The 51,363-nt window shown below is 43.7% G+C and overlaps 1 protein-coding gene across 1 annotated transcript; it reads right to left on the bottom strand.

Annotated features, from left to right (window-relative positions):
- Window positions 1-3,868: 3,868 nt before the first annotated feature.
- Window positions 3,869-38,569, bottom strand: Prp6 (pre-mRNA processing factor 6). Its single transcript, XM_080274556.1, has 3 exons — window positions 38,464-38,569; window positions 13,817-13,961; window positions 3,869-7,027 (listed from the first exon to the last, which is right to left on the bottom strand). The coding sequence occupies exons 1-3, from the start codon at window positions 38,556-38,558 to the stop codon at window positions 4,466-4,468; spliced, it is 2,802 nt and encodes a 933-aa protein (XP_080130682.1). The 5' UTR covers window positions 38,559-38,569; the 3' UTR covers window positions 3,869-4,465.
- Window positions 38,570-51,363: the final 12,794 nt, after the last annotated feature.

Consider the following 51,363-nt stretch of genomic DNA (forward strand, 5'->3'; position numbering starts at 1 on the left):
TAAACATCTTAGAACAAATATCTGATCTATACACCCTTTTCCCTTCCTAAATCCCCCTTGTTCTTCTCCATCTAGCTCCTCTGTCATATGCCTAACCCTATCAGTGAGTATTCTACCATATATTTTACCAGTCACACTAAGAAGGCAAATACCCCTATGGTTACCACATACTTCTCTCCATATGAATACTTCTTAATTTCACTTTATCGCTTGTTATCACCACCCACCTCATACAAACACCCCTTAACTCCTTCCCTATCCCTCAAAAGGAGGATGGTGAACTTCAGGAGGATAATTACACCCTGCAGTCTTCTGGGTTCATATTCAGATAAGCCTGGGGTTGCAAGTGCTGCTACTACCCAACTCATTATATCTTACTACTTTTCACTTCATTTCTTTTCCTTATCTTGTTACTTCGGCTAATATCTACTGAAAGTCCTCCCCAAATATTAGTTACTATCAACAATATAAACAGGTAGGCTATGTGTATCCCTACAGGCAGTGTATATTTCCAGCATCAGTCTTCCCACAAACAGGGATAATAGTAATGGTGGGCACTTACATCCTTGCCTCACTCGCTTTCACTCAACTCAGTAACTAGATTCCCCATTTGTAAAATCACTTTTGTGCCTAAAAAACAAATTTTCAAATGAAGAGATGAAATAGGGTACACGGTTTAAGATTAAATGGGCATAAAACATGATGATATCCAGGTCAGTAAGTGATAATGTCATAGCAGAAGGAGTATGGCAATGCAGTTTGCCAAAAGGGTGTGGGATATTACTCCATTTTGTGCAGAATTTGTAAGAATTCGGTGCATAAGCGATGCAGAGGTATTAAAGGTTGGTTCCAAAAATAATGCTGAGCTTGAGTGTGTGATATGTAAAGAACACAGAGGAGAGAGGCAGGAAAGGATTACCCAGAAATCTTGTCGGAGAGTCTTGAGTGCATAGAGGAGTTTGCTTACTTGGGGGACAAGATATGCACCTCAGGTGGGGCAGGAGCAAGCATGGTACCAGGGATAAGGAGTGGTCTGAGGAAGTTTAGAGAGTTGTAGCTTCTCTTGAAACCACAAGGGCTTTCCCTCTGTGCTATGGGGCCACTGTATGCAGCATGTGTTAGGAGTGTATCCAGTATAATGGTGACATGGGCAGTAAAGGGTAATGATACTTGTATCTATAGGCTCAAATATACAAAAGTGGTAGGTGAGGGCACTCACCATTCACTCACTCAATGTAGTGTTGCTCTCAGGTGTTTGCCCTTTCCTTTCCTCCTTCCTTCTTTCTTTCCTTGGGGGGCGCGGTAGCACAGTGGTAGCACGCTGGACCCGTAATCGGGGGATTGTGAGTTCGAGCCTCGTCCGGGCTGCCGTGCCGGGAGCGGTAGCTCGCTCCTGTAACCCTAGCGGGGCTATATAGTCCAATACAGGGCTTAGCTCGGGGAACTCCATTTCTTCCATTTCTTTCTTTCCTTCCTCTTTTGTCTTTCTTTCCTTCATTCTTTCACCGTCCTTCTGCCTATGGGTGACTTTACTCTCCCTCTTCTATCTATCTTTCCTTCATTCCTTCCTCTTCCTTCTGCCTATGAGTGACTCTACACTGAGTGACAAGCTAAATGGTTTCTTGTACACCAGGAAACCATTTACTAAGCTGGGTGGTAACCATATAACCAAATTATGATGCCTGGTGGTTTAGTGGGTAATTAAGGCACTCCAGTTGGATTGAGCCAGTGAAGGTTTATATCCAAGGGGTGGTTGGGGTGTACTGCTCACGTAATGCCACTCAGGGATGAGTGAGGCTGGTCACTCTCATCTTAAATGTCAGGAACAACTTGCCTAGCCCCAGGATCCTATGCTCCTCATGGGGCAATGTAGGATTGGATGATGGATGGATAGATGGATGGAGAATGTTCACACAGTTTCATCCTTGAATGGCACCCCTGGGGGGTTATGACTGTGAATGACGGGTTGAGAGGAAGGATGGGATTTGAATGATTAATGATATGATGAGAAGGGGTAGAGTGAGATGGTCTGGGCACGTGGAGCGTATGGAGTATGGCAGCTTGGTGCTAAGGGCAAGAGGTATGAATGTTTAGGGCAGTTGTGAGAGGCAGACCAAAAAATACTTATCCCTCAGAGATAAGGGACTGAACAGGCTACAAATGATCGAACAGCATAGAGTACTCCCGCAAGATGACCAAGACCAATGCATGCAAGCATGGTGGAGTTGTTATAAACAAAAAATGAATAATTTTACATACCGTAACCCTCTTTTCTTATTATCAATTATTCATTCCTCTTTGTCTTCCATGTTCGTCAACCAACTCTCTCAACTCTGAGCACAGATACTCATATCTTGTCAAATTCAAGTCACATCTTTCCATTCATCCACTAATTCCCTCTTATATTTGTCTCACACAGACTTCATACCTTCCTTACTTAAAAATTTAGTGATAGGTGGTGGCGATCATCATCTGCCTACCTGATGTAGTGTTGTTTGCTTCTTCCCAAGATTATACTGATTGACAAGCCTAATGGTTTCCTGAAACCTAGGATACCATTCACAATGTTGGTTGGTAACCATATAACCAAATAATGGGGTGACACTGAGCCTACTACAGCGCCTCTATTAACTGGGTGGTGACACAAATGCAGCACCCATCCAGGAACAAAACCTCCACACTCTTCCCCGCACTTCACTGTGGCTTGGCACTGTTCACCTCAAGAGAATTATGGTTCATTGTTTGGGATGACCCTGAAGGGGCATTTGCTTGCCTGTGGTTAGTGGGTCTGTTTGACCAGACATACCATGGTTCCTCTACTGGAACTTTAAGATCTTCACTACTAATTATCTTCTTTTACATTCTTCCTTCACACCCCTCGCATTTTACAATCGTATACGCCTGCCTAGTGTTATTGGGTCCTAGGGAGGCACAAGACCCAGGTCTAAGACCTCTGTACAATTTTTAGTATGCTTTAGAGGGTAAAGAGACTCCTGATTCATACACACACATATTCCTTTTAGGCTACTTGGCATGCATGATATATAGGGAATCTATTTTCTCCCTCCCAAACCCCAAAATAGTACAATGGTTAATCACCACTAAAATCCATCCAATCCAGTACTGTCCCATCAGGAGCAAAAGGTCTCTTAACTTTTCCAGTACATTAACAGGAAACCATTTGTCTTTCACTCAGCATTAATACCTACGGGTAAAACTACATCGTATGTACTGTAATTGTGGGCACCCTTACCTACCAAACTGTTCTTGAACAATGGATCTAAATTTTCAATATTTTGTGGCTTATTATGTATATCTATGCCAGTTTTTACAATATATCTTGGGCAAAAATAATGATTTTAAGGAGCAATTATTTATACTGTGCCTACTCATTCCGTTTCTGTCTAGCTCTTTAATGAAAACGTTAACTAGTAATATCAGTTGATGCACAGGTTGATCAGCTCTAGAAGTGTTTTCCTAATTTTGTTTTTCTTTCAGCCTTTAACCTCCAGTCTTGTAAATGTAAATTGCCCAGGGATCTCAAAATGAATGGATATTAATTTTTGGCCCTATTCTGGTCCATTTCCTTTACAAATGACAATCTTTTGCAGGATCCCAGCCTCTGTTTCTTCCTTTTTCCATTTAAAAAAAAAAATGAAGAAGGTAAAATTATGTTGTGAATAATAACAGAGTATACTCCCTACATGTCAGCAAGTGGGTTGGTGGAGGGTTAGTGCCCCTCCCCGTAAAACAAATAACTCAAAGTCAAATGGCCACCCCTTACGGGATTGTGGCGTCTGGCAATAGATAGATAGAGACATTCTTGTGCAGGTACCAGTACAATACAAACTACCATAATTTCCGTGTGTCTACATTATTTATTATAGAAATGTCGGAGTGTCTTCTCATAAAATGTCTTGTGATGAGAAGATATTAATTTACCATATACTCTGTAAAGAATCTAAAAATCTGGAACAGGACATGACAATTCTGAATGTATTTCATTTTTGGAAACTTCTACCTTTTTATCAAAGCCATGTGAAACTATAAATCCAGTAAGAACATACAGTAATTACATATGATATAATGGAGTTATAGCTCTGTGTATTAACCCTTTCAATCCAATGATGTACTATTTTCTTTCTCCTACCTCTAGACAATTTTACATAGCTATGAGAATATTTTTTGAACTGGAGGGGTCAGAGCTCTGTGTATTAACCTTTTCAATCCAATGATGTACTTTTTCTTTCTACTACCTCTAGACAATTTTACATAGCTATGAGAATATTTTTTGAACTGGAGGGGTTAGATGCAGCTTTTATTAACCCATTCAGTATGTGAGATGTTTCCCAAATTGAACAAATCATTGGAAGGTAGCAATCATAAAAAAAAAAAATGTATCTCAACTGACAGACAGGGTTAAGTGCTCATGTCACTCTACACAACTGAAGGGCCTGCAATCACCTTAGTAGACCTCTCTGTTCATGACTGGGATGGGGAGCTTCTCTGCAACCAAGTGGAGAATCTCTGGTGTTTTCTTCCTCCAGTGTTTAATGTCCTTGGCCACTGAGCACCAGTGCTCCCCATGGTGAGGGTCAGCTGCCAAGCATCTCTTTTCCACTTCCTTCTGTTGCTCCTCTGATCCAAATAATATCTCCATCTTGTAGTACCAGGCCCATGCATCCCCAAGGTCAGGGTCAATCTTGACGGTTTTATTGAACCACTCCCGCGCCTTGTTCTTTTTGCCTTCCATCCAAAACATTTTAGCTACAGCCAGCACTACATGAGCATCATCTTGACACCGCTTCAGGGCATCCACACTGCGGCTTTTGCGCTGGGCAGGATCCTCCAGGAAAACAGCTTGGGCCCACAAGATACCTGACGAGGGACACTCCTGAAGTGCCCGTGCCATAAGTGCCCGACTCATCTCTCTGTTGCCTGATCTCAGCTCCAGGCGAATTGCAAGTAGCCACAACTCATCATTCATTGGGTTGCGGACACGGGCTTTCTCTAGTGTGGCTCGAGCTGTTACCAGCCGCCCCTGCCTCTCTTCAAGTGATGACAACAGCCTCCACAGAGGGATGGAAGACTGACATCTCTTTACTGCATCTCTATATATCTCCCATGCATCCTCCATCTTCCCCTGTTGCTCCAGAATCTGACCTTTCATCATCCATAATTTGGGAAAATCACCCACTTCTTTCAATCCCTCATCTAGTAGGTTATTTGCCACCTCTAAGTTGCCCAAGGCCCATTCCAGATGAGCTGACTTCATCATCACCTTTGGTGTTGCTGCCTGAGATCGAGCTTTAGCAAGCAAACGCCGAGCTCGCTCATATTCGTTATTCTCTGATTCCAATTTCACTGCAGCCAACCAGATCTCTTCCGAGTTAGGATTGGCTTTAAATGCAAGAGCAAGAATGGATCGAGCAGCTGGAACATCACCTGCTAACCATTTTGACTTCGCACCCATGAGCCAGAGTGTCTCTTCTTGTGGGCAGTGAGTGACAGCCTGTTGCAGGAGAGACTCTAAAGACTCTCTACTTCCATGACTCCGCTCAAAGTGAGCTGCTGCAAGCCATACAGATTTTTTCTTTGGGTATATAGAGAGGGCATGACTATAAATGGCCCGAGCACATTCATAAGCTCCTTGGGTTGCACAACTGTCAGCATCCTCCATCCAAGCGTGCTTTCGATCCTCATCTTCCACACTGTAGCCAATAATGTTTCTGATTATGGACTGGCAGGTGAGAACAGCTCCTGCATGCTCTGCTTCCATAGCATCCTTGATCCAGAAGTCTCTGTTAATATCAACCATGTTTGCCTGGAGAGTTGAGATGGCACGTTCAATGATCTTACCTACCAGAGCATCATTCCCATTTGCTTCTTCTAGTTTGGCTGCAGTTATCCAGATCTGACGGTCCTTTGGGTTATTTTCACGGGCCTTGTTGAGCACTTTTCTAGCATTCTCATACACCTCAAGGCGGGCCAGGGCAAGCCACAGATCAACAGACGTGGGGCAACATTCCACTGCACGACTCAACAGAATTTTAGCATCTTCCTCTTCCTCCAGTTCCACTGCTAACTTCCACAGCAACTCAGAGTTAGGAATTTGCTCCAAGGCTTTACGGTACACACGCTTCTTGGCTTTTAACTCAAGTTCCAAGTCAGCAGCCTTGATCCACAGCCGAGGTGAGTGAGGCAGTGTCTGGACAGCCTGAGCAATCACTGCTCGAGCCATATCTGGGGGCTGAAGCCTAGCTGCCTCCAGCCAAACATCTTCAGATTTGGGGCACATTTCACAACCTTTCATTATCAGGTTACGAGCTGACTGGATCTTTCCAGTTACTTCCTCTAAACGAGCTGAAGCAATCCAGGCAGGTGGATGATTTGGATTGGTCTCACGAACTGACTTGAGCAGCAACCGAGCCTTCTTGACATCATTGATATCCCCACCATACTGGGGTATCATACTCTGTAGGTCTGTCAGGTAGCCCTTGGGATCCACCACTGTCTGACCTCCAACAGCATCTGATACCTGATTAAGACGCATGCCCATGAGTGTGTTACGTGCCTGACCAATCTTACGCAAATCCAAGTCTCCACTTGGAGTTAGCATGCCTGGGGTTGAAGTTCCTGGCATCATGGAAGCCAAACCAGATCCAGGGTCAATTGTTGTCACATTTTCCCCGCCCAAATTATGACTAAGTACACTATCCGGCAGTGGCGTGAATCTCTCTGCACGGGGATTGCGCTGCTTGCGGTTCCTGGCGTCACCCACCTCTGGGATGGAACTCCACTCATCTTCTGACACACCAGCCAATTCACGCTTGAGATCTGTGAACATCTGCTGGATCTTTGGTCGTTCTTGTCGGTAGTTTTCCAGCTCGGCTTTCAATCGCATTTCTCGGTATTCTCTTCGCTTCTCATCCATTCGTTTATCTATCTCATCATAAATGGCATCAGCTTCTTCATCATCTTTGTCATACGGGTCTTTGCTGCACAGTGATCCTCCATATCCATTGAACTGTAAAGTACAAATATACTTTATTAAGAACTACTACCATTATGCAGCTAGTTAGGTAATAAAAAAAAGCACAGGTATAAGAATATAAGATAAGAAAGGGTGGCACAGGAATATAAGACGAGAAAGAGCGGCAAAGTAGGAAAGCGTATGACAAAGAAGAAATGACACATATCAAGTATACTGTCTATTTTAAAAAAATTTTACTGAAGATGGATTAGATATTCCAGTTTTTCATTTTTCTTACAACAGACAATTTCATTCAGCTGAGGGATGCACTTCATGCCAAATGAACTAAAACTTAGCCAAACCTCAATTACCAATTTAAAGATATGGTACATTCCACCAATGACATTTACATACATTATTTTACTAATGCCAAACCGTACTTTTTATTAGCTGAATAAGGCACTCCATAATCAAATGAGTACACCTTTGTATGTTTCCTGAACACAGCAAATAATGACCTGAGTCCTGTTTTTGCAGGCAGAAGTAGTACACGTAGCTGCAACCACCAGCCTATCTGAATGTGAACCCAGTGGATTGCAGGCTGAAGCTACCCTTCTCCTACAGTCCACCATCCTCCTTTGGAGGAATAGGGAGGAAATTGAAGGATATTTGTATAACCAGGAAGCTGAGCCACGTGGTCATACTGGTGCTGCTTCGTGAAGGGGTCCCTCTCCAACACCCATATATTCTCAAACCATTAGTAGCCTACTGTATCCAAACAAACCATGGCAACAGATATAATCATAAGCAAAATTATTATTTATTACAAGCAAACCATGGCAACAGATATAATCAAAACCAAAATTATTATTTACTACAAAAAGGTATAGTGTACTGGATCAAAAATTGGACAAAGGAAAGCATGAAAGCAAGGTAATCTTGCAACAAAGAGCCTTGTGATATAGATCATACATCCATTCACTTATTCAAGTTTTACATGTCTTTACTTCATCTCAGGCTATACCATCTCCATGTACAGTCATCAGCATAAATTCGCTGCAAGTCTACTAGTGTGATGCGAGTCCTTTTCTCTGGCAACAGTGTAAAGGGATGAGTTGCCACATACGATGTGTTTTTCAAAAGTGGTACTAGAGACTGCCTAGCGTACAATTCTCTGTATACCGTAATTGATTAGCGTAAAAAAACTGCAAGAGTTGACAATGTTATGGAACGACGTATGAGCGTAATACTCTGGTATTCTTCATTATAACAGTGTAAGCTCCCTTCCCGTCTCTCCCCCTTACTCCTGATGTCCCCCCCAACCCCTCCCTCTCCCTCCTACCCCCCACTCACTGTCATGCCTCTCCACTGTCTCCTCTCCCCACTCTTTCTACCTTCATTCATTTATCCACGGCGCATCGCAATTCTCTCTTGACTGTTTTCTAAACCCAGTTTGCCTTATTCCCAGTTGCTTGCAGTACTACCAACTATATCCAAGGTTTATCATGAATATTCCTTCCTGTTCTAGTCCCATTCTTACCCTCCTCGTCTTCTTCCCACTCCTCTCCAGTTGTCTTTCTGTTCTCCACCCTTTGTCACTACCAACAGCTGGGAGATACAGGAACATTGAGGTCTCGTTCTTGTGATGTATTCCTTGCTAGTATTTGTTTGAGTGAGCCAGGAAGTCTGCCTATTATATCAGTAGGCGAAATTAAACAAACATTTGTGCCCACTCCTCCTGCTTCTCTCCTTCTCTCTTCCCTAGGAAAATGTTCCCATTCTCCTCATACTGTTCACTGAATCACGAAGCAGTATCAGAAACACTAAAGTTTCGAACTGCTGCATCATGTGTGGAGTAACGTGTGGGAGAAAGAGACCGTTGCATGGCATGAAACTCTCGAATGTTGAGGAGCAAAAAGGTTACAGGAATAGACAAGAAATAGAGAAGAGTGCGGTTATTACGCAGATTAGCGTTGTGGGTGAGATAAGGTAGACAGGGCGAAGAGAGAGGGGAATGAAGATGAAGGATAGCGGGAGAGGGAAGGAGTAGGGGAGGGACAAGGGATGGATACGAGGGAGAGAACAGGAGTTTCACCACGCGGCAACATTCATCTGTCGATTTTTGCACATTTTTACGCTAATCACAAATTATAAAGAATATTGTATTCTGGGTGATTTATAGAATTAATTCTTACAAACACGTCTTTAAAGCGTATAAAAGCCTGTGTGGCAACTAGTTCCCATACACCGTTGCCAGACAAAACGACCCACATCACACGAGCAGGCTTGCAGCGAATTTGTGCTGACGACTGTACTATTGAGGCCAAAAGTTTCTTTCCACTCTGGGTGGTGAGTCCATACAGCGCTGCACCCTTACTGGACAGCGGACTGCTGCTGACTGCATTACCATCCCACCACATAAAATAGCACTGGGACAGTTAAGTATCTAGCTGTATACATGTATAATTTGAGTCATATTGTAAATATACCAGTATAGCATTACAGTCTCCAAAACATCAAGACCGTTTGGGCGTTGTCCCTCATGGGAATTCCCCGACCCCCAACGTTACCACACTTTCTACTGGGCAAATTATCAGATTAGAGACATTGCTCAAGGGACAACCCTCACTCCCAGCTCAATATCTCTCTCTCTCTCTCTCTCTAAAATCTACATTTTATGCAGATTTATTTCTATAAAAAGTCTATACAGTTTTATAAATTATTAGAATTTGAGGAAAAGCCTCCTGACTGTCTGTCTGCCTCTCTCTCTCTCTCTCTCTCTCTGCATACGAAATCAATATTTTACGGAGATTTACTTCTATAAAAAGTCTATATGGTTCTATGAAAAGTCTATACGAGTAGCAGGGGTAGGAGCTTCCATCTTTGATGACAGTCAGAGAGGAAATGACCTGTGGATTAACACCTGACCCATCCTCACAGACTCACCTACAAACGTGACAGCGTGGGAAAGCAACGTTGCGAAGTGTTATTCATTCATTCATTGCCAGACGCCATGTATCCCAAACGGGGTGGCCAAGGGCTTAGAGTTAATTGTTTCACAGGGAGGGGCACTAATCCTCCACCAACCCCACTTGACACGTCATTGTTATTAATAAAAACAACAGACATTTCTTACACTATATAGCCTTACTAGAGAATTATATACATATATACTGTCAATAAATTTCATTTAGAAGTAGTAAATAGCTGACATGAGACAGAGAGGTGTGCTTTGGTATAGATTCGGCAGCACCATGGGTTGGGGAATTCCCGTAAGGGACAACACCCAAACGATCTTGATATTTTGGAAAGACTATAGTGTCACTGATACCATGCTATTAATATATGATTACAGTATTATTATTATCATTATTATCTTTATTTTAATATAAAACTGTCACTGTCATTGCTTCTGCCATCACTAGATCCCTCACAGCTCCCCCTTGCTCTCTCTGTATCTCTCTCTCTCTCTCCTCAGTTGCGCTACCCCCTACTCCTCCCACCACACTGACTCCTTCTCTCTCTCTCCATATACCCTCCATCCCGGCCTCTTCCATACCTCCCAGCCCCCGTCCTGTAACCCCCTGTCCTCACCCCTCCCCCTGTTTCCCATTCTGTGACTAATACTTAAGTGAACTGGTGTTGTTACAGGTGCCTTTGACCAGAAGAAGCAATAGCAAAACATGTCATTAAAGGCTCCCCTTCACGTGGTGTTTTCTTCCACATTCTCTCTGGGGATTTATACTTTACAACGTTGATTTTATTAGCAGATGGGACTTGTAGTGCTGGCCAACATTATATACGGCAGCAAAGTACAATACAACATACAGTATAACCATCCATCCAACTATCCATCATCCAATCCTATGTTGCCCCAAAGAGGAGTGGAGCTAGGCAAGTTGGTCCTCACATTTAAGATGAGAGTGGCCAGCCTCACTCATCCCTGAGTGGCATTACGTGGGCAACAAACCCTAAACCACCCCACGGATATAAACCTACACAGGCGCAATCTGATTGGAGCACCTTAATTACCCACTAAATAGGTGCCATAATTTGGTTATAATTTGGTTATATGGTTACCACCCAGCATAGTAAATGGTTTCCTAGTGTAGAGGAAACCATTTGGCTTGTCACTCAGTGTAGTCACCCACAGGCAGAAGGAGGAGGAAAGAATGAAGGAAAGATCACCCAGTGTAGTCACCCACAGGCAGAAGGAGGAGGAAAGAATGAAGGAAAGAAAGACAGAAGAGGGAGTGTAAAGCCACCTGCAGGCAGATGAAAGAGAAAAGAATGAAAGAAAGAGAGAAAGACAGAAGAGAAAGGATGGAAGAGAGGAAAGTGCAGGCACCCAAAGCACCACTACATTGACTGAGTGGATGGTGAGTGTCCCCACCTACCACTATATAACACACATATATAAATATATTCATTCATTCATTCATTGCCAGATGCCATGTATCCCAAACAGGATGGCCAAGGGCTTAGAGTTGTTTTACAGGGAGGATTAGTGCCCCTCCCTGTAAAACAATTAACTCTAAGCCATATATATATATATATATATATATATATATATATATATATATATATATTACAATTAACTGTTAAATACCAGCAAACCTCTATCCTACATTGTGAAGTAATCACATTAAAATTTCCATAATAAAAATAAGAACTGGAAATGTCATTTTTACTGTTATATTGTTAATCTACTCCACAGGAAGCATAAAAAGCAAACCGCAAGCAAAGATATAATGAGGAGATGACCACTTGGAAATATTTTCAGCACATAAAAGGTTGGCTTCGATCTGGTTGGTTGTGCTAACTGTGCAGCACTAGTTTGAATCATGCTAACTGTGCAGCACTAGACTGAATCATGCTAACGATATGGTTCCAAAGGTCATACACTGGACTGTAGCATACGAATGTTGCATCATTTACGTAATCGAGACACTTTCCATAATTAAACAGAATGGACAATGTGGTATCACCTGACTATGACCAGTAACCAATATCCGGCTCAGAAAAGGGAAGCTATTGGCGGTACTATGCAGTTTATGGCGGCAATGTGTATCATCTGGCTCAGACACAGGACCCAATCAGTACATGGACAGATCCTGCAACACATGCCTGACAATCACAATGCATTGCAGGAGCGGCCCACCCTATGCACTGAGCCAACTGCTGCCCTCTCATTCTCTCCGCTGTACACTTTATAATGAAGACGTATTTGTGCCTTGTGCATTGTGACCCACACGGTGGCTACCCCCCGTGCCGTAACTAAACCTGTGGCCCCCCATGCCTTGCTCATTGCTGTAGTGCTATGACTTCCCTTGTAGCCCCTCAATGCTCCATGCCCTAGTGCTCTGACTACTGTACCTTAGTTCTGCATGATGGCTGAGTTTGTAGCTTTTGTGGTGGTGCCAACATTAGGTGAGTATCATTATGATTACAATAAGCACTGCATTACTCTGACGTGATTGAGAACATTAGGAGATATACACTGAGGTGGTTTGGACATGTGGAGAGAATGGAGAATGAAAGACTGACTAAGAGGATGTATGTAGGTGAAGTGGAGGAGGGAGAGGGAGGAGGAGACTGAGGATGAGGTGGATGGATGGAGCTGAGAGGTATATGAGGAAGGGGAGAATGAGCTGGGGGGAGGGCAGTCAAATGGTGGGTGACAGAGTGACTTGAAGGCATTTTGTCTGCGGCCACCCTTTGAGGGATTAGTGCGTAGGGCTATAGATAGATGGATAGACTGTATTACTGAACTATATGTACTGTATCAATACTATATTGTATTTTATGCTTGATTTTAATCTTTTACTCATGGGTAATATTGTAGGAAAGATTATAAGACAGAGGGTCGAGACATAGCTTAGGCTGGTCACAAATTATCTGGCTCAGTGCTGCGTGCATGGCTGATTGGGGGCACCGACGTAATATCTGTTTTTTTTGCAATATCCAGTGGAGGGTTTGGCTAAATTACAACAGATATTTAAGAGACTACTGTAACTCCATCTTGGGGAATATCTGTGATAAGTTGGTGCATCAAAGATGTAGTGGCATTAAAGGTGGGCTGTGATATAATGCTGATTTCATTAGTATGGTGTGTTGGGGAGAGCATCCAAAGATTGAATGAAGTGAAAGGACTGATCATGCTGGAGAGTCTCATGAGTGTGTGGAGGAATTTTGTTATTTAGGGGACATATTATGAGCTGAAGATGGGGTTGGAGCTAGCTCTGTGGCTAGTGTAATGTGTGGGTGGAGGAAGTTCAGGGAGTTGTTGCCTCCCCTGACACTGAGAAGTTTTTCCCTTTATGCTAAGGAGACCTTGTATGCAGCATGTGTTAGGTGTGTAATCCCGTATGGTACTGAGTCCTGGGCAATAAAAGAAAGATATTCACAGGCTCAAATGTACAGAAATGATAATGATTAGCCTAGACGGATGTGTTGTGTGTCCGTGAATGAAAGGCCAATGTGGGTTTGGACTGTGACTGAAGAGTTGAGACAAAACAGACTTGAATGTATTAGTGTAGTGAGACTGAGATGGTATGAGAATGTTGAATGGATGGATGATGATGAATGGCACAGAGGGTGAAGGGTGTAAATGTCAAGGGTAGGGCTGCATGGGACAGACTAAAAAAAGACCTTAGATGAGGTCATAGAGTGTGACCCTGGGGATAAGAGACTGAATAGAGAGGCTGCCAAAGATTGTGCAGAGTGGAGAGCCACTATTGGGCAATAAAGGCCTTTATAAAATAAACTTAACAATATGATATAAGACTGAATGGGTTATAATACAGTACAGTACAATCTGATTTCACATTATGGTTAAAATACCTCATCATAGTTTGCATCATTAAGGTCCTCGTCATCCTCCTCCTCTTTTTTCTTGCGCTTGTTAGGTGGAGCATGGCGGTCATCTGAGACATCATTAGCATCTCGAGCTGGACCAATGTCAGAACGTGTGGTGAAGCCTGTTGCTCTGTAGGAATTGAAGGTAGAGTGTTATATTCTATCCAATTTAACTTCGCCTGAAACTGCCATCTTCCTATCTTGAAAGCTGAGCTGTAACAAGATATTAACACCTGAATATGACTATGTATCTATCTACTGCCAGATGCCTTAATCCCGTATGGGGTGGCCACAAACAAATCGTCTCCATGTTGCCCTCTCCCCCGCCATTTCACTGCCCTGATCCAGCTCACACCCCTATCTCTCACATACCTCTCCACTCCTTCCCTCCATCACATCCTTGGCCTCCCCCTCCCTCTCCCCCCGTCCACCTCACTCACATACACTCTCCTCATCAGTCTCTCACTCTCCATCCTCTCCACATGGCCAAACCACCTCAATATGTTTCTCCTAATGCTTCCTATCACAGCCACACCCACACCACAACGAACCTTCACTTCCTCATTAGTCTGTCTCTCCATGTGACTCCACATGTTCCTCTCAAATAACTCATTTTCACTGGTCTCACTCTTGACTTCTGTCCCTCCAATAAGGTCCAAGCTTCACTGCCATACATTAGAGTTGGTATCACAATACTGTCATGTAGTAACTTTTCACTTCCATGCTCACTTCCCTGTTTCTTATCACTGCTTTCAAGGAACTAGCAACCTTTCTTCCTTGCTGTACCCTTTCAAGCAATTCACCCTCCAAACCTCCATCCTTACTTATCACACTACCCAAGTACTTAAGCGCACTCACATTTTCCATTTCCTCCTCATCCAACCTCACTGCACATTCACTGACTTCACTTCTCTCGAAGACCATAACTTTACTCTTCCCTACATTCACCTTTAGATTCGGTTTCTTACATACTCTCCCAAACCCATCCACCAAGCCTTGCAGCTCCCCTTCGTCTTCACTTAACAACACAGTATCATCTGCAAACAACAGTACAGGGAGTTTCCAAACACTGCCCTCTCTCATTAGGGCTGCTCCAACATTCACTGCCCTACCTTGTATCTCTTTTATAACTCCATCCATATACAGATTGAACAACCATGGAGACATGACACATCCCTGTTTCAATCCAACCTTCAAATAGAAAAATTCATTCAGTTCACTATCCACATGCACTGCAGCCTTAGCACCCTCATACATACTCTTCACAGCCTTCAACAACTTCCCATCTACTCCATATATACTTTCCACAATCCTTGTCTATCCACCCTGTCATTTGCTTTCTCCAAATCCATGAAGGCCACATACAACTTTTTTTTCCCTTCTCTAGAAACTTTTCCACAAAGGACCTATGAATGTGGCGAAGGTGGGGGAATGGAGTCTCGGACCATCACTTAGTGATGGCCAAGATAAAGCTGCAAAGAAAATGGTTAAGGAGACGAAGGGGAAGACAGGAGGAAACAGCTCCTGTGAGAAGAGTTGAGAATTTGCAAGATAGTGAGAAAATGGCAGAGTACAAGAGTATAGTGGAAGAAAGATTGGGAAGGTATGAGCTAGAGCAGATGGAAGGGGTGGAAGACCTATGTAAGATATTCACGGAAGAGATAGGCGCAGCGTGTGAGGTGGTTTGTGGAGTAAGGAGGAGATGCAAGGGTGTACAAGGGACAGCATGGTGGAATGATGAGGTGAAACGAGCTGTGGAACAAAAGAAAATGGCATATAGTGAATGGTTAGTGAGTAAAGGTAGGGGAGAAGATGAGAGAGAGAAGAGAGAGGTATATGTGAGCAGGAGAAGGGAGGTGAAGAGACTGGTGAAGGAGAGTAAGAAGAAAGTGGATGAAGAGTTTGGGAGGAATCTGAGTGTGAAATGGAGGGAGAGTAAGAAATTGTTTTGGAAGGAGGTAAAGAAAGTAAGGCAGTGTGAAAGGGAATATAGTAGGGGAGTGAAAGAGAGGAATAATAGATTGTTGGTGGAGAAGAGAGAGAAACTGAGGAGATGGAAGGAGCACTTTGAGGATTTGTTGAATGTAGAGAGTGAGAGCAATGCGAGTATAAGTGGTTGGGGAACGGCTGGGAGAAGAAGAGATGAGAGGAGGGAGGAAGAGATCAGTAGGGCGGAAGCAGTGGAAGCAATGAAGAAGATCAAGATGGGAAAGGCCCCAGGAATTGATGGAGTGTGTGGTGAAATGCTGAGGTATGGGGGTGAGATTCTTGTGGAGTGGATATGGAAGTTGTGTAGATTGGCTTGGGAAGAGGGAAGGGTTCCAGAGGACTGGAAATCAGATATAATTGTTCCTTTATACAAAGGAAAAGGGGAGAGAGAAGTATGTGGTAACCATAGGGGTATTTGCCTTCTTAGTGTGACTGGTAAAATATATGGTAGAATACTCATTGATACCGTTAGGCATATGACAGAGGAGCTCGTTGGAGAAGAACAAGGGTGATTTAGGAAGGGAAAAGTGTGTGTAGATCAGATATTTGTTCTAGGATGTTTAGTGGAGAAGTATCTAGAGAAGGGAAAGAAAGTGTATGATGCCTTCATGGACTTGGAGAAAGCTTATGACAGAATAGATAGGCAAGGTATGTGGAAGGTATTAAGAATATATGGGATGGAGAGGAAATTGTTGAGTGCTGTGAAGAGTATGTACAAAGGAGCTAGGGCTACAGTGCGAGTGGATGGTGAGCTGAATGAGTTCTTTGATCTCAATGTGGGACTGAAACAGGGTTGTGTGATGTCTCCATGGCTGTTTAATATATACATGGATGGGGTTGTGAAGGAGGTGCAAGGTAGGGCAGTGGATGTGGGGGTGGCTCTAATGAATGAGGGTGAGATTTGGAAGATTCCGGTGTTGCTGTTTGCTGATGATACAGTATTGTTGAGTGAAGATGAATGGGAATTGCAAGGTTTGGTGAATGAATTTGGGACAGTGTGTAGGAGGAGGAAGCTGAAAGTTAATGTAAACAAAAGTAAAGTTATGGTGTTTGAGAGGAATGAAGTCACAGAATGTACAGTGAGCTTGGATGGTGAGGATATGGAGAATGTGAGTGCATTCAAGTACTTGGGTAGTGTGATGAGTAAGGATGGAACTTTGGGGGATGAAGTACGTGAAAGGGTACAGCAGGGAAGGAAGGCTGTTGGTTCACTGAAAGCAGTGATGAGAAATAGGGAGGTGAGCATGGAAGTTAAGATGTCACTGCATGATAGTATTGTGATCCCTACCCTGATGTATGGAAGCGAGGCGTGGACCTTGCAAGAGGGGAATAAGTCAAGAGTGAGAGCAGTGGAAATGAGTTACTTGAGAGGAGCATGTGGAGTGACATGGAGGGACAGGTTGATGAATGAAGAAGTGAAGGAATGTTGTGGGGTGGATGTGGATGTGGTTGAGAAGATTAGGAGAAATACACTGAGGTGGTTTGGACATGTGGAGAGAATGGAGAATGAAAGACTGACTAAGAGAGTGTATGTAGGTGAGGTGGAGAGAGGGAGAGGGAGGGGCAGACCGAGGATGAGGTGGAGGGATGGAGTTGAGAGGTATATGAGGGAGTGGGGGGTGAGTTGGGGGGGAGGGTAGTCAAATGGTGGGTGACAGAGCGACTTGGAGGCGTTTTGTCTGTGGCCACCCTTTGCGGGATTAGGGGGTCGGGCTATAGATAGATAGATAGATAGACCTATGAATGAATATATATCTCATCTATATAACCTGTGCCCTTCCTAAAACCTCTCTGTTCTTCTTCAACTAATTCCTCTGTTATTTCCCTAACTCTGTCAATAAGTATCCTATATACCATGTACATTTCCTATTGACACTAAGAAGACAAATGCCCCTATGATTATCACATACTTCTTTTTCCCTTTTTCCTTTGTACAGGGGAATAATTATACCTGACTTCCAATCCTCCGGGACTCTACCTTCCTCCCAGGCCAATCCGCACATGTTCCACATCCATTCTACTACTATCTCTCCCTCATGCTTCAGCATTTCACCACACACTCCATCAATTCCTGGGGCTTTCCCCATTTTAACTTTCTTCATTGCTTCCACAACTTCCATCCTACTACTTTCTTCCTCTCTTCTCACATCCCTCCATCTCCCAGCCATTCCCCAGCCACTTATACTCGCATTACTTTCATTCTCTATGTTCAACAATTCCTTAAAGTGTTCTCTCCATCTACTCACTTTTTCTCCTTTCTCCACTAGTAATCTACCATTTTTATCTTTCACTCCCCAGCTGACTTCTTTGGCACCCTGTCTACCTTTCTTTACCTCCTTCCAGAAGATTTTCTTACATTCCCTCCACTTTACACTCAAATTCCTTCCAAATTCCTCATCCACTCTCTTCTTACTCTCTCTTACTAATCTTTTCACCTCTCTTTTCCTCTCTACATACAACTTTCTCAACTTCTTCCATGCCCCTGTTTTTCATCCACTCACTATATTCTTTCATTTTTTGTGTCACAGCCTCTCACCTCTTCATTCCACCATGCTGTTCCCTGCACCGCCTTTCGTCTTCTCTTCACCCCACACACCACCTCACATGCTGAACGGATTTCTTCCGTGAATATCTTGCACACATCTTCCACGTCCCCCATCTGCTCCAATCCATATTTACCCAATCGTTCCTTCACTTCCCTTTTACATTCTGCCTTTTTCTCATCCTCTCATAACCTTTCCACCCTCCTTGCATACACTACTTCCTCCTGTCCTTCCCTTCTGCTATTTCTCCATTTCGTTTGGACACTATCTGGTGATCAGAAAGTCCACTCCCCAACCTCTATATACTCTTGTATCCATTACACACCTCATCCTGTCATCCACACACACATAATTAATCACTGCCTTCCATTCATTCAGTTCACTGTCCACCCTTCTCATCACCTGCCATGTATACCTATGGATCATTTTGTGCCTCAAGACAGTATTGATTGTCACCAACCCCCTCCCGGCCCAAATGTCCACTAAAGCACTGTCATTCTCATCCATCTCTGCAGGCACACCCCACTCACCAACTACTCCATCCACCTTCACATTCCCTTCTTTTCCATTCATATCTCCAATCAAACACACTCTCTCATTCCTTTCAAACTTTTCCATGCACACTTCCACATTTGTCCAGAACTCTTCTCTCACTCTGCTTGCACAATCTTGCATTGGCACATACACGTACACAATCGCCCACAATTGTAGTCCAACTTTCAATCTTACCCATACAATCCTTGAGCCAACTGATCCATGCTCTCTTATATTCTCTTTCCATCTGTCACTCACAACAATATACATGTCTTCTCTTGCCCTCTCATTCACACCTACTCCCGCGCATATACCCTATCCATGTTCCCATTCTCTCACACTCTCACCTCTCCATTTAGTTTCAGTTAATCCACATACATCCACTTTCGCGCCTTCAAGCACCTGGACAATCTGTCTTTCTTTCACCCCATCATTCGCACCCCTTACATTTCATGTAACTATCCATACCATGGCCTTTGTTCAGTCTTTAGTCGTCACCTGTGGTCAGTCCTGATCTGAGGCTTCTTCTTCGTGTTTTTAGTTAGTTGTTTTCCGGGGAGGGGCACTAACCCTCCTCTCTTCCTATTTCTCCCAATTCTTTCCTGTCACTTTTAATTACCTGTACTCTTTTTTCCACTTTAGGTGGTTCTAAAATGATAGACAAGCATACCAGTTTCCTCTAACCCAGGACAATATGACTAGCAAGTCATAAAGAAGTGCTATGGAGAGAATATACAGCTGTGGTTCAGGTACTGTCTTATTCTGCCACTTAGATATTGGGAATGAGTTGCATGAGGACAAATATCTCTGCTAACATATGGTGGATGAACTAAAGTAGTGTTTAACTTACTTTTGGTTATATAATAAATAATGAAGCTGTTATTCCACTGTTAATTCAGTTTACTACATATTTCACTTACTTTAATTAAGAGGTGGCAGGTGGTGGCAACCAGCACTGACTCATTTAAAATAGTGCTGCCTACATCTTCCTCCACTCTTATCATTCCTTTGAGTGTATGCCCTCCTCTCTTCCTAGTTCTCCCAATTCTTTCCTGTCACTTTTAATTAACTGTACTCTTATTTCCACTTCAGGTGGCTCTAAAATGATAGACAAGCACAACAGTTTCCTGTAACCCAGGAAACCATTTACAATGCCCCTAGTAGCTAACCGAGTGGAGACATACAAATGCTGCATCCATCCGGGAACCAAACTTCCACACTCTTCCTTGTGCCTCATTGCGGTGAGGTGCTGTCTACTGCAAGGAAACATCCATTCACTGCATGGGAAGGCTCTGCAGGGGAGGGAGCTTGCCTGTGACTGATGATTCTGATCAACCAGACAGACCAAAGTTATTCAACAACAAGTCTGATAGGTGGAGATTGTTTGCAGCCTAATTCCATAAGTTCAAAGGCAGAGTAGGACAATACACTGGCGATACATCCTTTCCATAGCATTTTTTTATGAACAGAACCATAAGGTATTCTAGTGTTACTCTCCTCTTATAGCTCTGCATTCAAGATAAAGGAATGACATTTTTACATCTAGATAAAGTGAACAGAATATAGTATAGGTTGTGAGAGGTTGGTTACATGTGTTCTTGAGTTCAGCCTGAAACTAAATGCCTGGTCTTTGTATACTTTAGTTTACATTACATTAGATAAAGTATGTTAATGTATGTTTGAGTGGCTTTTTCTACTTCCAGGAACTGTTCTCCTTGATTCTTAGTGAACACTGCAAGTCTGCTAAGGTACAATTTACATCTGCTATAATACAATGACTCAGAGAAGGTAAACTGTCTTACAAAGAATTGGCAGGGCAGGGGTTAAGGAAAAAGTGGATATTTTTCTTAAGTGTCTTTCGGTTACACTATTGCAAAACAAATCTGACCACATTCCAATCAATATTAATTACTACGTTTCTGGGAAATGACAATCATTTTTACCTTTACCCTATGTCAATTCAGCACCAGGTATTCAATATATATCCTGAAATTATACAAACACACTAGTGGTAAACAGGAGTGCTCCAAGGATACCTGGAACTGTATTAAAAATGGGGTGGCCAAGTCTACTTATGAGGTGGTCCAAGAAGTGATCTTTAGGGGGTATGGGAGAATCAGTACTCCCCTGCAAATTTGAGGTGGCCACTAAGATACCCAGGCATATTTCAGAGGAAGCCACTGGCATCTGGGCCACCCTTCTGGCTACATCAGAGCTGGAAAAAGGGAAACATACTGTACTGAATTTTTGGCAAGAACAACGGAAAATCCCAAACGTATTGAATTTTTGGCAGAAAAACCCATAAACTCATGACATGTTTACTGCTGTACAGGTAGGGGTTATCATTTCAAGTGAGGAAATTAGTACCTTAGGATTGCATCAGGATCTAGGAGAGTTCTCTCTCACAAATTACAAAAAGTTTGTGACAAGAATGAAGTTTTATCATAATGTAATTCATTTATAACACCAAAATTCTGCATAGGTAAGACTGTTATAAATTATACCAAATGTGGCCTACTTCTCAGTGCAATTTCAAGTCCAGTTAAAAACAAGTACAAAACTTATACAGTACTGCAGCTAGTTCATTAAAAACTCTTGCCAAAAATCTACAAATTAACCCCTAACCGCCGGGTGTTGGTATGGACTGATGCAAAAGAGGTGGCGTGAGGCTGCCGGGTGTTGGTAAAAAATGCAATTGTTTTTGTGGCACAGTTTGATGTAGCCATCATATGATCTCATCACCAAAGGTCTGGAAATGACTCCTCCCACCCAAGGCAGGTATACCTCAGTTGTCTCTGCCAGGTGTAGGTTGATGTTTTCTTAAACCTCTCGTCTGACTCCGTTCCTGCCTCACGTGGACACCTTGCCTCATCAACCCCTACCGAGCCTCTTTCCAAGAATACTAGGAAAGGACTCATTGTTAGGGTGTGTCTTGCACGCCACTGTCTCTAGTTTATCTAGTAATGGAGAAATTATCATGTTGAGAGTGAAGCAAAAATCAAGACCGCAAGCAGAGTGAAGCAAAAATCAGGACCGCAAGCATACACATGAACACATCCTGCTTTGCGCACCAAAAATTACCCCTCTTCATCACGTCCTTATTCATCGAAGTGACAACCTGCAGACCTGCGGATGTTTTCATTCGCATGAAGAAGAGTTGGTGAATAATACAATATTTAATTTGTTTCCTTAATTGCTACAGTTTCTAAGATATGAGATATTAAGTTTTGAAAACAAGCTATTTTACAAAAAATGCCTGTAGTGAAAGAACGACCGCACTACAAATAGCCCAGAGTTTAGGGGTTAGACACATTTTCCTAATTAACAAAGCATTTTATAGTTACAGTTATTTATATGGTGGGTAGGAGGACCATCCATTCACTCAGTGTTTTACTACCGGTACCATCAGATGACTCTATGCTGAGTGAGCCAAATGATTTTCTGTGGCTAACCCTGGATACTGTTAGGTGGTAACATAACACCAAATACAGTATACACCTGGTGGTCTTGAGGGTTATGATCCTCGACCAGATGGGGCCTGGAAGTTTTACATAGCTACACGAAGAGGTCAGAGTATAAGGCTCACAAAGTACCAACCAGAGGCGTGTGAGACTGATCATTCTTGCTTTAATTGTCAGGACTGACTTGCCATGGGCCAGGTCCCTATGCATCCTGATGATGCAAAAAAATGATAGTATGAAAGAATAGATAACTAGAGAATATACATATTAACTATTTTATAATCAATCTTTTGGTGTTAATAATATACAAGAAACTTCCACTGATGGCATTCGAACCTTTCTCCCTCCCTTCAGACAGCTTAGTGAGTGGTGGCAGTTGAGGTAAACACTCTCCACAGACGTGAGCTGGCTGCTGAGGTTAAGGCTGAAGGATGCTATATTAGAAAAGAATTATTCCAAATTTGGGACATGAGGATAATGTATTGTTTTTGTGGATAAATTTGTTCTTCTTTGGCAGGTTTACCTAATACACCTGACCCTCGATATCCTGGACTAAAAGAGGGGGGAGACCAGTCCGGGAACCCCAAAAGTCCGGCCCCACACACCATTCCCCAAACTATTACCATACTTTGTCCGAATTCTCCAATATTGTCCGGCAATTATTCCGATATTCTAGAGCATTCCCGGCTACATATACCAACATAACTATACACTGTACACAAAGCAATAACACTGACGCAATAACAATAATAATAACTGACACAATAGCAGTATTTTGCTAGCTACAACCCTAAGAAAGGTAGTTTTGGCAGTTGCTGACAAGAATGTGGAGGGTATGATAGAAGATAAGAAAGCTGAGGAAAAAAAGGAAAGTGAATGAGGAATGGAACACCACTAGGTGAGCCAACCACTCATCAGCTGACTGGGACACAAACACGGAATCATTGAATGTGATCTCGATCTTGGACCGAATTGGCAATTTTAATTGGAAAATATTTTAATCTTTATCACCATATAGGTTTGCACACCTAATTATTTGAAATTCAGTGAAAAATTTGTGCTTAATTTAATAATAGAAAATCAGGATTAAGAGAGAAAATTTCTTAAAAGTTAGGAGAAGCGTTTTGCTTCTAGCCTAACAACTCGCCTTGATGGATTTTTGTTTTGTATAAATATCGATTTACAATGCAGATACATTTTTTTGTACTTAAAATAAATATTTATGCAAAATAGAAGCCTGTCAAGGTGTGCTGATGATCTGAAGGGGAAATATCTGCTAACATTGGCCAACCACTCATCAGCTGACTGAGATACAAACATGCAATCACTGAATGTGTTCTCGATCTTGGACCAAGTCGGCAATTTTAATTGGGAAATATTTTAATCTTTATCACCATATACATTTGCACACCTAATTATGTGAAATTTGAAAAAAATAAAATATTTTCCAGTGAAATGTGCCGATTCGGTATTTGGTCACACTGAGTCTGGTGAGCTAAGTGGGTAGGAATGGATCCCACTGACTTTGTAAGAAAATATTATTTCTTTATTACTTATGAACTTTATTGTGTCCAAGCCTTCCTTAAATTTTACTGTGTTATGCAATAAACTATTTATAGTGGCATCCAAGAAAGGTAAGAGGTAAAGGAGATATTGCCACAAGTTAAAATGAACTGGTGGGGTGAAGCAGGTTGGTGGCCAAGCTGCGTTTCATGTATGAAAACATCTTCTTGTGTGCGTTACAAATGACCTTTATCGGGTCAAAACCTTGCTAAAATTATACTGTGTTGTGCAGCACACTGCTTATAGTTTTATATGTGAGAGAATAATGGCCGGACTTTTGTGTGGACCCCGGACTTGTACGGGCATTTGTCCGGCATTTGATAATATTGTCCGGTCTCATTCCGCGTCCAGGAAATCCGAAATCCGGGAAATAGGGGTATGGGAAATTGAGGGTCGAATGTATACGGTATGCTTCTTCTGGGGTGTAATACTGATGACATTACTGCATACAGTAATACCTCGATATACGATATCCCTAGAAGCAATACCCCGGCTTTACGATGGGGGTAGAAATACCACCATACCCTGCCTAACAATGGCCAAACCCTGGTTTAACCCCTTAACCACGAGGCGTCACTTTCGTGATGCTTGGGAGCAAGGGATCATACCGCGGGGTGTCACTTTTGCTATTCTGTGTTATTTTGAATTCCCCCGGGCTTCCAAGTGGTAGCTTGTATTATCTATCAGTACTGCCAATGTCCAACACTAGTCAGCACTCCTAATCTCATCTGTACTCCCATCCATTGTTGACAATTTAGCCATTTCTCCCCGTTCTTGACTCCACTTCCTACCTTCCCTCCATTACCCTCTCCTCTCGCCTGCCTGGTTGTGCTACGCTAAGTAAATCTTCCCTGGAATTTTCCACTGATTTCATCCACTGAAATAAGCTCTATGACCTATTCTTATACCAAATAATATATATAAAAAAGAAATAGCGTAAGTGAGAGTGCCAAACACCTGGAATTGGCTAATTATCACCTGACAACACTTCACGTGCACTCGTTTGCTAATTTTCGCTGTTTATTTCCCCTTGAAATATGCCGTATAATCTATTCTCGTACTAAAAATATATATAAGGAGGGAAGGGAGAAGCCTAAGTGATATTTACATTCACCTGGAACTACCTAATTTATAATGTATTGTCTAGATTTCCCGCCAATCATTTCACTGCTATATATTAGCAGCTGTCAAGAGGCTGACGTTGGCAGTAATGCATTTCCCTAGGTAGGCCACCCCGGCCCACCCCTATCAGTTCACTGTCATCTTCCAAGGTGAAGGTATGTCTGTTTGCTCCTGCTAACTTCAGCCACTTTTTAGCCCCATGAAAAGGGCCCTGTGACCTTTACCCCCTACTAAACCTCGTGTGGAAAGAGGTAAAGGGCTGACAATTGAAAGAGAGTGACTACGATCTTTCTGTTGAGTAAAACAGTGCAAGTGGAACTGTAAATAATGTGTAAATAGCAAATAAAGCGATGAATGTAAATATAAGTGAACAGTGGAAAATAGTTTTATAAGTTACTTCAAGTGACTGCATAACACGGTGTAAATAAAATAGAAATGTAAATAATGTAAATAAAATAGAGAACGTAAACAGAAATGTAAATGAGTAGTATTATAAGAATACGAGTATATATACTAGGAGTAATGAAAGTGACGTATGGAAGCGAGGCGTGGACCTTGCAAGAGGGGAACAAGTCAAGAGTGAGAGCAGTGGAAATGAGTTACTTGAGAGGAGCATGTGGAGTGACATGGAGGGACAGGTTGACGAATGAAGAAGTGAAGGAACGCTGTGGGGTAGATGTGGATGTGGTTGAAAAGATTAGGAGAAATACACTGAGGTGGTTTGGACATGTGGAGAGGATGGAGAATGAAAGACTGACTAAGAGGGTGTATGTAGGTGAGGTGGAGGGAGGGAGAGGGAGGGGTAGACCGAGGATGAGGTGGAGGGATGGAGTTGAGAGGTATATGAGGGAGGGGGGGGTGAGTTGGGGGGAGGGGAGTCAAATGGCGGGTGACAGAGTGACTTGGAGGCGTTTTGTCTGCGGCCACCCTTTGCGGGATTAGGGCGTCGGGCTATAGATAGATAGATAGAATGAAAGTGAAAGTTTCACTCTAGCATGTATGAATACTATGAGTTATGAGAGTGAAGGTGAAAGTGACATTCACTCTCAATGCTAGTACAGTACCCTCGCGTCCAACACAGTAATATTGTCATGCATGGGTCACGTGTTGGACCAAAAACGTGTTGGACTAACAATAGAGCTTATGGGGAAAAATGAATTATGTCAGCAACCCTAGGAAAAGTCACCCTAAATACCTACCATATACCTATACATATATTGGTACTATTGTAATTATAATAAATGGTACTGTGCTATGAATGATAACTAACCTTTTAGGATAGTGTTGGTGGGCTTGCTGGGAATGGAAGGTGGTATCCAAGGCTGTAGGTAGTCCTACTGGGTCCCCGGAGGATGGCTGCTGGCATCACTAGCGGGTAATGGCTGTTGCTCCTCCTCAACCTCCCTCATAAATCCTTCGAAATCACACTCAGAATCACTATCTTCGTCCACAGCCATGAAAGGTCCTGCTTCTGCCTGTCCTAGCACTCTGTAATCCTCGAAAAAAAGGCATGCTTCTCACACTGTTGCCAGAGCCCCGTCTCGTGACTGTGGAAAGTGATCGCTGTCGCTGACTCGGTAAAGAATAAGGAGAAGCAACTTTGTTTATAAACTGGTACACACGCCGATGAGAAGGGTTTCAAAACGACTGATATTTATTCTAAAATATTAATATGTATTCAGTGTCAGGCTAAATGTTCAATGCTGTAGTACGATACATTCTCTGTCGAGTCGCCTGGGTTTTGGTCACACTGTTTTGCCCGTCATATCCTCGGCAGGAATCCATCCAGATGAATTTCAAATGCCTGTGGTATCGTCGGCAATTTTACCACGTTACCGTTCCGATTTACCATCGTATCCTCGGCAAACCTGGTATGAAGTGCCGTGTGATAACCTTCGGCAGCCAGGATCTTGTCTTGGTTTTTTATTATGGTCCTCACGTTGGCTTCATTCATGTCGTAGGCCTTGGCAATGTCAACTTTCCTCTCCCCTTTCTTCTTCCTCTCAATGCTTTCTAGCTTGGTGGCCTGAGGGAGGTGCTGACGCTTCTTGGGGTTCTCAGAAGGCTTCCTAGGCATCGTGAGCAGGGTAAAATGCAGTAACAAGGGCAGAAAATGCAGCAAGAAAAAAGCACCTTCCAATGCGAATTATGCGACTGAATGGCGCTGTGGCAGTAGAAATTTAAACAAAACATCACGTGACAGCAGAAGTGTTTTTAATTGGGCGGCATCACGATCACGTCACGATAGCAGGCGGGGAAGGCTACTTGATCAGAAGTTTTCATTGGCTATCATCATCATGGGAATGTCCAGTATGACCGTGTTGGACTGGGGGTGATCGTGCTAGAGGTGAACTCTGCGGATTTCGCCCACTTCTCGGAGCTCTGTTTGTGTTATGCTAACACACTCGTGTTGCAGTAATTAAATCGTATTAAGTAATACTAATTATTTGCTCTCCGTGCTGGACGTGAATCGTGCTGGACTAACGCGTGTTGGACGCGGGGGTACTGTATACAGGACGAGAAAGTGAATGCTACGTATTTTACTGAAAGAAATTGAATGCCTACAGTGACAATAAACTACTATTACTGAAGGAAACTTATGGATAAAGACTGTAGATATATAAGTTATACTGTATAGTAATAGAAATATAAACTGTGAGTGTTTTTATGAATAATAAATGACAACACCAGCGGCGAACTAACGCAAGTGGGAAGGTCATACGCCCTCGTAATTTTCATTGCTCTCACAGTGTTTTTTTTTTTTTGGAATATGGATTCCAAACTATTTGAGAATCATAGAATAGTGTTTCTAGTGATAATATCAGGCTGTGGTAATCATATTACAGGTTGTCGGGAAGTGTAAAGTGGAGACTTCGTTACCCAACTTCAGAGGTCTCCACAGGTCCTACGGTACTCGACTAAGGCTCAACAATCACCCTAGGAGAAAGCTGAAGGTATGTGCCATAAGCATATGTGATTTTAATACTCTAGGACTAATAACTGACTTTTGGCAAATAGTTTTAGAGAGTCTGTTGGAGCATGAATATGCCTGCGGGTGCCGCAAGAAAAAGCAAATCAAGCCCCCGGTTAAAGGGTTAATGATGGGCTTTTATTTTTTTTTACCAATTTTGATGATATTTTAGTCAAATTGTGTTTAGGTTGACATATAAACTGTTTTTAGATTAATGTATTTTAGCCACAGGTGGGGTGAACATTGTGATTTTGGGGTACAGTTTACTAAGCTTGACATTTTCCAGACTTATATCTGACAATTTTCAGATTTTATTTGTTGGTTTTAGTGAGTTAATTTACAGGTGTTAGCTTAGGTTAGCTTCCTTGATAGCTGTTAGGCCATTTACATTGGCTTTAAACTTGTTTTTGGGCTCATTTGGGTGGGTTTTGGGCTTGGTTTTTGGGGAAACCAAAGGCTGGTAAATGCTCCACATTGCTTTACATGTTAAAAGTACCCCGATATAAGATACCCCACCTAACGATGGGGTTTTACCTAACCAATTACATCATTAAACTGGGGTATGCCTGTATATTTAATAACACCAGTTTACAATAACCTTTCACGATTCAGCAACTTTCTCATGATTTTACTCTGATGTAGTAAATAGTACGTATTTCACTAACCTCTAACCGCTGGACATTAGTATGGACCGAAGCAAGAGATGGATGGAAGTCATCAGGTGTCAGTAGGAAACATGATGGTTTTCACTTCACAGTTTCTAGTGGCTACCACTTGATCTCATCACCAAAAGCTAGGGAAAGAGCCCCACCAGCCGAGACAACCATACCTCAGTCATCTCTGTGACTTTGCCAGGTGTAGGTCAATGCTTGCTCGAGCCTTCTCATCCAATTCCGTTCCTGCCTCATGTGGACTTTTGCCTCATCCACCCCTGCCAAGCCCCTTTCCAAGGATACTAGGAAAGAGCTCAGTGATAGTGCCACAGGGCGTGCCATGACGTCACTGTGTCTACTTTATCCAGTGGCTAATCAAGAAGTTACAAACTGAACGCGAAGCCATAGTTGGGACCACGTGCGAACATGCGAATATCTCCTGTCTCTCACGCCAAAAATTACTCGGCTTCCTCATGTCCTTACTCATCATCACAATGACCTGCAGACCTAGGAATACTTTCATTCATAAGAAACTGAGTAATATGGTCTTTAATCTGTTTCTTTAACTGCTCTAGCTAGTTTCTGAGATATTAAGGTTTGAAAACAGGCTACCGTATTTTCATAAATGTGCCCATACTGAAAGAACTACCATGCTATAAAATTGCCAGGCATTTGGGGGCTAAAGAAGCGCCACAAGTATTTGGTAATATAGTGCTTGGTTGTGCAATCTGGCTACTGGGATAATATCGAGCCATGAAAGCATTCTCACTTGCATGGGGCTCGAACTTCACCACTGCAGGTCAAGAAGAGGTCAAACCCCACACATGTGAGGGTGCTGTCTCAATGTTATCACAACTTGTCATTTTGTTAATTCTTTACCAAATGGAAGTGGCCTTTCCATATTTTCTATTCACAAGTTACGGCATCTGGCAATAGATAGATAGAGAGATAGACAAGTTACTTGTTATTATTCCTGAATTACCACAGCTACTGGGGATTTTTATAAACTTACCTCTGACAGCTATAAATGAGGATTTAGAATGCAAAAATATTCCACTGACATCTGCCAGTAGCCTGCCATATTTAACATTCCTAATGTATATTTAAAAATTTGAAAGCTGGCTGTCAAGCGCAAGTGAGGTTAGGCTGGGTTAGGTTTGGTTTAGTTAAATTATTAACTTTCCCATTACTCCGCATGGGATACACTAATACGCCCAGTCGGGGCGATGGTTGGTAAACAAAATGGCCAGTCAGTGAGATCATCGGTAAACACTGCCTCGGGTGACCTGGCCGCTTCTTTAAATACGGTACCCCAAATAGGCATATTTTGTCTTTTTCCAATCACTTCTTGCAGTCACACTGGATCACTTGACTATGTGTTGCTTATGTACCAAAATTACATACCTTGAGATCATCTCTATCTATCTATTGCCAGACGCCTCAATCCCGTTTGGGGTGGCCACAAACAAATCGCCTCCACGTCGTCCTGTCCCCCGCCATTTCACTGCCCTGCTCCCAACTCACACCCCCCTCTCTCATATACCTCTCCACCCCATCCCTCCATCTCATCCTCGGCCTCCCCCTCCCTCTTCCCCCCTCCACCTCACTCATATACACTCTCTTCGTCAGTCTTTCACCCTCCATCCTCTCCACATGGCCAAACCACCTCAGTGTGTTCCTCATAACACTTCCTATCACATCCACATCCACACCACAATGCTCCTTTATATCCTCATTTGTCAGCCTGTCTCTCCATGTGACTCCACAGGCTCCTCTTAAATAACTCATTTCCACTGCTCTCACTCTTGACTTGTGTCCTTCCAACAATGTCCAAGCTTCACTTCCGTACGTTAGAGTTGGTATCACAATAGTCAAGTAGTAACTTTTTCACTTCCATGCTCACTTCCCTGTTTCTTATCACTGCTTTCAAAGAACCAGCAACCTTTCTTCCCTGCTGTACCCTTTCAAGCACTTCACCCTCCAAACCTCCATCCTTACTCATCACATTACCCAAGTACTTAAACGTATGGTACTCACATTTTCCAATTCCTCACCATCCAACCTCGCTGTACATTCACTGACTTCACCTCTCTCAAAGACCATCACTTTACTCTTCCCTACATTCACCTTTAGATTCCATTTCTTGCACACTCTCCCAAACTCATTCACCAAGCCTTGCAGCTCCCCTCCGTCTTCACTCAACAACACAGTATCATCTGCAAACAATAGTACAGGGAGTTTCCAAACACTATCCTCTCTCACCAGGGCCACTCCAACATCCACTACCCTACCTTGTACCTCTTTCATTACCCCATCCATGAACAGATTGAACAACCATGGAGACATGACACATCCCTGTTTCAACCCAACCTCCAAAGAGAAATATTCACTTAGTTCACCATCCACACGCACTGCAGCCTTAGCATCATCATACATACTCTTCACAGCATTCAACAACTTTCCATCTACTCCATATATTCTTAATACTTTCCACAATCCTTGTCTATCCACCCTGTCATATGCTTTCTCCAAATCCATGAAAGCCGCATACAACTTCCCTTCTCTAGAAACTTTTCCACTAAAGATCTAAGAATGAATATCTGATCTATACAACCTCTTCCCTTCCTAAAGCCTCCCTGTTCTTCTCCAACTAATTCCTCTCTTCTTTCTCTAACTCTGTCAATAAGTATCCTACCATACACTTTTCCTATTATACTAAGAAGACAAATGCCCCTATGATTACCACACACTTCTATTTCCCCTTTTCCTTTGTATAAGGGAATAATTATACCTGACTTCCAATCCTCCGGAACTCTACCTTCCTCCCAGGCCAATCTGCACATCTTCCACGTCCATTCTACTACTATCTCTCCCCCATGCTTCAGCATTTCACCATACACTCCATCAATTCCTGGGGCTTTCCCCATTTTGACTTTCTTCATTGTTTCCACAACTTCTATCCTACTGATTTCTTCCTGTCTTCTCACCTCCCTCCTTCTCCCAGCCATTCCCTAGCCAATTATACTCGCATTACTTCCATCCTAACTAAAAAAAACAAACAATAAGCCTCAGACAAGGACTGACCAAACGATGACGACCAAGGACCAGACAAAGGACATGGTTATCGGAACGTGGAATGTACGGGGAGCAAATGATGAGGTGAAAGAGAGAGAGATTGTCCATGTGCTTGAGGGTGCGAAAGTGGATGTTTTTGTTTTTGTTTTCGTTTTTAAAGGCCCCAACATGCTTGCATGTGTCGGCCTTGGTCACCTAATGGCGGCTCTCCACGCTGCACGATCCATTGCAGCCTCCCTGTTCAGTCCCTTAACCCTAAGGTCACACTTAATGACCTCGTCCCATGTCTTTCTCGGTCTACCCCTCATAACCCCACCCCCAATATTAACAATTCTCACCTTCCTCACCCAGTTATCATCCCCCATCCTCTCCACATGTCCAAACCACCTCAATCTACCTCTCCTCATCACAACACCAATACACTCCAGTCCCATGCTACCTCTCAACTCTTCCATTGTAAACCCAGCCCCTCCAGGCCTTGGACACAGGGACGCACTGCACATCCACCTAATCATTGTCATTTCTGTACGTCTGAGCCGGCGAATATCTTCCTCCCTCACTGCCCAGGTCTCACTGCCATACAGCATTACACTCCTAACACATGCTGCATACAAAGACCCCTCAGCACGTACAGAGAGCCCTCTCAATGTCAGGAGAGGCAAGAGCTCCCTGAACTTCTTCCAACCACTTCTCACCCTAGCCACAGAGCTAGCTCCAGCCCCACCTCCAGCACACAACATGTCTCCCAAATAACAAAACTCTTCCACACACTCAAGAGATTCACCTGCAAGTTCAATCCTTTCACGTCTGACAATCTCCACCTGCTCACCCCGGGACGCCGTACACATAAAATCAGCATTATCTCGCAGTCTACCTCTGATACCACTACATCTCTTATGCACCCATTTATCACACACACCGCACAAGATGGAATTACTTCCCACGCCCTTGTGGCAAACTGCACATGGCCACTCTCCCTCGTCTTTGACACTACCGCCTCCAACACTAGATATCATCACTTTTGTTTTACCTGCATTACCCTTAAACCTTTTTGCCCCATACCATCTCTCCACTTCCTACACCTTTCCTCCGCCTCCCTTTCATTCTCTGCAATCAACACCAAATCATCAGCATACAACAACTCCCACGGGATGTATGTGGAATAACTGAAACAAAATGGAGAGGAGAAAGTGTGAGAGAATGGGAGTATGGATGGGGTACATGTGCAGGAGTAGGTGAGAATGAGAGGGCAAAGGAAGGAGTATGTATAGTTGTGAGTAAAAGATGGAAGAGGAGCATAAGACAGTATGGTTCAGTTGGGTCAAGGATTGTGTGGGCAAAGTTGAAAGTTGGAATACAAATGTGGGCGATTGTGTGTGTGTATCCGCCAACGCAAGATCGTGCTAGAAGAGTGAGAGAAGAATTCTGGACATAAATAGAAGTGTGCATGGAAAAGTTTGGAAGGAATGAGAGAGTGTTTTTGATCGGTGATATGAATGGTAAAGTTGGGAATGTGAAGGTGGATGGAATAGTTGGTGAGTGGGGTGTGCCTGCTGAGATAGATGAGAATGGGAGTGTGTTAGTGGACATTTGTGCTGGGAGGGGGTTGGTGATAGCCAATACCCTCTTCAGGCATAAAATGATCCACAGGTATACATGGCGAGTGATGAGAAGGGTGGGTGGTGAACTGAATGAAAGGAAGGCAATGATTGATTATGTGTGTGTGTGGATGAAAGGATGCGTAGATGTGTAATGGATGCAAGAGTTTATAGAGGTTGGGGGAGTGGACTTTCTGACCACTACTTGGTGGTGGCCAGAATTAGAATTCAAGTAAGATGGAGGAATAGAAGAGTAGAAGAAGGGAAACACGAGAGGAAGGAGTAGTTGCAAGGAGAGTGGAAAGGTTACAAGAGGATGAGAAAAAGGCAGAGTATGAGAGAGAAGTGGAGGAACGATTGGGCAAATATGAATTGGAGCAGATGGGAGACGTGGAAGGTGTGTGTAGGATATTTACAGAAGAAATATGTGCAGCATGTGATGTGGTGTGTGAAAGGAACAGAAGACGGAGGGGGGTGCAAGGAACAGTGTGGTGGACTGAAGAGGTGAAACAGGCTGTGGCACAAAAGAAGAAAGCATACAATGAATGGATGAGAAATAGGGGCGTGGAAGAAGTTGAGAGGCGGAAGAGAGAGTTATATGTAGAAAAAAAGAGAGAGGTGAAAAGATTAGTAAGAGAGTGTCAGAAGAGAGTGGATGAGGAATTTGGAAAGAATTTGAGTGTAAAGTGGAGGGACTGTAAGAAAATGTTCTGGAAAGAGGTGAAAAGAGTAAGACAGGGTGGAAGTGAAGTTAGCAGGGGAGTGAAAGATAAAAATGGTAGATTACTAGTGGAGAAGGGAGAAAAAGTGAGCAGATGGAGACAACACTTTAAGGAATTGTTGAACATAGAGGATGGAAGTAATGCGAGTATCAGTGGCTGGGGAATGGCTGGGAGAAGGAGGGAGGTGAGAAGACAGGAAGAAATCAGTAGGATAGAAGTTGTGGAAGCAATGAAGAAAGTTAAATCGAGGAAAGCCCCAGGAATTGATGGAGTGTGGGGTGAAATGCTGAATCATGGGGGAGAGATAGTAGTAGAATGGATGTGGAAGATGTGCAGATTGGCCTGGGAGGAAGGTAGAGTCCCGGAGGATTGGAAGTTAGGTATAATTATTCCCTTGTACAAAGGAAAAGGGGAAAAAGAAGTGTGTGGTAATCATAGGGGCATTTGTCTTCTTAGTATAATAGGAAAAGTGTATGGTAGGATACTTACTGACAGAGTTTGAGAAAGAACAGAGGAATTAGTTGGAGAAGAACAGGGAGGCTTTAGGAAGGGAAGAGGTTGTGTAGATCAGATATTCATTCTTAGATCTTTAGTCGAATAAGTTTCTAGAGAAGGGAAAGAAGTTGTATGTGGCTTTCATGGATTTGGAGAAAGCATATGACAGGGTGGATGGACAAGGATTGTGGAAAGTGTTAAGAATATATGGAGCAGAGGGGAAGTTGTTCAATGCTGTGAAGAGTATGTACGATGGTGCGAAGGCTGCAGTGCGTGTGGATGGTGAACTAAGTGAATATTTCTCTTTGGAGGTTGGGTTGAAACAGGGATGTGTCATGTCTCCATGGTTGTTCAATCTGTACATGGATGGGGTAATAAAAGAGGTACAAGGTAGGGTAGTGGATGTTGGAGTGGCCCTGGTGAGAGAGGATAGTGTTTGGAAACTCCCTATACTGTTGTTTGCAGATGATACTGTGTTGTTGAGTGAAGACGAAGGGGAGCTGCAAGGCTTGGTGGATGAGTTTGGGAGAGTGTGTAAGAAACAGAATCTAAAGGTGAATGTAGGGAAGAGTAAAGTGATGGTCTTTGAGAGAGGTGAAGTCAGTGAATGTACAGCGAGGTTGGATGGTGAGGAATTGGAAAATGTGAGTACGTTTAAGTACTTGGGTAGTGTGATGAGTAAGGATGGAGGTTTGGAGGGTGAAGTGCTTGAAAGGGTACAGCAGGGAAGAAAGGTTGCTGGTTCTTTGAAAGCAGTGATAAGAAACAGGGAAGTGAGCATGGAAGTGAAAAAGTTACTACATGACAGTATTGTGATACCAACTCTAACGTACGGAAGTGAAGCTTGGATGTTATTGGAAGGACACAAGTCAAGAGTGAGAGCAGTGGAAATGAGTTATTTAAGAGAAGCCTGTGGAGTCACATGGAGAGACAGGCTGACGAATGAGGATATAAAGGAGCGTTGTGGTGTGGATGTGGATGTGATAGGAAGTGTTATGAGGAACGCACTGAGGTGGTTTGGCCATGTGGAGGGGCTGGAGGGTGAAAGACTGACGAAGAGAGTGTATGTGAGTGAGATGGAGGGGGGAAGAGGGAGGGGGAGGCCGAGGATGAGATACAGCAATGGGGTGGAGAGGTATATGAGAAAAGGGGGTGTGAGTTGGGAGCAGGGCAGTGAAATGGCGGGGGACAGGGCAACTTGGAGGCGATTTGTTGTGGCCACCCCAAACGGGATTGAGGCGTCTGACAATAGATAGACAGATAGACTTCCATCCTGGATGTTCAACAATTCCTTAAAGTGTTCTCTCCATCTGCTCACTTTTTCTCCCTTCTCCACTAGTAATCTATCATTTTTATCTTTCACTCCCCTGCTAACCTCACTTCCACCCTGTCTTACTCTCTTCACCTCTTTCCAGAACATCTTCTTACAATCCCTCCACTTTACACTCAAATTCCTCATCCACTCTCTTCTTACTCTCTCTTACTAATCTTTTCACCTTTCTCTTTCTTTCTACATATAACTCTCTCTTCTGCCTCTCAACTTCTTCCACGCCCCTATTTCTCATCCATTCATTGTATGCTTTCTTCTTTTGTGCCACAGCCTGTCTCACCTCTTCAGTCCACCACGCTGTTCCTTGCACCCCCCTCCGTCTTCTCTTCCTCCCACACACCACATCACATGCTGCACATATTTCTTCTGTAAATATCCTGCACACACCTTCCATGTCCCCCATCTGCTCCAATTCATATTTGCTCTGCTCCAATTCATATTTGCCCAATCGTTCCTCCACTTCTCTCTTATACTCTGCCTTTTTCTCATCATCTTGTAACCTTTCCATTCTCCTTGCAACTACTCCTTCCTCTCGTCTTTCCCTTCTTCTATTCCTCCATCTTACTTGTATCCTAATTCTGGACACCACCAAGTAGTGGTCAGAAAGTCTACTCCCCCAACCTCTATAAGCTCTTGCATCCATTAAACATCTTCGCATCCTTTCATCCACACACACATAATCAATCATTGCCTTCCTTTCATTCAGTTCACCACCCACCCTTCTCATCACTCGCCATGTATACCTGTGGATCATTTTATGCCTGAAGAGGGTATTGGCTATCACCAACCCCCTCCCAGCACAAATGTCCACTAACGCACTGCCATTCTCATCTATCGCAGCAGGCACACCCCACTCACCAACTATTCCATCCACCTTCACATTCCCTACTTTACCATTCATATCACCAATCAAAAACACTCTCTCATTCCTTCCAAACTTTTCCATGCACACTTCCACATTTGTCCAGAACTCTTCTCTCACACTGCTAGCACGATCTTGCGTTGGCGCATACACACACACAATCACCCACATTTGTATTCCAACTTTCAACTTACCCACACAATCCTTGACCCAACTGATCCATACTGTCTTATGCTCTTCTTCCATCTTTTACTCACAACTATACATACTCCTTCCTTTGCCATCTCATTCTCACCTACTCCTGCACATATACCCCATCCATACTCCCATTCTCTCACACTTTCTCCTCTCCATTTTGTTTCAGTCATTCCACATACATCCACTTTTGCACCCTCAAGCACCTGGACAATCTCTCTCTCTTTCACCTCATCATTCGCTCCTCTTACATTCCACGTCGCGATCCGTATCATGTCCATTGTCCGGTCCTTGGTCGTCATCATTTGGTCAGTCCTTGTCCGAGGCTTCTAGTTTGTTTTTTTAGTTAGTTGTTTTCCGGGGAGGGACACTAACCCTCCGCCAACCCTTTTAGTCGCCTTTTACGACAAGCAGGGATACTGGGGGAGTATTCTTGAAAATCCCCCCTACCCCCAGGGGGGGTTTGTTAAAATATAGGTGGAATTGCCATGCCAGTTTGGTAAAGTATTACTGTCGTTTCTACATACTGTCTGGATACCGGTATGACATAAAGCAAACCTCTAAATACCTAAGTTAGCCTAACCATGAAGCTTTTTTTTTTTTTTTTCCAAATCAGGTTAACACCAAAGAAAATATGGTTTGGACCAAAGAATGTAGCTCTCATATTTAGGGTACCATTAGTTAGAAGTAAATTATGGTAAAATTGACACCGGTATATAAAAATATGCAACTAAACTTTGATAATAACCTTGATTTTCATCACATACTGTGCCAGCTTAATGAAATAAAAATATTAGTAATTTTTGTTGGTCTATCATTGTTTTGACTGTAATTTTTCTTCTTCTACTTATGCTCAAATTAAGACCAAAATACAAACAACATATAAACAAAAGTACCGGATACTGCACCTATATCTGCAGTAGTTATCTACAGCAACCCTTTAAAATTATCAGCAAAAAATATCGGTCAAACTGCAGCTTCGTACAACCAAGGATTCTTGAAATTTCCTTTTGACAATATACACATTTCACCCTCTCCTGCTGTTTTTACTAAATACATAATCATCGCAAATGCACTTTTTAGTACAGTACTAAGTAAATAAGGAGTGGGAATGGGGGTTGGGTGTGGGAAGCACTGTTGAAATGGTTTATTCCAGCTCTTATCTCAGTCTTTCCTTGACTGTAACTTAATAATCTAACTTTACCTAATTTGATCTAGCTTGGCCATTTATTCGATAATATGTGAAGTACAAGCTGAACAACACTCACTCCCACTCCTTATCTACTTAGTACTAAAAAGTGCATTTGTAACGATTAAGTATTTAGTAAAAACGGCAGTAGATGCCTAGAGGGTAAAATGTGTACTGTCAAAAGGAAATTTCAAGATTCCACGGTTGTAAGAAACTGCAATTTGTTCAAAATATCATGGTGTTGTGGCATTCTTACTTGTTATTGTTTTAATAATGGTGTCAATGTTATGATGACTACTGACAGAGTTAAATGAGGCATAACACACTCACCCTCGTCCTACACCCGCTACGTAGCCCAGCGGGGCCGGCATTCCAATAAAGTTCTTTTTGTTTTTGTTAAGTAATGCTGCCGGTGGAGCCGTCATTTTGCCTGCTTCTGTGTGAAAATATGGAAAATTGAAGCTAATACGCTGCGACTCCTACCCTTCAATCTGTTTACAAATCTGTATGTGAAGGGGATTGCACGGGCAAGTGAAAAAAAAAAAGTAATTTGTCGGCCATCTTTCTATTCCATACCTTCACTTTGAATAATGTGAGTCGGGATGACTAATATATCTTCAAAATTCAAAGATTGGAAACAATTACATGCAAATATCTCTATTTTTCAAGATAATATCAGAACTCTACAGTTGACAGATACTCTTCAGCAGATAATTCTTTTCCTGTAACAGTGTTGAAAGATGGCTGTATTGTATTCGGCCTCATTTGTTATGAGGAGTGCTGTCTATTTACCTTAGAATCTATATTGCTCATTCTTGTAAACAAACGTTTTATACCAACAAATAATTATTGTATTGTTCGTAGAGACTTTGTAATTATTCTTATAATACATAAAAAAAAAAAAAAATGCTGTCAGCCAGGATCTACAACTATATTGACTGTGTTAGTTTCAATTTTATCGTAATAAAGAAAACTGAATATATTTAAGTATTACTATTGTCTTTTCACAGTGCGACCTCGCAGGAGATAAAGTACAGCTTCAAGTACATTTAAAACACGACTGAAAATGATTGTATTAAAAGACTGAAAATTCTTCCAGCAATGATATTCCTATTTCCCTCATGCATTTTTTCCCTCCTACCCCCTCCCCCTCTTTCTCATGCATTTTTGCCCCCTCCATCCTCTCCCTCTCTCTTTCATGCATTTTTGCCCCCCTCCCACTCTCCCACTCTCTCTCTCTCTCTCTCTCTCTCTCTCTCTCTCATACCTTCTGCCCTTTCTTCCCCCTTTCCTTCCGTTTCTTCTTCCTCCTAATTCCCATCTGCCTTCTGTCCCTGACTCTTTCTCTTTGATCTCTCATTTTCCATTTTTCCAACATTTTCTCTTCTCACTTGTTTTAATTTGTCTCATTTCTCGACCTAAGTACTTTTTTTTCCTCTGTTCCACCTAACTTATTCTCACTTCTTTCATCCTATATCTCATTCATTTCCTTTTCTCTTCCTCGCTTCCTTTTCTTCTTTTTCTCGTTCATTCATAAGTTTCCCCTTTCTTCCATCTACGAGTAACTTCTCTCTCTTCCTCCGTTCTTCTTTTCTTCCTTCTATTTCCGTTTTCTCTCTCTCTCTCTCTCTCTCTCTCTCTCTCTCTCTCTCTCTCTCTCTCTTTACGCTTCTTCTAATGCTGGAGAGGGACGCCTTCATGTGGTGGCACCGAAGACAGAAAAATTCAGTCTGTAGTCAGTCGGGTTCACGCTTCAGACGAACAACAACAACAACAACAACAACTACTACTACTACTACTGCTACTATTACTACTATTACCACTACTACTACTACTACTACTACTACTGGTGCTGCTGTGGCTGCTGCTCTCCTCTCCTTCCTTCCACGTAATGCAACCTTTTCTCTCCCTTCTCTCTTGTTCCTTTTCTCTCACATTCCTTAATTTCTTCCTTTCTCCTTCCTTGTATTTCTCCCTTTCATTTTCTCTGATTTACCTCCTCTCTCATCTCTCCATTCTGGTTTTCCATCATTTACTCTCCTCGTCTCTCCTTTTCTCTTTCCCCTCCTCACTTTTTCACACTTTCTATTCTCTTTCTATTTCTGCCTTACGCCTTCTTCTTAACTCCTTCTTCTTTTCTCCTTTGCTTCCTTTAGCTAACCCCTCCCCTCTTTCCCCCTTCCTTCCTTCCTCCTTCTCTCATCCCTCCCATTCCTTCCGTCTAACCCTTTTGTCCTTTCCTTCCTTCTGTCCTTCCCTCCTCTCTCTCCTTCTATTTATGCTCTCTTCCCTCCCTCCCGTCCCCCCTCTCACTGCCTCTCTCTTCTTCCATCTTCCTGTTCCTTTCTTCCCTCTAACTTCTTCCCTTTTTTTCGTCTTCCTCTTGCCTTTTCTCTCCTCTTTCATTCCTTCTCACCATCTTCTTACATTTTCCTTCTCTTTCCTTCCTTCTCTCCTCCTCTTTCTTCCTCCCTCCCTACCTCCCTCCCTCTCTTTAGCTCTTCTTACCTTCCCTCCTCCTCGTCTTCCCTGCCTACTACCTTTCTTCCCTCTTCTCTTCCTCCTCCATTCTCTTCCTTCCTCCTTTCTTCTCTTCCTTCCTTCCTGTACCTTTCACTCCCTTCCTCCCTCCCCTCTTCTCTTCCTTCCTCCCTCCCTACCCTCTTCCATTCCTCCTTCCTTCCCTGCTTCCCTCCCTCCATACACCTTCCCATCTTCCTTCCCTCCCTCTCTCCCTCCCTCCCTCCCCCCGTCCCTCCCTTCAACTCTTCTACCTTCCCTCCTTTCCTCGCTTCCTCCATTCTATCTTCCCCTCCCTCCAACTCTTCTACGTTCCTTCCTTCTCTACCTCTCTTCCTCCCTCATCCCTCCCTTCTACCTCTTCCTTCTCTTCCTCCCTCCAGGTCTTGTACTTTCCCTCTTTCCCTCCCCCCTCCCTCCCTCCCTCCTGCCTTCCCTCCCTCTCTTTCCTTTTTTCCTCCCTCCCTTCTACCCACCCATATTCCCTCCGTCTCTCCCCCTCTCTCCCACTTATATTCCCTCCCTCTTTCCTTCCCTTTTCTCCTCCCTCCCTTCTGTCCTTCCTCCTTCCCTTCCTCTCTCCAACTTTTCTACCTTCCCTCCCTCCCTGTTTCTCTCCCTCCCTGTTCACACAAAGGGAGAGAGAGTTCTTCCCTTGTTCTCTACCTTCAGTGCATTGTTCCCCGTGTCTAATATCACTTCCATCTCTCTCTCTCTCTCTCTCTCTCTCTCTCTCTCTCTCTCTCTCTCTCTCTCTCTCTTATTAGCCTAACGTGAAGACTAAGCTGACAGCACCACCAACTTACCGATATTACAGTGCTCTACCCTCCTCTGTTCCCCCCCCTCTCTCTCTCTCTCTCTCTCTCTCCTACCCCTCTCTCTCCCTCCTCTCCCTTTCCCTCCACCTCTCTATCTCACCTCTATGCTCCCCTCTTTCCCTCATCCATGTCTCTTTTCCCCTCTTTGTCCCACTTTCTCCCTTTTTCCCTCCACTATCCTCCCCTCCCCTCCCCCACTCTCTCCCCTTCTCCTCCCTTACCCCCTTCAGTCTCCCTCCTTCCTCCTTCTCTCTGTTTTCTCCATGTCTCCCCTCTCTCCTTGCTCCATATTCTCCTCTTCTCTTCTTTCCCCTCCCCTTCTCTCTCTCCCTCCCCTCCCTCTTTTTCTCTCTCCCCTACCCTATTTCCCCCCTCCCCTCCCCCTGCTCCTCTGTTTATCTACCCGTTTACTCCCCCTCTCCCTTCTTCTCTCCTCTCCCCTCACCTTTCTGTCTCCCCTCTTTGTCTCTCTCTCCCTCAGTTACAGTACATCTTCCCTCTTTCATTGCTCCCTCATTCTCCCCTTCCATTCTCTACTTTTCCCCCCTCTCTCCCTCTCCCTCCTCTCCTTCTCGTCCTCCTTCTGTCTCTCCTCTTTTCCCTTTTTCTCTCCCCTCCATGTCTCCTCTCTCCTTTGCTACCACTCTCCTTTCCTCTCCTCTGAACCCACCTGGCCCTCCTCCACTCTCTCCCTCCCCTCACTCTACCCCTGCCCTCTCCCGCCCCCCCCCTCTCTCTCTCTCTCTCTCTCCTTTCCTCTTCCACACTGTCTCTCCCTCCTCTCGCCTCCTCCGTCTCTCCCGTCCACAACTTCCCTCTTTTGTCCCCACTCCCTCTCCTCCATTTCACTCCTTGTTGTCCCTCTCTCCTCCTATCTTCCCTCTGTACCCCCTTCCTCCTCCTCTTCTGTCTCTGTCTCTGTCTGTCTGTCTGTCTGTCTGTCTGTCTGTCTGTCTGTCTCTCTCTCTCTCTCTCTCTCTCTCTCTCTCTCTCTCTCTCTCTCTCCCTTGCGTATTTCTCCTTCCAGTGCCTCTTCTCATTCCTCTCCCCTCCCTCCTCCCCCTCACCTCACCCCCATTTCCCTCCTCCTCCAGCTCTCTTTTGTCCCCCTCCTCCTCCTCCTCCTCCTCCTCCTCCCTTGACTGACAATGTGGGTGATATTAGGTTCCTTTAGCATTTATACAAACAGCCGTACCACAAGTGACATCAGTTACACTCCTCCTGCTCCTCCTCCCCTTCCTCCTCCTGCTCCTCCTCCCCTTCCTCCTCCTCCTCCACCTCCCTCTTCCTACTACTACTACTACTACTATTACTACTGCTACTATTACTACTGCTACTTCTACTACTACTACTACTGCTACTATTACTACTACTACTACTACTACTAGACTTTCCAAATCAAAATGCTGGGTGATAAAACTCAATGCACCACACCTAGATGAAGTTTATGTGATAGTTCAATAGCGATAGTAATTTTGTATAACATAATTGTATTTATTTCTTTTTCATTGCGCTTGTACTGAAGCATGGTATAGCAAAAAGTTAGCTGGAAGTACAAGTAATATTTTTAATCTCAAATGAATGAAAATCAGGAAGACGAAAGTAGGGGGCCTTTGCGGGGCTGAGGCGGTGAGTTTCCATCCGTCTGGCCGTTCGTTCGTTCGTGCTCCACAGGTCGCAGTTATAGTCCAGTTTTGACACTACACATGTCCAATATACCCTCTCCTCCCAACAGCGTGCCATCGTCGCAGTGGTGGACACGTTCAAAGCAACCCCAAGGTGACAATGACCAAAAAATAAATAAATAAATAAAATAAAATAAAAAATAAAAAAAGCTAGCGCCATACTACAAAAATTTTTGTTTCCAAGAGACTAGGCATCACACTGGTATTCTTGAAATGGGCGTTCAAAATGAAGTAATTTATGCATTCATCATGGTTTACATGCAATCTAAGGGAGACTGGCAATTTTGCAACTAAATAGTACAGAAATAGATAGATAGATAAAATAAATAAATAAAAAGTAAATAAATAAGGAAATAAAAATAAAAATGGGCCCGTGTCTTTATCATTAGGTGATGGAGGCAGTTCGATAGGTAGTTAGGTAGGCATGGAGGTAGACTGGTAGGTAGGCTGGTAGGTAGGCTACTTTGGTAAGAAACTAATGCTGCAGCCCAACACTCTCCTTTTGGTACGGGGGGAGGGACGAGTTGAGGGGCGTTGTGCATCTGGGCAAGTCCTCTGTCTGGGTGCGTCGGGGGCCACCGCAGGAAGGCGTCCTACTCCAATACTTCTGCTGTGTAAGGTCGCGTCCACACCAAATGCCTGCTGGAGCGGGCGGGAGCGGGCGGAGGCGCGAGGGAGTTTTGTATCACTGAACGCCGTACAAGTGGCCCCAATGGCCGATACAGGGTGCGGGCGAGAGCTACGATGTGTTACAAAAGTGCAGAACTCCCACCTGCACCAGCAATCATTTGGTGTGGATGCGCCCAAGAGGGACGAGGCGGTCGGTTCCCATCTCAAATTGAAGCTTTCTCGGGCACCTGAACCAGGCTGGGTGGGCAAATCCTCAGAAATTCCTGTTAAATCCAAAGTTAATTAGCAGCTATGTCTGGACTCTCTCTCTCTCTCTCTCTCTCTCTCTCTCTCTATGTATTTTCGTATCGCTGTTTCATTGATTACGTTTAAAGTTTCGTTTCCTTGCATATACTGTACTTATTAATGAAAACTTTTTCATTATTTGCTTCATAATATACAGCTTCATACATAAAGGGCGTTCCATATACAACACTCCTCTTCTACTCCGCCGGACGATTTCTTCTGTGTTGTGGGGGCGGCTCTTGCGTTATCAGTGTCTAACCTGCATCATTTATTCATTTCCTATTCCCATTGCCACAACCAAGCCCAAAGAATCACTGTTATGAATGTCTTTCCTGCATCATTTATTCAGTTCCAACTCCTACTATCACATTCACGCCCACATCAGCAGACTGAGCTGTCCTTGCAACACATAAGATACCACCAGGAGAGTTTTGATCGAGTGCTGTTGAAGGTCAGTTTATTGTACGTCACATACGATGCACTTCAGCGTATGTGTTGTGAGGTATGTTTGTTTTTGCTGTTTTATAACACTTATTTTTGCAATTTTTTAAAAATAATATAGCGTACATTTTAAAGGCGTTATATAACTCAGACAGGCCAACTTGTATACTACATATAAGTTTATCATATTACCATGTAATTTGTTTGGCTCTACAGGAACGTGGTCTAATTTTTGTTTCGTCCGAATATTATACTCATAGCTATATATGGTATCTCTCAATCTTGAATGCTGAACTATAAGAAGCAGTTAACAGCAGAATATGTTGACAATCACGAAGAGATGTTATGGAATGATGCAGGGCGGTAGTATTGTCTTATGTTGGTATTCAGTGAGAACAAAGAGGTTGCAAACGAACGAAAACCTCAGCCAAATTAAGGTGAATGAACTACACAGTGCAAGGAACAACAGCTGTTTATTTCATAGTTTTTGAACATGTTGATTCTACCTTTCTGCTGAACCATTGTCGTGTGGACTGGCAATTATTTAAGTGATATTCCCTTTAGAAATAGCTCAGAACGAGGATGTACTTTTATTCTATTTGTGCTATCTCCAGGAGATTTTATTGAGCTTACGACAAACTTTTCGAAGCGACGTTGAATACAGCCTTCCTTAATCCCAGCAGTCCAAGAAGAGTTTCCTGAAGATGACACCACGAATAAGATAAGTATGGCTAGGTCCTCTGCTTGGAGGTGTTATTCAGGTGGTGGTGGTGGAGTGAACAGAGCAGTGGGCTGGTGTCCTTAAAAACGTGAGACCCATCCCCGAGGCGATTTTTTTTCTTTCCTTCCCATGCAGGGGTTGGGTGGACTTCAGTGGGAAAAATTAGCAGGTGACTTAGAGTAAAAAGAATGGCGGTGTTTTGTGCGGCGGGGCGGGGTAATGGCGGGGCTGGGTGAGGCTGAGTAGGGTAATGCAGACTGGTGAGGCTGGATAGTGTGGAGGGTTGTTTGGGGTGAGGCAGTGGTGAGTTTGGGTGGGGTGGAGAGGGATAATGAGGGCGGTGGGTGGGGTGCAGTAGGGTAATGGCGGGGTTGGGTGGTGTAAGATGGGGTAAGCAGGGATTAGTGGGGTGCAGTAGGGTAATGGTTGGGTTTGGTGGGGTGGAGTCGGGTGATGGTGAGATTGGGTGGGATGGAGTGGGATAAAATGGACAAACACCACCTCTCCTCCTCTAAACCTCACCTTCTCTTCTTGACAGAGACTCAGCTGTCTGAAGTAACTGACAGCAAACCCTTTTGTTTCCTCCTACTTTCTCTATACTCATTTCAAAGCCAAAGGTGGATGTTGTGTATATGTACGCAACGATTTATCTTGCTCTCGTGTTCCTGAACTTGATTCTTCTGAATTCTCTATGCTCTGGCTTCTGCTTTCTTGTCATTCTCTGACTAAATATATCCGCGCTGTTTACTTATCTCCTACTTCTACTGACTATGAAATTTTTTTTGACCATCTTACCTCTATGATGGAACACATTCTATCCATTTCTCCTTTCTCTGAAATCTCCATTCTAAGAGAGTTCAATGTTCACCACCACCTTTGGCTCTCCTCTCCTTTCACTGATCCACCTGGTGAACAAGCCTACATCTTTTCTATCCTTAATGACCTAGAGCAGCCTGTACAGTACAGCACCCTACCTGTATCCCAGACTGCCTTGGAGAGAGCTCCAACATACTTGACCTCTTCCTTACAACTAATCCATCTGCTTACACTGTTAATCTTTCCTCTCTGTTGGGCTCCTCTGATCACAACCTTATTACCTTAACCTGTCCTATCACTCCGGTACGACCAGTAGACCCTCCAAAGAAAAGTCATCTGTGGCATTTTGAAGCTGCAGATTGGGAGGCCCTCAGGCAGTACTTCTTTGATTTTCCGTGGAATGATTATTGCTTCCATGGCCGGGAGCCATCTGAGTGTGCCTTGCACATTATGGAGGTTATTCTCTCGGGTATGGAAGCAGACATTCCTTCCTCATTTCCTTTGACTAATGCAAGAAAGCCTTGGTTTAATCATGCTTGTTCTAATGCTGTCCGCAACAAGGAAAGGGCCTATACAAGGTACCAGAGCCAATCCACACCTGAATCACATCTTGTTTATGTTTCTATCATGCTAAGTCTGTTCTTTGCTCTACTAAAAATAATTTCATCCGTACTCAATGCTCTCAACTCTACAACTCGAATTCTTCCAACTCCTTCTGGCACCTTGCCTAAAACCTTTCTAACAACTTTACCTCATCATCCTTCCCTCCTTTCTTTTCTTTTCTGATGGCTCTGTAGCTACGTCTTCTACTGATAAAGCAGATCTCTTCGCTCAGACTTTCTCCTCCAATCCCACCTTAGACGATTCCAGTGCTGTTCCTCCATCACTTCCCCCCTCAGACTTCCTCATGCCTGACATTAAAATGTCTGCAGCTGATGTATTTTTTGCCATCACTGGCCTCAATACTAACTAGGCATATGGGCCTGATGGAGTCCCTTCTGTTGTCCTCAAGAACTGTACTTCAGTGCTTACACCCTGCCTAGGTAAACACTATCGCCTTTGTCTGTCAACTTGTACCTTTCCTTCTTGCTGGAAGTTTGCCCTTATTCAGCCAGTCCCAAAGAAGGGTGACCATTTCCAACCTAACTATCATCCAGTTGCTTTAACATCCTGTGTCTCAAAAGATTTCAAGTCAATTCTTAATAGAAAAATTTTAAAGCATCTTTCCTATCGTAACTTTCTTACTGATCGTCAGTAAGGGATCCACTGGCAATCTTCTCATCTACTTTTCAGACTCCTGGTCATCCTCCTTTTGAGACTTTGGAGAAAGCTTTGCCATTGCACTTGACATCTCAACGGCTTTCGATCGAGTCAGGCATAAATCTTTAATTTCCAAACTGCCCTCTTACAGTTTCTATCCTTCTATCTGTGCCTTCATCTCTAGCTTCCTTTCTGGTCGTTCAATAGCCGCTGTTGTAGACGGCCATCGTTCTTCTAGATCTATCAACAGTGGTGTTCCCCAGGGGTCTGACCTATCGTCAACTCTCTTCCTCTTATTCATCAATGACCTTCTTAGCTATACATCTAACCCTATCCACTCGTACGCTGATGATTCCACTCTTCACCTTTCCATTCGGTTCCCGCAACGTGCATCTCAGCAGTTACTTCAACTAACAAGGGATGAGGCTATGACACATCTAATGTCTGACTTGGCTCGTATCTCTGACTGGGGTAAAAATAATCTTGTTGTTTTTAATGCATCAAAAACCCAGTATTTACACCTATCAACCCGACACAATCTTCCACAGGAGTACCTACTAGTGTTTAATAATATCCAGCTCAAACCTGCATCATCCTTGAACGTGCTTGGGGCGTCATTCACACGAGACTTATCTTGGAAAGATCATATTGCATCTCTTGTAATATCTGCTTCCAAGAGATTAGGTGTGCTAAACTGACTCCGTATCTTCTTTACTCCTGCACAGTTGTTGACTTTATACAAGGGTTTTATTCGCCCCTGTTTAGAGTACAACTCTCACGTGTGGGGAGGCTCCCCACATACAGTTCTTCTCAATAGGGTGGAGTCAAAGGCTTTTCGTCTCATCAAGTCTCCTCCTCTTACTGGCTTCCTTCAACCTCCGTCTCTTTGCCGCACTGTTGCATCTTTATCTCTTTTCTATCGCTACTCCAATGCTCACTGCTTTTCTGAACTGTCTGCTTGCATCCCTCCATCTCTACGACGGGTGCTTAGCACCCATCTAGCAACAAACTCTCATCCCTTTTCTGTCTAGCTCTCTAATGCAAGAGTTAACCGTTACTCCCAGTCCTTCATTTAAGCAACAGGTCAGCTCTGGAACTGTTTCCCTCTGTCTGTATTTCCTACTTCCTATGATCTCCAGTCTTTCAAACGCAGTGTGTCCAGGCATCTCGAAATGAATGGATCTTGAATTTGGATCTCTTTTGTATAGTTTTTGTTTGTTCTTGGAAGGAACGGTTTGTAGGCTCGTGGCCTTTGGTTCCTTCTTTCTTGCATTAAAAAAAAAAATTAAAAGGTGGGATTGGGAGGGGTGGAGTAAGGTAACAGTTGAGATGGATGGAAAGGAGTGAGGTAAAACTGATAGGTGAGGAGAGCAGATTATGGCGGGGTTGGGTGGAGTGGAGTGGGGAAAAACTGGCAGGTGAGATAGGGTAGGGTATTGCGGGGTTGAGTGGGGTGGAACTGGGTAATGGTGGGGTTGGGCGGAGTGTGATGGAGTGAAATTTACTAAAGCTGGGTAGTCAATGGCGGGGTTATGTGCGCCAATGGTGAAGTTGGGTAAGATGGAGTGGGGTAAAATTTAATACTGAGGTAGGGTAGAGTATACCGGCATTGGGTGGGGTGGAGTGGGGTAATAGTCGGGTTTGGTGAGGTGGAGTGGGGTAATAATGGGGTGGGGTGGGGTGGGGTGGAGTGAGGTATTGGTGGGGATGGGTGATGTAGACTGGGGAAGTGGTGGGACTGGGTGACATGGAGTGAGGAAATGGCGGGATTCGGGTAAAGGAAGGGTGAGCGGGGAGAAGCGGGGAAATAGTGGGGTTAGATGGGGTGAACTGTGGTAAAGGAAGGTTAAGTGTGGTGGAGTGAGGTGCTGGTGGGGTCGGGTGGTGTGGAGCGGGGAAAATTGACAGGTAAGGTACAGAAAGGAGGGACTGAGTGATGTATAGTGGAATAATGTGTGGGCTGGATGATGGTGAGTGGTGTAAAATTGACTGGTAAGACACGGTTGGGTAGGTGGGGTAATTGTTGAGTTACATGGGTTGGAGTAGGGTATTTGCGAGGTGGGTGGGATGAAGTGGTGTAATATTAACAAATGATGTACTATAGGTGCAGCCCTTCTGAACAAGGTGGAGTCAAGGACTTTTCGTCTCATTAATTCTCCTCCTCTGCTGACTCCATTCAACGTCTGTCACTTCACCATACTGTTGCATCTTATCTCTTCTGTCGCAGCTTCAATGGTCACTGCTTCTCTGAACTGTCTGCTTGCATCCCTCCACCACTACGGCGGGCGCGTAGCACTCGTCTGACAGCAAACTCTCATCCCTTTTCTGTCAATCTTTCTAATGCAAGAATTAACCATTACTCGCAGTCCTTTATGTATGCAACAGGTCAGCTCTGGAACTGTCATCCTCTGTCTGTATTTCCTACTGCCTATGATCTCCAGTCTCTCAAATGCAATGTGTCCAGGCATCTTGATATGAACAGATCTTGAATTTGGCTCTCTGTTATTTTACAGTAAGCTAAAGGTAAACGTTCAGACAGAAGCCTCGAAGCGCTTACCTTCAGTGCTCAACCCCGTAACCTAGGCCTTTGAACGTGTGATCGTTTTTTTCACCCAATATCCTGGGATAGAAGGCCACTACGTCATCTGGGTTACCACAGTTGCCTCCCGTAGATGTTACCTTAGGTACACATTTTACCTACCAACCTACAAAGGGTGGATGGACACCTGAGTCGAGTGGCAACTGTTGCCAGCACCAGGATTCGAATCCTGGCACTAACGGGCCAGCAGCTTCACAGTCAATCAACCACCTACCGCGGCTATTTTTATTTATTTTCTTTTGGAGGGAACAATCTTGCGGGCTTCAGGTCTGTGGTTCCTTCTCCCTTGCATTAAAAAAAAGGATAAAATAGTATAGAGTATGGAGGGGCTGGTTTGGGTGGTGTAGGGTAATGGTAGGGTACTATGGAGACAAGCATGTTAACAGTTTGGCTGCATGGGTTGGAATAGGGTAATGGCAGGGTTGGACGCGATGGAGTGGGGTAATGGTGAGGTACAGTGGGGTGGAGTGGCTTGTTGGTGGTACTGTGCCGGGTGGAATGGGGTACTGGCTGGGTTGGGAGGAGTTCAGTAGGGTAAACATGATAGGTACGATAGGGTACAGTAGGGCTGGGTTGGGTGGCGTGGACTGCAGTAATGGTTGGATTGGGTAGGATGGACTGAGGTAAAACTGACAGGATTGGATGGGGTGGAGTGAGGTAATGGTTTGGTTGGGCGAGGAGGTGTTGGTTAAGAGTGGCGATTGAGGAAGGGTAGAAGATGAAGGGGTTGGTTGGAGCACGGCCTACTCAGCCGTGGGTTGGAGCAGAACTGGATAATGACGAGGTTGGATGGGGTGAGGATGGGTTAAGCTGAAGGGTAGGTGGGGCTGAGTTTGGTGGGTTTGAGTTGAGTGGAGTGAAATAGTGGTGGGGTTATGTGGGATAGTGGAGTGAAATTGACAGGTGACTGGGTTTGGACTAAGGTAATAGGTGGAGTAGGGTAAAATTGACAGGAAAGTAGGGTACAACAAATCGGCGTACACACACACACACACACACACACACACACACACACACACACACACACACACACAGTTTCATATGTCAGATATATACAAAACGGTGTCACTCCTGTTCTACCTCTGTCGGTGTGAAGGGCTACGAGGCTAGGCTACAGTGGTCCAGGATAGTTATCGGTGAAAGCGGAGAGAGAGAGAGAGAGAGAGAGAGAGAGAGAGAGAGAGAGAGAGAGAGAGAGAGAGAGAGACCGCACGTGGTAAAGACAGTGATGAGGCTGAATAAATAAAGGAGAGATTAGAGTCGACGTTGTGACGAATTTTAATCTCTCTCTCTCTCTCTCTCTCTCTCTCTCTCTTCCATTGCTTCTTCCTGTTTCTTTTCCCTCTCTTCCTCGCCTTTTGTTCCTTCCATGTCCTCATCCCCCCCATCTCTCTCTCTCTCTCTCTCTCTCTCACTAACACTTCTCGCATTATTCTGATTGCGGTCTCTAATTAT

Source organism: Coenobita brevimanus, chromosome 58 (assembly GCF_032717465.1).
Source record: "Coenobita brevimanus isolate Jiangsu-jjx chromosome 58, ASM3271746v2, whole genome shotgun sequence".
Lineage (NCBI taxonomy): Eukaryota > Metazoa > Arthropoda > Malacostraca > Decapoda > Coenobitidae > Coenobita > Coenobita brevimanus.

Bases quoted from the DNA above. Each gene is read 5' to 3' on its own strand.
- Prp6 (XM_080274556.1), bottom strand. From the start codon at position 38,558: ATGACGGCTCCACCGGCAGCATTACTTAACAAAAACAAAAAGAACTTT. The intron at 13,962-38,463 runs GTGAGTGTGTTA...CAATTCCTACAG, and splicing joins GTAGCGGGTGTAGGACGAGG to AGCAACAGGCTTCACCACAC. The intron at 7,028-13,816 runs GTATTTTAACCA...TGTACTTTACAG, and splicing joins ATGATGCAAACTATGATGAG to TTCAATGGATATGGAGGATC.